The 72,089-nt window shown below is 38.5% G+C and overlaps 1 protein-coding gene across 1 annotated transcript; it reads right to left on the reverse strand.

Annotated features, from left to right (window-relative positions):
* Positions 1-26,363: 26,363 nt before the first annotated feature.
* On the reverse strand, positions 26,364-55,462 carry LOC102949192 (cell surface glycoprotein CD200 receptor 1-like). The gene is given in 9 exon segments (XM_042999042.1): positions 26,364-26,402; positions 33,740-34,253; positions 35,112-35,128; positions 39,588-39,836; positions 39,955-40,146; positions 40,149-40,274; positions 43,247-43,306; positions 46,527-46,610; positions 55,330-55,462. Coding segments are annotated over 7 exon segments (783 nt in total). The 5' UTR covers positions 46,594-46,610; positions 55,330-55,462; the 3' UTR covers positions 26,364-26,402; positions 33,740-34,181.
* Positions 55,463-72,089: the final 16,627 nt, after the last annotated feature.

Here is a 72,089-nt window from a genome sequence, read left to right on the forward strand (position 1 = left end):
ACTACCTTTACTAAGTGTCTGAATATTCATTTCTGAATACTCTACAAGCCGAATATTACAGCCAGTTGGATAAATCAGTTGGATAATTACAGCCAGTGTTGGATAAATCAAAGGATAAGGCTAATGAAATCCTGAGCTTGTCAAGGATTCAGACCCAGTGAATTGGTTGGTATTCTAGAAAATGGGGTATGCATGGAAGTAAAACATTGCCAAGAGGATAATAACTTGGGTTTGATTTAGTTGAACAGAAAATGCTTAAGTTAATTTATCCTCTTTCATTGTCGGAGGGGAAAAAAAACCCAAACAAACCTGTCTTTAATTTCTAAATAATACATGAATGTATTCTTACTTGAAAAAAATTTAAACCTTTTAAAGTTTACATCCCTTTCCTCACCACTTCCCTTCTCAAAGGTGACTATATTATCAGTTCATTGTGTATCTTTTTCTAAGTCTTTTCCTTGCCTTTTCTTTAATATGTAATGTATTTATAGAAACACAGTTTGATTAGTGCGTATTTGTGTGTAAATAATGCAAACTGTCCTGTAACTACCTTTTTACTCTACAATGTGTATTAAAGGTAGTCCCATGTCAGTATGCAGATATTTGGTTCATTCTTTTTAACTGTTATGTAGAACTCCACAGTACGAATGTGTTATCATTTGCTTAACCATTTACCTATTGACTTACAGGTGAGTCATTTCAAATGTGTTGCTCTTACAGATATTGCTGCAATCAATATATTCAACCAATTCTTAGGCATATGAACAAATATAAAAAAGTAATTACCGATCATAAGATGTACACATTTAAAATTATAATAACACTGTCAACTTACCTTTCAAGATGTCCATGCCGGTTTACACTCTGTCTAGCATTGTTTTGTGGTAACCACTTCCCTATATTTTCACCAACATTTGATAAAAATATTTCAATATCTTACTTAATGACAGGAAAATGGTATCTTATTGCTGTCTTTATTTGTATTTAGTAGTAATATTGAGCATTTTTTCTACATATATTGGTTATATTTTCTCTTAAACTCCTGCTAATGCATGCATCGGCTCTTTCTGTATTTTATTCTTTTAATCTACTTGCACTTTCCTACAAAGATGGCACATGTATTTAATCTAGATTTTTAATATGTTTTAAACCTTTAGGGAGGAGCTCCTCTTATACAGACCTTTGTACTTGCAAATTTCTTAGGCAAGATAATATCTAATCAGGCGTCACACCTGGGATCAAGTGATGGCTATTATTCTTTATTTTTAGAGATGAAGAAATAAAACTACAAAGTGGACAAAGTCAGATCTAGACCTCAGATTTTGGGTTCCAGTACCTTTCCTTCTAAACTAAAATCCTGCAATTATACCTAGGTGCCACAGAAACCTAGGATATTAGAGGGGAATTAGGTTAAGTAAAAAATTATCTATCTAAATTCCTTATTTTACACATGAGCAAAATGAAGTATGGGAAAGCTAAATACATATGACCTGATACTAGAACACAGGTCTACAGGCTCTCAGTTGGGATTCTTTGCACTAAACCATGTAGATTTATGTAATAGCAGCATTTCATAAGCAGATTCTAGTGTTTTATCCCTACTTATCACCTAGAAGCAGAAAAAAATTGAGAAACCACTGCTAAACTTATAATTTTTTTTCCATTCTCTTAACTCACAAAATAAAGGGAATTGAAATCATTAAAGTTGATACTAAACATATGAAAGTTAAAGCTCAACAGTCATATATATATGTATATATATATATACACACTGACTCTATGAAAAAGACAAAAAGAGTAAAAAAATTCTCAGTTATAACAATATATTATACTTATATACTGTCCGCCTACTGAGTGTATCAAGTATTTCATGAATAGTGTTGCATCTATAAGCAATGATAGGCAAACATGTTTGGAATGAACAGTCATGGCTATCACAAGGACTCCCCTGGAACAGGTGATTCAAACTTTTCCCTTGACCGGGATCTTTTATAACCTGGTTTTTAATATTCTCAGCTGGGAAGTGCATGAACACTGGATTTCAACAGCTCTCTGTTTTCACCTGATAGCACTTTTGTTTGGTTGAGCAATGGACAAGAACAGATTCACCTGTGTCACAAACTTCAAATTTTTTTAACTACTCTGCAAAAACAGGCATTTAAGACTGCCCGTAAATAGACAGAAATGCAATGATACTAGAGGACTTGAATAATCCACTTTAAGGACACCAAGGTGGCTCAGAGTTGGTTCAGCGTCTGACTCTTGGTTTCGGCTCAGGTCATAATCTCACAGTTCGTGGGTTCGAACACCTCAATGAGCTCTGTGCTGACAGTGCGGAGCGTGCTCAGGAATCTCTCCCTGTCCCTTTTTCTCTGTCCCTACCCTGCTCTAGCTCTCTCTCTCTCAATCAAAATAAATAAATTAATAATAAAAAAAAATAACGCACTTTCAACATTGGATCGATTATCCAGATGGAAAATCAATAAAAAAAGGTTGGAACTAAACTACACATTAGATTACATGGACCTAATAGGCATTTATAGAACATTCCATCTAATAGCAGCAAAATACACATTCTTCTTAAGCCCACATGGAACGTTCTCCATATGTTAAGCTACAAACCAAGTCTTAATAAATTTAAGAGCATTGAAATCTTATCAATTATCTTTTCTGACCACAGTGGTATGAAACTGGAAATCAGTTAAAAGAAAAAAAACTAGGAAATTCACGAGTATATGGAAATTAAACAACATGCTCCTGAATGACCAATGGGTCAAAGATAAAAATAAAAATTAAAAAAAATATCTTGAGAAAAATGAAAATTGAAACACAACATATCAGCTAAAGTGGTTGTAAGAGGGAAGTTTACAATGATAAATGTCTATAGTAAGAGAAATCACAAATGGTTGATTTTACACATCAAAGAAATAGAAAAAGAAAAACAAATGAAGCCAAATATTAGTAGAAGAATGAAAAACTACAAAGATCAGAAAATAAATAAATGAAATAGAGACCAACAAAACAATAGAAAAGGACAGTGAAACTAAGAGCTGGTTCTTTGAAAAGGTAAACAAGATAGATAAGCCTTTAGCTAGACTTACCAAGAAAAAGAGAAGACTCAAGTAAATAAAATTATAAGTAAATGAGGAGACATTACAACTGATACCACCAAAATACAAAGGATCACAAGAAACTACAATGAACAATTTATGCCAATATATTGGACAACCTACAAGAAATCGATAAATTCCTAGACACATACAACCTGCCAAGACTGAATTATGAACAAATAGATAAAGTGAACAGACCAATTACTAGTCAGGAGACTGAATCAGTAATCAAAAACGCCACAATAAAGTCCAGGACCAGATGGCTTCACTAGTGAATTCTACTAACCATTTAAAGAATAATTAATACCAATTATTCCCAAATTTTCCAAATAATTAGAAGAGAACACTTTCAAACTCATTTAATGAGACCAGCATTACTCTGATACCAAAGCCAGAGAAAGACACTACAAGAAAATAAAATTACAGTCCAATAACCCTGGTAAACATAGATGCAAAAATTCTCAACATAATATTACCAAGAATTCAACAATATATTTAAAAAAATCATACATCATCACCAACTAAGTTTATTTCAGGGATACAAGGATGGTTCAACATCTGCAAATCAATCAATGTAATACACCATGTTAATAAATAAAGAATAAAATTTACATGATCATCTCAATTGGTACAGAAAAAGCATTTGACAAAATTTGACACCCTTTCTTAATAAAAACTATCAATGAAATGGATATAGAGGGAACATAAGTCAACATGATAAAGGCCATCTATCGTAAGCCTGCAGCCATCATACTCACTGGTGAAAAGCTGAATACTTTCCCTCTAAGATCAAGAACAAGACAAAGATGCCTTATTCTTGCATATTTATTCAACATAGCACTGGAAGTCCAGCCAGAGAAACTGTGAAAGAAATAAAAATGAAAGACTTCCAAATTAGACAGGTCTCTGTTTTCAGATGACATGATATTGTATACAGAAACCCTAAAGATTTCACAAAAAAACCTGTTAGAATAAATGAATTCAGTAAAGTTGCAGTATACAAAATCAATATACACAAATCAGTTGCATTTCTGTACACTAACAATGAATTATCAGAAAGAGAAATTAAGAAACCAATCCCATTTACAGTAGCATGCAAAAGAATAAAATACTTGGGAATAATGTCAAGTAAGTGAAAGATTTATACATTGAAAATGGTAAGACATTGATAAAGAAACTGAGAAGAGACAAATAAATGGAAAAATATGACATGCGCATGGATTTGAAAAGTTAATATATTAAAATGTCCATGCTACCCAAAGCAATCTACAGGTCCAATGCAATCCCTATCAAAATTCCAATGGTATTTTTCACAAAAATAGAAAAAACAATCCTAAAATTCGTATGGAGCCACAAAATACTCTGAATGGCTAAAGCAATCCTGAGAAAGACAAGCAAAGCTGGATGCATCACAATTCTTGATTTCAAACTATATTACAAATCTACAACAATTTAAACAGTACCGTATTCACATAAAAAAACAGACACACCGATCAATGAAACAAAATAGAGAGCTCAAAAATAAGCCCAGGACCAATTAATTTATGACAAAGGAGTCAAGACTATACAAAGGAGAAAGGATAGTCTTTTCACTAAATGTTACTGAGAAAACTGGATAGCCACATGCAGAAGAATGTAACTGGACTCTAATTTTACACTGTACACAAAAATCTACTCAAAATGGGTTAAAGATTTAAGCATAATACCTGAAACTGTGAAACCATTAGAATAAAACATACTGGATAGTCTCCTTGACACCGGTCTTGGTAATGATTTTTTGGATTTGATACCAAAAGCAAAAGCAACAAAAGTAAAAATAAACAAGTGGGACTACATCAAATTAAAAACCTTCTGCTCAGCAAAGAAAACTGTAAACAAAATAAAAAAGAAAACTTTGAGATGGGAGAAAATATTTCAAACCACATTTCCAGTAAGGGATTAATATCCAAAATTTACAAGAAACTCATACAACTCAATAGCAAAAACATAACCCAATTAAAAATGGGCAAAGAACCTCAATAGACTTTTTTCCAAAGAGGACATACAAATGGCCAACTGATACATGAAAAGGTGCTGAACATCACTAATCATTAGGAAATGAAAATCAAAACAATAAGATATCACCTCATATCTGTTAGGATGATTATTATCAAAAAGACAAGAGATAGATAAAAAATGCTGGCAATGATGTGGAGAAAAGGAAACCCTTGTACGCTGTTGTTGGGAATATAAATTGGTAGTCACCATGGAAAATAGTATAGAGATTCCTCAAGAAATTAAAAACAGAAATACCATATGACCTAGCAATTCCACTTCTGGACATAAAAACAGGAACAAAATCATTATCTAAGACAAAATGTACTCCCATGTTCATTGCAGCATTATTCGCAACTCAAAGAATGGAAATAACCATTATTCATTATTCAAAGTATGGAGATAAGCTAAGTGTTCATCACTGGATAAATGCATCAAGAAAATGTGGTCTATACATGCAATGGAGTATGATTCAGCATTTAAAAACTATTCTTTTTAAAAATTTTTTTGTTATTATTTTTTTATTTAGTTTTGAGAGAGAGAGAGACAGAGCATGACAGGGGAGGGGCAGAGAGAGAGAGAGACACACACACAGAATCAGAAGCAGGCTCCAGGCTCGGAGCTGTCAGCACAGAGCCTGACGTGGGGCTCAAACCCATGGACCACGAGATCATGACCTGAGCTGAAGTTGGACGCTCAACCAACTGAGCCACCCAGGTGCTCCAAAACTGTTCTTATCACTTGTGACAACATAGATGAAACTGAAGGGCATTTTGCTAAATAAGCCAGATAGAGTAAGACAAAGACTGTGCAGTATCACTTCTATGTAGGAAGAAAGAAAGAAAGAAAGAAAGAAAGAAAGAAAGAAAGAAAGAAGAAAGAAAGAAAGAAAGAAAGAAAGAAAGAAAGAAAGAAAGAAAGAGAAAGGGGGAAGGAAGGAAGGAAGGAAGGAAAGAAATAAAGAACAGAGAAGAGAAGGGAAGAGAAGAGAAGAGAAGAGAAGAGAAGAGAAGAGAAGAGAAGAGAAGAGAAGAGAAGGAAGAGAAGAGAAGTTGAACTCATAGAAACAGTAGAAAAGTGGTTTCCAGAGGCTAAGTGATGGAGGAAATACAAAGACGTAGGTAAATGGATATAAATTTTCAACTGTAAGATGGATAAGCTCTTAGGATCTAACATACAACATGGTAACTATAGGTGATAACACTGTATCATATAATTGCTAAGAGAGTAGAACTTAAATGCTCTCTCTCTCACACACACACACAGACACAAACACACACACACAAATACACACACACAAAACTTAACATGTGAGGTGATGTATGTGTTAATTAACTTGGGAGGAAACCTTTCATAATGTATATGTATATCTAACCATCACATCGTACACTTTAAGTATGTCACAATTTTATTTGTCAATTTTACCTCAATAGTTCCTGGCAGAGGGGAATGAGAACGAAGTTTGCCCTTGCCTCAATATCTTCTGGATTTTGAGCCAGAATGAAAACAACAACAACAACAAAACACGCAAAAATACAATGCTTGAGGTTTTAACAAAGTTTGGGCTAAAGGTTTCAGATCCTCTGCAGGGTGAGTTACACAGCAGGATGGGAAAAGTCCATTACAAGGTCATGAGCCACATAGCTTGAATGAATAATTCTTGCTTATTCCTGGGTCCCCAGATTTCCATCTCACAGCCTTCATGTGTTCCATTTGTAGTCCTCAGGCAAATTCTTTAAGCCTTCTGGTTGCATTTTCCATTTCAGCTTGTTATAAATAATAAGTCAGAACACATGTCTTGAATAGCTTCAGATCTAAAACATATGTTTGTTCAGTGAGACCACAGAGGTAGAACTACAGAACCTGAAGCCAATTTTGTTTTCAGCAAAGACTTCAGATGTCTGTTCAACACATTTATTGACAAGTATTTTTCCCCCCAGTGTGCCATGCTGTCAAGAGACATATCAAAGAAGAGAAACTTCCTGTCCTCCAGAAGCATATAATCTTTTTGAAGAGCAACGAGTCTCACTCCGCAGTGCCCTTCTTCATGCACAGAGAATACCAGTTTAAGGAACTAGAGGTTCAAAAAAGATCATCAGAGTAAAGTTAAGTTGAAGGACATGTGCTTTCCCCCTTGAGGTCAGTTCCAAGCCAAAGACATATCCTTACCTTTGGACCGTTCAGTAAGGGCTATAGACCTGTCAACTATGTATGATGGCTCAGGTCTTATTTATAAAAATGTTCCTTTGGCTTCTACAAGAATGCGGTTCTCCTATTCATGCACATAGTTTCCTGGCTGTACAGCAGAAGCTTATATGCAAAGCCCATTTCACAGGTCGGCCTATCTCCTTTCAGTGAGGAAGGTTTTGTCTGCTCAGATATTCATCCCTTAAACTTCTTGTCATTCTTCATGAACTTGGAGATACCTTCATGCTCCTGGAAGATTTCTGGCCCTTAAACCATTAGACCTCTTCATTTTCCTGTTCACAATTTGCTAAAGGAAGGTCTGGGAGGTAATAGCATCGTGGGAAAACCTGAGTTAGAACTTTGGTTCTCCACCACTTAATAATTGGAGCCTCAATGTTCTTGACTGTAAAATACATAAAACCAGTAATAACTGCCTTCTTGGGCAGATTGATGAAATGATTATGGCACATAAAGCAAGTGTCCTTATCAGTATTGGCTTCTGTCTCCTTTTCCTAATGCAACCTTAAGTTCTCCCTCCTGGCTGTAGACCATCCCAAGCTGATCTGCAGTCACCTTTACTTTTTAAAAGCCTCTGTGGTTCTAGATCCTCAATACGTCCCTGGACCAACTCTCGCTGTCCTGTGAGCACTGTCTTCACTTGAACCAACCAGCTTTATTTCCAGAAAAAACTCTGCTTTTTAATCACCATCACCACCACTACCACCTACTGTTGTAAACTAAATCATAGTACCACCTTTTCTGAGGGACCCCATTGTAAACCTCCTACAGGTCCCAGAGAACTGGTGAATTAGTTTTCTAGCCTGCCATAACAAAAATATCACAGACTAGGTGGCTTAAACAACAGAAATTTATTTGCTCATAGTTCTGGAAGCTGGAGTTCTAAGATCAAGATCAGCAGATTTGACTTCTGAGACCTCTCTCCCTGTCTTTCAATGTCCACTTTTCACTGCGTCCTCACATGGTCTTTCCTCTGTGCAATTGGATTAGAGCCCACCATAACGGCCTCATTTTAACTTAACTGCCTCTTTAAAGGCCCTATCTCCAAATACAATCATATTCTGAGGTATTAGGGGTTAAGGTCTCAAGATACGAATTTTGGGGAGAAACAATTCAGCCCATAACAACTGGTTCTTTGGCAAAGTGCAGGGGAGTGAAGAGAGAGCATGGAGTTGTATGACGTAAGCATTCCCACCAGCTACCAATAGTTTAACAATCAGTTCACAAATTTCCTGAACATTTGGTATTTGATCTTACGAGTTAGAAAGTGCTGGCTCCAGCACATGGCTGGCACAGATTCTAGCCAAATGTTGCTTCTTTTTTTGGGGTGAGGGGGTATCACCTTGTATTCTGTAAACACTATCAAATTTCGTAGGACCTTCTATGAAGTCCTCTTCCAGCTGAGGGATGCCTTCGGTTTTTAGCCCATTTGCAATGCTGAAGTGGTTGGCATACCCTTGAGCTGAGTAAATTCCCCAGCCCTTCCAGGATTCGAATATGAATTCACTCACCTCCTGAGGATGGTAACACATTCTCTCTACCCTTGAGAAGCTGATTATTGGGAATATTGGGAAATTACTCTTTTCTTTTTTCTTTCCTTTTCCTTTTCTTCCTTCCTTCCTTCCTTCCTTCCTTCCTTCCTTCCTTCCTTCCTTCCTTCTTTCTATCTTCTTTCTTTCTTTCTTTCTTTCTTTCTTTCTTTCTTTCTTTCTTTCTTTCTTCCTCTCTCTTCTTTCTTCTGTTTATCATCTTAAGTACAGTGATATTTATGTAAATCCAAAGGGACATGTATACAAATAATTTCACTTAGAGCCAAAAAAGGAAAACTTGTTAAAATTTTCTCCATTTCTCAACTGATCTTGTAGGAGCACTAGGGTAAGAAAGGAATAAGTCAAGCTTGTGAGAGTTAAGCAAGAAAATGTCTTAAACATGTCCTAGCATGGAAAATAATGACCTTTATCTTTTACCATCCATGTCCAAAACTGCACGACTGTTCCTAATTCTAGGTAAAAAGAATCTAATATTTTTAAACAATTTAAGAACCTTCCAATATGGTAGCATTCCAGCCAAACAATGCACCAAGGAGAACAAATCCCCTTAATTTTCTAGTTTCTTATTTATTCTGACAGTTTTGGAATAGTAACAGGAAGTATCTTTTGATGAAGAAATTCCAAATTGGCTTCAATGGAAAAAAATTCTATAATTTATTTTGTGAGACACTTTTAATTTCTGTCTTTCATTAAATCATAACTTAATAGATTCAGGAAAGTTTATGGACTTCAAGTCAAATAATTATGATAACCTCACTCCAAGTTTGTGTCTACATATCTCAGAGTCAAAGGGATAGTGAGTCTATTTGACTTTCCACTTTGATTATGAAATTAACTCAAGAGTTTTCAAGTTTCTATTTTGCTTAGTGTGATGTCCAGCCTCCAGTGATCCTCTCCTCCTCATTTCCATGCCCCCAGTGTAGTTTTTTCCTATACTGAATAGCACTAACTTGTATAAGCAGTAGAATATTTTGCAGAAATATCATAGAAAACATTACAGCTTGGGCTTTGCTCTCTCCTAGCTTACTAACAGCTTCCAAGTCATGAAAGCACTCAAACCCTGTAGAAGGTTTATATGGGGAGAAACAGAGCTCTTCTGCCAACCCCTGGTATCAACTGTCAGCCTGTGAGTAAGCCCTCTTTGAGGTGAATCCTCCAGCCCCAGTCAAGCCTTCCGAAGACTGCAGTCCCAGCTGACATCTTGACTACAACCTTATGAGAGATTCCCAAGCCAGAACTTCCCAGTTCAGTTGCCTCTAAGTTTCTGGCTCACACAAACTATGTGAAATTAATACATGCTTCTTTTTGTTTTAAACCGCTAAGTTTTTTTTAATGTTTATTTATTTTTGAGAGAGAGAGAGAGAGAGAGAGAGAACAAGGAGGGGAGGGGCAGAGAGAGAGGGAGACACAGAATCCAAAGCAGGCTCCAGGCTTTGAGCTGTCAGCACAGAGCTAGACGTGAGACTCAAACTCAAAAACTGTGAGATCATAACCTGAACTGAAGTCAGATGCTTAACCAACTGAGCCACCTAGGCACCCCTAAACCACTACGTTTTGGTGTAATTTGTTTTGTAGCAAAAGAAAGCTAATACACTTAATTAGGCATTTAATACCCAATATTTAGAGATCCAGTGTTTATAAATTTCTCAGGGTCAGGAAATGAGAAAAGACTCCACTTAATCCCTGTGATACACATTTATGATTTTTTTGCAATTCCGTGGCCTTTGAACTCCCTTCTTTGTGAGTTTTCTACCTTCTGAGTTTAGGAGAGATGTAGAGGCTTCCTTCCATTCCAGACCCAGAAAATGCAGAATACTTACTTTGCCAGCCCATCTGGCAGTTGTTGGACCAGTGCCCCAGGCATGATTTGTCAGGTGCACTTGTTCACAGTAATGGTATTGTAAGCTATGGCACCAATTGTGGTCCAGCAACAGTGTTCCCCTTGATTAGACTGCCCATTTCACAGTGCTGGTTTTCCGGCTTACAGAGATTCTGTGAGCTATGCATATTCCTTACTAAATTTCTTTTGTGCTTAAATCATCATTTACTCTATGCCTCCTGCATCATGGCAATGCAGTGGAAATCACAAGACCATCAGATACATCACGAGGTCGGTAGGAACTGCCTGAGAGAGAGGATGACTTCATCCTTGAATCAGTCTTGAAAGGAACAATTTAATTGGCAGGAAGAAGTTGCCAATCATGATATGGAAAGAAAAAGGATCATGATATGGAAAAAAAAAAGGTTAACAGACACAGTGTCTTTAAGATAAATCATTATGGGTAGGCATCAGTGCACCTGGAGTTTGGGACCCTCAAACACTAGTGATTTTTAAATGAAATGTTTTTCAAAGTCCACATTTTTCTACTTCAATTGTTTTATAATTACATGTTAGCTTACTAAAAATTATTTCAAAGCAGTCATTAACTTCAAGAAACAGAAGGCATCAAGAAATGAAAAACACAATTAATTTTAAAGCCATACTAGTTAAATAAAGCAAGGGCACGTAGAAAATGAAATTTAAGCTATACACAACTTAACATAATTGAAACCAGCTGTAAAAGCAGGAGACAGTCATAAATATCAGATTTTTATATTGTTTCCCCAAGTAATTAAAAAGGCATATCTATGACAGAACTTAGATTTAATGTTTCATCTTTTTCCTCATAAACCTTTGATTAATTCTTGAGTTACGAACTCTTATAAATTCTAGTATTTTTAGGCTGGTAGACGAATCTGTAGGGTGACCAGAGGAATTACCTACATGAAGAATCAGTAAAAGTGCAGAATCACATCTTCCTATAGGTCGAACTTAGCCAGCTCTACCCCTGGCTTATTGGGTTCCTCCTTAGAAGCCCATCAGCTCTAAACTCAGCTCCTCTGCACAGCCTTACTGAATCCAATAACTCTTGCCCTACCTTTTGGCAAGAAGTCCATTGAGTTGTCTTTTTATCTTTTATCTTTTGGAAATTCTTATTTTTAATTACACTGAGTATATGAACACATTGTTTTAAAAAAGTTTTTTTAATGGTTATTTTTGAGAGACAGAGACACAGAGTGCAAGCAGGGGAAGGGGTAGAGAGAGAGGGAGACAGAATCTGAAGCAGGCTCCAGGCTCTGAGCTTCCAGCACAGAGCCCAACACAGGCTTGAACTCACAAACCATGTGATCAAAGTCAGGTGCTTAACCGACTAAGACACCCAGGCACCCTGAACACATTCTTGGTATAAAGTCCAAACATTACAGATCAAGGTAAAGCCTTTCTTCACTACTAACCATAGTTCACGTCCTCTGTTCATGCTTGCAAACTTCCAGATGTTTCTCTATGCACCTATTACACAGGTACAGCTGTAAGCTCAGCCTCTACTCTATTCAGCCTCTACTCTGAATGTAGGAAAATCATTAATATTTAGAGGACTTATTCTGGTAGCATGAAAAACCTTGCTCCCAGTCCATCAGCCCCTTCCTTCCTCTCTTTTGACATGGCTGCATTTAAATTTGGTGGTGGTTATGGCTGTGTAATATTCCACTATATAGAGAGGCTACATCTTCCCTATCCATTCATCTATTGGTCAACTCTTAGATTGCTTCCATATCTTGACTATTGTAACTAATGCTGCAGTAAACATAGGGGTGCATATATTGAATTAGTGGGGTTTTTTCTTTGAGTAAATACCCAGGAGTAGAATTATTACATCAGAGAGTATGTACTTACTATACATAATGTTTTGAGGAACCAGCATACTGTTTTCCACAGTACCAATTTACATTCCCACCCAGGGTACACAAGTATTCCATTTGTGAAAATATGCATGGACCTAAAGAGTATTAGAGAGTATTACCCTGAGTGAAATTAGTCAGACTGAGGAAGACATTATTTCATCTTATGTAGAATCTAAAAACAAAAGATAAACAAACAAACAAAAGTAGAATCAGAACTGTAAACACAGAGAACAAACTGCCAGCTGCCAGACAGGAGAGGTGTGCGGCAGATGGGAAAAATGGGTGAAGAGGAGTGGGAGATACAGGCTTCCAGGTATAGAATGAAGAAGTCACAGGAATAAAAGCCACCACATAAGGAATGTAGTCAATGATATTATAATAGTGTCGTACAGTGAAAGATGGTAGCTACGCTTGTACGAAACATAGCAATAATGTCTACCTTTGTTGAATCGCTATGTTGTGCACCTGAAACTAATGTAACATTGTGTGTCAACTACACTCCATTTTTACAAATTAATTAAAATAAAATAAAATAAAAATAAGGTACATTTAGTGGCAGTTAGAGAAGCATCTGGTCCTCTAAGTGATCTGCCCCACAGGCATCTGTGGAGAACACCCTTGTTTCCCTCAGCCTGGCTCCTTAGAACTAGAGTCTGTCTTTGCCACGTCAACATGGGAAGAGTAGGAATCAGTCTTCTGGTAGTGCCTGTTAAAATAAGAGAATCCCTGCAATGCCATCCCAGTTCCCTTCTGCCCAAACCCCTCTGCTTTTCACCTCCTGAGCTCTGCCTGGGTGAGATAGTTCCCCCAAAGGAATCTATGTTCTCATCACTTGCCCCACTTTCCCTTCTCCTCTCAGCTCAAGGTGGGTTTTTGCTTTGTTTTGGTTGTGGAGAGGGTGGAGGGAGAAGACTCAGAATTCTCTTTCTTCCCCTAAGAGAATTGACACTGTTGAAAGCAAGAGTTAGGAAGAAACATATTTGTGACATTCCTACCTTCTGTCGAAATATACATTTCTGCGAAGATGATGAGCCTAAGATGGCCAAGCTTGAAATGAAACAGGATGGGGCGCCTGGGTGGCTCAGTCGGTTAAGCGGCCGACTTCGGCTCAGGTCATGATCTCGCGGTCTGTGAGTTCGAGCCCCGCGTCGGGCTCTGTGCTCACAGCTCAGAGCCTGGAGCCTGTTTCAGATTCTGTGTCTCCCTCTCTCTGACCCTCCCCCGTTCATGCTCTGTCTCTCTGTCTCAAAAATAAATAAACGTTAAAAAAAATTTTTTTAAAAGAAAAGAAAAAGAAAAAAAAAGAAATGAAAGGGGATGAGGAGAGAGTGGAATTGTTAGAAAGGTATTTTTAAAAAGTTGGTTTTTAACCTACTGTACATAAACTATATCATCCTAGATGTATTATTCTATAACTTGCTTTTTCTTCTTTATTCGGTATGCCTTGAAAATATTTCCATGTTGTTACATATAGCTCCACATTATTCATTCAGTTTCCACTTACTGAGTCCCAATTATGTGCCAGGGGCTGCATATACAGCAATGGAGAAATAGACTAAGTCTCTATTCTTGTTATGCTTACATGTTAGAAAGGAAGAAAGACAATAGTCAAATATGCATGTGCGTGAGTAATATAACATGGAGTGATGGGTACAAGGAGAAAGAAAGTGGGATAAAGGAGTAGAAACAGAGGTGGTGTTTTAGACAGTCAGAGAGGTCTCCTCCACAGAGGCAACCTCATTCTTTTTAGCTCCTATGCAGCCTAGCATGAAATTGCCCTTCAGAAGGATAGCAAAGTTTGTTTCCCATTTTTTGATGTGCAAACCATATTGTAATATTACCTCCTCGTGCACATGAACAATAGTACTTTGAGTAGGTGCTGAAAAACAGAGATATTGGGTCATCCTTGCAAACTGCTGTCTGAAACAGCTGTACTGATCTTTACACCCATCAGAAACTGTTTGTTTCCCATACCTCTCTTAGTTAATACTATCAAAAATTATTGGTTTTACTGATCTGATGAACCCCCAAAAAATGGAGTCTTGGATTTTCCTTTTTTTTTTTTTTTTTTTTGGTAATTAGCTCTTCCCTTTACCACTTACGTTGAGTATGGTTTCGCATGTTTATTAGACATTCATAGTTCCTATCTCATAAAATGGCTATTCATATCTTTTACCCATATTTCTATGGGATTTCTTGCTTTTCTCTTGATTTGTTGAAGCTAATGTACTGAAACTAATAATATTTTGTCTTACATATGTTGCAAATGTTTCCTCTCATTCTTATTTATCCTTTTAATGATTATACCTTTATCCTTCTTTATTATGTTGAATTTTTTTATTTTTTTAGTTTTTATTTATTTTTTAACTTTGTTTTTTATTTTTTAAAAATTTACATCCAAGTTAGTTAGCATAGAGTGAAGCAATGATTTCAGGAGTAGATTCCTTAATTCCCCTTACCCATTTAGCCCATCCCCCCTCCCACAACTCCTCCAGCAACCCTCAGTTTGTTCTCCATATTTATGAGTCTCTTCTGTTTTGTCCCCCTCCCTGTTTTTGTATTATTTTTGTTTCCCTTCCCTTATGTTCATCTGTTTTGTCTCTTAAAGTCCTCATATGAGGGAAGTCATAGGATTTTTGTCTTTCTCTGACTGACTAATTTCACTTAGCATAATTTCCTCCAGTTCCATCCACGTAGCTGCAAATGGCAAGATTTCATTCTTTTTGATTGCCAAGTAATACTCCATTATTACTATTCTATATCTCCACATCTTCTTTATCCGTTCATCCACTGATGGGCATTTGGGCTCTTTCCATACTTTGACTATTGTTGATAGTGCTGCTATAAACATGGGGGTACATGTGTCCCTTCAAAACAGCACACCGGTATCTCTTGGATAAATACCTAGTAGTGCAATTGCTAGGTTGTAGGGTAGTTCTATTTTTAGTTTTTTGAGGACCCTTCATACGGTTTTCCAGAGTGGCTGCACCAGCTTGCATTGCCACCAAAATGCAAAAGAGATCCTCTTTCTCCGCATCCTCGCCAACATACATTGTTGCCTGAGTTGTTAATGTTAGCCATTCTAACAGGTATAAGGTAGTATCTCATTGTGGTTTTGATTTGTATTTCCCTGATGATGAGTAATGTTGAGCATTTTTTCATGTGTCGGTTGGCCATCTGGATGTCTTCTTTGGAGAAGTGTCTATTCATGTCTTTTGCCCATTTCTTCACTGAATTATTTGGTTTTTTTTGGTGTTAAGTTTGATAAGTTCTTTGTAGATTTTGGATACTAACCCTTTATCTGATGTGTCATTAGCAAATATCTTCTCCCATCCTTTTGGTCACCTTTGAGTTTTGCTGATTGTTTGCTTCGTTGTGCAGAAGGTTTTTATTTTGACGAGGTCCTAGTAGTTCATTTTTGCTTTTGTTTCCCTTGCCTCTGGAGACGTGTTGAGTAAGAAGTTGCTGCAGCCAAGATCAAAGAGGTTTTTGCCTGCTTTCTCCTTGAGGATTTTGATGGCTTCCTGTCTTACATTGAGGTCTTTCATCCATTTTGAGTTTATTTTTGTGCATGGTGTAAGAAAGTGGTCCAGGTTCATTCTCCTGCATGTCACTGTTTTCCCAACACCATGTGCTGAGGAGACTGTCTTTATTCCACTGGATATTCTTTCCTGCTTTGTCAAAGATTAGTTGGCCCTAAGTTTGTGGGTCCATTTCTGGGTTCTCTATTCTGTTCCATTGATCTGAGTGTCTGTTCTTGTGCCAGTACCATACTGTCTTGATGATTACAGCTTTGTAGTATAGCTTGAAGTCTGGGATTGTGATGCCTCCTGCTTTGGTTTTCTTTTTCAAGATTGCTTTGGCTATTTAGGGTCTTTTCTGGTTCCATACAAATTTTTGAATTATTTGTTCTAGCTCTGTGAAGAATTCTGGTGTTACTTTCATAGGGATTGCATTGAATATGTAGATTGCTTTGGGTAGTATTGACATTTTAACAATATTTGTTCTTCTTATCCAGGAGTGTGGAATCTTTTTCCATTTCTTCGTGTCTTCTTCAATTTCTTTCATAAGTTTTATATAGTTTTCAGTGTATAGATGTTTCACCTCTTTGGTTAGATTTATTCCTAGGTATTTTATGGGTTTTGGTGCAAATGTAAATGGGATTGATTCCTTGATTTCTCTTTCTGTCACTTCATTGTTGGTGTATAGGAATGCAACCTATTTCTGTGTGTTGATTTTATATCCTGCAAGTTTGCTGAATTCATGAATCAGTTCTAGCAGTTTTTGGTGGAGTCTTTTGGGTTTTCCAGATAGAGAACCATGTCATCTGTGAAGAGTGAAAGTTTGACCTCCTCCTGGCCAATTTGGATGCCTTTTATTTCTTTGTGTTGTGTGATTGCAGAGGCTGACTTCCAATACTATGTTGAATAACAGTGGTGAGAGTGGATATCCCTGTCTTGTTCCTGACCTTAGGGGGGAAGATCTCAGTTTTTCCCCATTGAGGATGATATTAGCATTGGGTCATTCATATATGGCTTTTATGAGCTCGAGATATGCTCCTTCTATCCCTACTTTCTTGAGGGTTTTTATCAAGAAAGGATGCTGTATTTTGTCAAATGCTTTCTCTGCATCTATTGAGAGGATCATATAGTTCTTGTCCTTTCTTTTATTGATGTGATGAGTCACATTAACTGTTTTGTGGATATTGAACCAGCCCTTCATCCCAGGTATAAATCCCACTTGGTCGTGGTGAATAATTTTTTTAATGTATTGTTGGATCCGGTTGGCTAATATTTTGTTGAGGATTTTTGCATCCATGTTCATCAGGGAAATTGGTCTATAGTTCTCCTTTTTAGTGGGGTCTCTGTCTGGCTTTGGAATCAAGGTAATTCTGGTTTCATAGAAAGAGTTTGGAAGTTTTCCTTCCATTTCTATTTTTTGGAACAGTTTCAAGAGAATAGGTGTTAACTCTTCCTTAAATGTTTGGTAGAATTCCCCTTGAAAGCCATCTGGTCCTGGACTCTTGTTTTTTGGGAGATTTTTGATTACTAATTCCATTTCCTTACTGGTTATGGGTCTGTTCAAATGTTCTATTTCTTCCTGTTTCCGTTTTGGTAGTGTATATGTTTCTAGGAATTTGTCATTTCTTCCAGATTGCCCATTTTGCTGGCATATAATTGCTCATAATATTCTCTTATAATTGTTTGTATTTCTGCTGTGTTGGTTTGATCTCTCCTTTTTCATTCTTGATTTTACTTATTTGGGTCCTTTCCTTTTTCTTCTTGATCAAACTGGCTAGTGGTTTATCAATTTTGTTAATTCTTTCAAAGAACCAGCTTCTTGTTTCATTGATCTGTTCTGCTGTTTTTCTTGGTTTTGATAGCATTAATTTCTGTTCTAATCTTTATTATTTCCTTTCTTCTTCTGGTTTTGGGTTTTATTTGCTGTTCTTTTTCCAGCTCCTTAAGGCATAAGGTTAGGTTGTGTATCTGAGATCTTTCTTTCTTCTTTAGGAAGGCCTGAATTGCTATATACTTTCCTCTTATGACTGCCTTTGCTGCATCCCAGAGGTTTTGGGTTGTGGTACTATCATTTTCATCGACTTCCATATACTTTTTAATTTCCCCTTTAACTGCTTGGTTAGCCCATTCATTCTTTAGTAGGATGTTCTTTAGTCTCTAAGTATTTGTTACCTTTCCAAATTTTTTCTTGTGGTTGATTTCGAGTTTCATAGCATTGTGGTCTGAAAATATGCACAGTATGATCTCGATCTTTTTGTACTTACTTAGGGCTGATTTGTGTCCTAGTATATGGTCTATTATGGAGAACGTTCCATGTACAGTGGAGAAGAATGTATATTCTGTTGTTTTAGGATGAAATGTTCTGAATATATCTGTTAAGTCCATCTGGTCCAATGTGTCATTCAAAGCCATTGTTTCCTTGTTGATTTTTTGATTAGATGATATGTCCAGTGCTGTGAGTGGGGTGTTGAAGTCTCCTACTATTATGGTATTACTATCAATGAGTTTCTTTATGTTTGTGATTAATTGATTTATATATTTGCATGCTCTCAAATTTGGTGCATAGATGTTTACAATTGTTAGGTCTTCTTGGTCTATCGACCCCTTGATTATGATATAATGCCCTTCTGCATCTCTTGATACAGACTTTATTTTGAAGTTTGGATTGTTTGATATAAGTATGGCTACTCTGGCTTTCTTTTGTTGACCATCAGCATGATAGATTGTTCTCCATTCCTTTATTTTCAAACTGTAGGTGTCTTTAGGTCTAAAGTGGGTCTCTTGTAAACAGCATATACACGGATCTTATTTCCTTATCCATTCTGTTACCCTATGTCTTTTGATTGGAGCATTGAGTCCATTGATGTTTACAGTAAGTACTGAGAGATATGAATTTATTGCCATTATGATGTTTGTAGAGATGGAGTTTCTGGTGGTGTTCTCTGGTCCTTTCCAATCTTTTGTTGCTTTTTGGTGTATATATATATATATATATATATATATATATATATATATATATATACATTTTTTTTTTCATCTTTTCTCCCCTCAGAGTCCCCCTTAAAATTTCTTGCAGGGCTGGTTTAGTGGTCACAAACTCCTTTAATTTTTGTTTGTCTGGGAAAATTTTTATCTCTCCTTCTATTTTGTTTTTTGTGGGTTTTTTTTAATATATGAAATTTATTGTCAAATTGGTTCCCATACAACACCCAGTGCTCATCCCAAAAGGTGCCCTCTTCAATACCCATCACCCACCCTCCCCTCCCTCCCACCCCCCATCAACCCTCAGTTTGTTCTCAGTTTTTAAGAGTCTCTTATGCTTTGGCTCTCTCCCACTCTAACCTCTTTTTTTTTTCCCTTCCCCTCCCCCATGGGTTTCTGTTAAGTTTCTCAGGATCCACATAAGAGTGAAACCATATGGTATCTGTCTTTCTCTGTATGGCTTATTTCACTTAGCATCACACTCTCCAGTTCCATCCACGTTGCTACAAAAGGCCATATTTCATTCTTTCTCATTGCCATGTAGTATTCCACTGTGTATATAAACCACAATTTCTTTATCCATTCATCAGTTGGTGGACATTTAGGCTCTTTCCATAATTTGGCTATTGTTGAGAGTGTTGCTATAAACATTGGGGTACAAGTGCCCCTATGCATCAGTACTCCTGTATCCCTTGGATAAATTCCCAGCAGTGCTATTGCTGGGTCATAGGGTAGGTCTATTTTTAATTTTCTGAGGAACCTCCACACTGCTTTCCAGAGCGGCTGCACCAATTTGCATTCCCACCAACAGTGCAAGAGGGTTCCCATTTCTCCACATCCTCTCCAGCATCTATAGTCTCCTGATTTCTTCATTTTGGCCACTCTGACTGGCGTGAGGTGATATCTGAGTGTGGTTTTGATTTGTATTTCCCTGATAAGGAGCGACGTTGAACATCTTTTCATGTGCCTGTTGGCCATCTGGATGTCTTCTTTAGAGAAGTGTCTATTCATGTTTTCTGCCCATTTCTTCACTGGGTTATTTGTTTTTCGGGTGTGGAGTTTGGTGAGCTCTTTATAGATTTTGGATACTAGCCCTTTGTCCGATATGTCATTTGCAAATATCTTTTCCCATTCCGTTGGTTGCCTTTTTGTTTTGTTGGTTGTTTCCTTTGCTGTGCAGAAGCTTTTTATCTTCATAAGGTCCCAGTAATTCACTTTTGCTTTTAATTCCCTTGCCTTTGGGGATGTGCCGAGTAAGAGATTGCTACGGCTGAGGTCAGAGAGGTCTTTTCCTGCTTTCTCCTCTAAGGTTTTGATGGTTTCCTGTCTCACATTTAGGTCCTTTATCCATTTTGAGTTTATTTTTGTGAATGGTGTGAGAAAGTGGTCTAGTTTCAACCTTCTGCATGTTGCTGTCCAGTTCTGCCAGCACCCTTTGTTAAAGAGACTGTCTTTTTTCCATTGGATGTTCTTTCCTGCTTTGTGAAAGACGAGTTGGCCATACGTTTGTGGGTCTAGTTCTGGGGTTTCTATTCTATTCCATTGGCCTATGTGTCTGTTTTTGTGCCAATACCATGCTGTCTTGATGATGACAGCTTTGTAGTAGAGGCTAAAGTCTGGGATTGTGATACCTCCTGCTTTGGTCTTCTTCTTCAAAATTACTTTGGCTATTCGGGGCCTTTTGTGGTTCCATATGAATTTTAGGATTGCTTGTTCTAGTTTCAAGAAGAATGCTGGTGCAATTTTGATTGGGATTGCATTGAATGTGTAGATAGCTTTGGGTAGTATTGACATTTTGACAATATTTATTCTTCCAATCCATGAGCAGGGAATGTCTTTCCATTTCTTTATATCTTCTTCAATTACCTTCATAAGCTTTCTATAGTTTTCAGCATACAGATCTTTTACATCTTTGGTTAGATTTATTCCTAGGTATTTTATGCTTCTTGTGCAATTGTGAATGGGATCAGTTTCTTTATTTGTCTTTCTGTTGCTTCATTGTTAGTGTATAAGAATGCAACTGATTTCTGTACATTGATTTTGTATCCTGCAACTTTGCTGAATTCATGTATCAGTTCTAGCAGACTTTTGGTGGAGTCTATCGGATTTTCCATGTATAATATCATGTCATCTGCAAAAAGCGAAAGCTTGACCTCATCTTTGCCAATTTTGATGCCTTTGATTTCCTTTTGTTGTCTGATTGCTGATGCTAGAACTTCCAGCACTATGTTAAACAACAGCGGTGAGAGTGGGCATCCCTGTCGTGTTCCTGATCTCAGGGAAAAAGCTCTCAGTTTTTCCCCGTTGAGGATGATGTTAGCTGTGGGCTTTTCATAAATGGCTTTTATGATCTTTAAGTATGTTCCTTCTATCCAGACTTTCTCAATGGTTTTTATTAAGAAAGGGTGCTGGATTTTGTCAAAGGCCTTTTCTGCATCGATTGACAGGATCATATGGTTCTTCTCTTTTTTTTTTGTTAATGTGATGTATCACGTTGATTGATTTGTGAATGTTGAACCAGCCCTGCATCCCAGGAATGACTCCCACTTGATCATGGTGAATAATTCTTTTTATATGCCGTTGAATTCGATTTGCTAGTATCTTATTGAGAATTTTTGCATCCATATTCATCAGGGATATTGGCCTGTAGTTCTCTTTTTTTACTGGGTCTCTGTCTGGTTTAGGAATCAAAGTAATACTGGCTTCATAGAATGAGTCTGGAAGTTTTCCTTCCCTTTCTATTTCTTGGAGTAGCTTGAGAAGGATAGGTATTATCTCTGCTTTAAACGTCTGGTAGAACTCCCCTGGGAAGCCATCTGGTCCTGGACTCTTATTTGTTGGGAGATTTTTGATAACCGATTCAATTTCTTCACTGGTTATGGGTCTGTTGAAGCTTTCTATTTCCTCCTGATTGAGTTTTGGAAGAGTGTGGGTGTTTAGGAATTTGTCCATTTCTTCCAGGTTGTCCAATTTGTTGGCATATAATTTTTCATAGTATTCCCTGATAACTGTTTGTATCTCTGAGGGATTGGTTGTAATAATTCCATTTTCATTCATGATTTTATCTATTCGGGTCATCTCCCTTTTCTTTTTGAGAAGCCTGGCTAGAGGTTTATCAATTTTGTTTATTTTTTCAAAAAACCAACTCTTGGTTTCGTTGATCTGCTCTACCGTTTTTTTAGATTCTATATTGTTTATTTCTGCTCTGATCTTTATTATTTCTCTTCTTCTGCTGGGTTTAGGCTGCCTTTGCTGTTCTGCTTCTGTTTCCTTTAGGTGTGCTGTTAGATTTTGTATTTGGGATTTTTCTTGTTTCTTGACATAGGCCTGGACTGCAATGTATTTTCCTCTCAGGACTGCCTTCACTGAGTCCCAAAGCGTTTGGATTGTTGTATTTTCATTTTCGTTTGTTTCTCTCCTTCTATTTTGAATGACAGCTTTGCTGGATAAAGAATTCTTGGCTGCATATTTTTCTGATTCAGCACACTGAATATATCCTGCCACTCCTTTCTGGCCTGCCAAGTTTCTGTGGATAGGTCTGCTGCAAACCTGATCTGTCTTCCTTTGTAGGTTAGGGAGTTTTTTCCCTTGCTGCTTTCATGATTCTCTCCTTGCCTGAATATTTTGTGAATTTGACTATGATATGCCTTGTTGATGGTCAGTTTTTGTTGAATCTAATGGGAGTCCTCTGTGCTTCCTGGATTTTGATGTCTGTGTCTTTCCCCAGGTTAGGAGTTTTCCACTATGATTTGATCACATAACCCTCCTACCCCTATTTCTCTCTCTTCCTCCTCTGGGGCCCCTATGATTCTGATGTTGTTCCTTTTTAATGAGTCACTGATTTCTCTAATTCTTAAATCGTGCTCTTTTGCCTTAATCTCCCTCTTTTTTTTCTGCTTCATTATTCTCCATAAGTTTGTCCTCTATATCACTGATTATCTGCTCTGTCTCGTCCATCCTTGCCGCCGCTGCATCCACCCATGATTGCAGCTCAGTTATAACATTTTTAATTTCATTCTGGCTATTTTTTACTTCTTTTATCTCTGTAGAAAGGTGTTCTAATCTATTTTTGACTCGAGCTAGTATTCTTATTATCGTGATTCTAAATTCTGGTTCAGACGTTTTGTTTGTATCTGTGTTTGTTAAATCCCTGGCTGTCATTTCTTTGTGCTCTTTCTTTTGGGTGAATTCTTTCATTTTGTCATTTTGAAGGGAGAAAGGGCATTAATGAGGTAGAAAAATTGAAATTAAAAAAATTAAAATTAAAAAAATATTAAAATTAAAAATTAAACACACACACACACACACACACACACACACAAATCGAATAGATGGTGCTAGATCCTAGCTGTGTTTTGGTCTGGGTGTTGAAAGTGGCTTGTCAGATTAGAGAAATGAAAAAAAAAAGTGGGAGGGAGAAAAAAGAAAAAAAAAGGAAATCATTTTAGAAATTGAAAAAATGAATACATTAAAGTAGACTAAAATGAGATGATGTGGGTAAAATAGAATTTGAAAAAATATACACAAAAGTAGAGAATATAGTAGAAAAAAATTAAAGAAAAAGATTTTAATAAAAATTAAAATGAAATATGATTTTTTTCATTTTCTGTATTTAAGAAAAAAGAAAGAAACAAAAAAGAGAAAAAAGATTAAAAAAAAAAGAAAAAAGAAATCGTTTGAAAATTTGAAAAAGTGGATACACTGTAGTAGACTGAAATAAAACGATGGGAGTAAGATAGACTTTGAAAAAATTGTCATAAAAGCAAAAAATATAGTAATAAAAATTAAATAAAAACATTTTTTAAAGAAACTGAAAGTAAAAATGAAGTTTTTCTCTTTCTGCGTTCAAGAAACAGAAAAGAAATGAAAAAGAGAAAAAAAGAAAAAGAAAGAAAAAAAGGAAATTGTTTGAAAATTTAAAAAGGTGAGTACACTGAGGTAGACTAAAATAATATGATGGAAGTAAAGTAGAATTTGAAAAAATTTACACAAAATTTAAAAATATAGTAATAAAAATTAAAGACAGATATTTTTAATAAGAATTGAAAATAAAAATGAGTTTTTTTCTTTCTGTATTTAAGAAAAAGAAAAGAATTGTAAAAGAGAAAAAGGAAAAAGAGAAAAAAAATTGAATAGATGAACCTGCTAACAGTTTGAAGTAGGACTGAAATTGTTTCATTTTCCCCTAGAGGTCAGTCCACGTAGCTCTTTACAGTCCATAAATTAAGCTGGGGGGGGGTGACGTTTGTGTTCTTGAAGAGCCAAGTTGGCCCAGTTGGGCGGGGCTCGGTGTAACAGCTCTGCTCTCCACTAGATGGCGCTGTTAGCCTACTGGGGTGGATTGTTGCCATGCTTGTAGGTGCGCATGCGCATGCGCGGCAGCGGTGAAAATGGCGCCACCCAGCTACCCAGTGTGTTCTCCTGGATCAACAATTGCACACTCGTCCTCCGTCTTCAGCTCTTGTCCATTCCCCGCTTTTCCACTCTCCATGACCAGGCCCCAGGCTGTACCTCTCTCCCAACTTTTGTCTCAGATGTGGCTGTTTTTCCCGGCCTCTTACTTCCGAAGGACTGCAGCTTTGACCCGTTCCAATCCTCTGAGGGAGAGTCTCACCGAGCAATGGCCAAATGAGCAATGGCCAAATGTCAGCTGCACCCAGGAATGCCTGCTGGACCCTGCTGTTGCTGGTGCCCTGAGACTGTGGCCAGGTGCCAGCCTGCCCCCAAAAAAGATTGCGAGACAGTGTAGCATCAGCATTTCAGGGATTATGGAAAATCACAACACACATCTGGCACCAAGCTTCACCCTCAATGACCTTGCTCCAGCACCAGTGAATGTGGCTGCCTTCCGGGGTCTGCTGGGACCAGGTGGCTTCAACAGTCTCTACCAAATGTCCTTCCAGCAGTGGAACCACTTTTCCCTGTGTGGCCCAAGAACCTCCTGGACCCCACTCTGTTCCTGGGGATTCGCCCTTCCCACCAGAGCACCGCCAGGTATGGAGCTGCAGAATTGCAGACTTTGTGCTCCCCTTGTTGACAGTCTTAATGGAATTTAAACCCTCTCCTTTCTCCTTTCTCCCTTTTTTAGTTTAGTCCCTGTGGCTGTTTCCAATTTTCCACTTTCTCTCCAGCTGCTTTTGGGGAGGAGTGCTTTTCCCATATGCTCCCCACCTCCCCAGTGTCTGTCCTCTCTCTGCCTGCAAAAGGGGTTCCCTACCTTTCATGGCTTCTTGCTCCCCAAGTTCAACTCTTTGTGTCGCATACCTGCTGAATTCTGTGGCTCAGGTTGTGCAGATTGTTGTGTTAATCTTCCAATCAGTTTTCTAGTGTGTAGGATGTTTTAGTGTTGGTCTGACTGTATTTCATGGAGGCCAGACACACACAAAAAGCTTCCATGCTGTTCTGCCATCTTGGCTCCTCCCCCTATTATTTTGAATTTTTAAATTCAAATTCAGCATACATTTATTGAGTACTCACTCTATAAAAGACGATGTGCTAGGCCCTTTGGAAAATATAAAAATAGTTGAGACTGGACATCTGCCCTCATGGATCTCATAATTCAGTGGTGGGGACACATGTACCCAAATATCTGTAAAGCCAAGGGTCTTAAAAATCCACAAAGTACTATAAAAAAAAGTACTATGGTGGGGCAATGTCTAGTTCAGAACATGACCTATGGTAACGTTTCACAGATGCAGTAGAATTGAAGAGACAGCGGTCTTTCTAAAGGCAGGGAGAGGTAAACGTCTTCATCACAGGAAGAACAGCACAAGCCAGGCAGAAAATGCAGCCATGAAGGATGAGGAGAAATTTCAAATTTCTGGAAAAGCTGGATAGTGGCAATGTACATAGGAATAAGAGGAGTCAAGTCAGTGGAAGATCAGATTCAAAAGGTAGGGTGGAACTATCTTAATCTGGCATCCATACATTTAAAAAATGCAGTAATAAATTCAATCTCCTTGTAAAGAACAATGCTGACTGTGAGAAGTTAACTAAAGATCCTGGAGTGACTGGGAGAACATGGATGGTGTCTCCCGAAAGCTTGACAACAGCATGAAGATGGACGCTCTGCGGTCCTCCAGGTGCGTGCGTGCGCACTGCCTGTGTATCTGCTGGTTTCTGCTGGCCAAAGAGAGCCCTTGCCTAAGAACAGCTGCACTTGGCAAGTCTTGAGTCTGTTTCACCATCCTGCAGAGGCAGGAGTTGGATAGTTTATGCGCTATGACTTCACAGTCCTCTGGGGAGGCTGCCAAAGAAAGCATGTTTTGGATAGGAATCTGAAAAAAAGTAAAAAAAATAAAATAAAATAAAAATAAAAATTTGAAATACCCGAGGCGAGTTTGGCTTAGAGATAAGGTTTCACATCCAGCTCCTCCCTAGGCTTCACCATTTAATCATCCTCCAGGACACGGGGGCTGCCATGGATAGTGATTAGGACTCCTTGGGCTGCATCAGCAAACACCCTCCTTTGATAGGCAGTTGGAAGGTAATGGGACTTGGGTTTTAGTTGCAAAGGAATGGTGGAAAATGTTACAAAAAGCCGACCTCCTTTGCCCCCATTGAAATGGCTGCCCTTCTCTGCACATTTTATGTTGCTTTGGAGAGAATTACAAAAGACAGATGCTTCTTGCTGGAATGTTAGTTGTTTCATCTTTCTTTCTAGTCCCAAGACATTTACTGTAGTTTCTTGGAGCAAACATCTTGAGCCACGCCTTCGTTTTCAAATGTCTTGTAAATGGTGTTGTGTTGGGATTTTCCATAATATGGAATATGGAAAAGTCTGTGGGAGAGCGTTTTGGGTGTTTTTGTTGTTGTTGTTTTGCTTTCAAGGTATTATGTCGTAGATGGTGTCCTCAGGCCAAAAGCCTCAAATTGGGAGTGGATAAACTGTAAATAAAGTGTAAGCTGCTGTCGTCAGACATGAAATACATAACCTGGTCTGGCCTCTAGGGCTTCAGCCAGGTGTACAGAGATGCTTATGTCCATTTCAATGATCGCTAGCAATACACAAAATAATCTTCGCAATTGCATGATCTATTTTCACACTAACCATAAAGGAGAACTGCTTTGTCTTCAGGTTCTGAGGTCCCTATGGAGCCTCAGAAAGCAGCAGAGTAGACAACATGCCCTTCAGAAACATAGTAAAACTCGTGTGTTAGCTACAAACCACCCTGCTCAATAGGTCTGTTGCTCTCTCTTTTCATAAAGATAACATGTTTCATAAAGGTAATGAGATACAAGAGAAACTAGCAAGGGGGCAAGCTCAGTAGGTTAAGTGTCCAACTTCAGCTCAGGTCATGATCTCATGGTTCATGGGTTCGAGCCCCATGTTGGGTTCTGTGCTGACAGCTTAGAGCTAGGAGCCTGCTTTGGATTCTGTGTCTCCCTCTCTCTCTGTCCCTCCACCATTTGTGCTCTGTCTCTCTGTCTCAAAAATAAAATAAAAACATTTTTAAAAATTTTTAAAAATTATAAAAAAAGAAACTAACAAGATGTGATGTACTCAAACATTTTCATCATGTTAAGGCACAAGAGTAAATAATTAATGTCATAAATAACCTCATTTTCCCAGGAGGATCACATTCTTATTAACAGGCAAATCATGACAGCAATTTGGAAAGTGCTTCATTTCTCTGCTCGTAAAGAATCTTAACATTTGGTGGGCCTTCACAAATCTTTTTGTCTTAGTGTATCTTGTTTAAATTAATTTCTTCTGATTTGGAGACTGTGTACATTTTTTTCTCGCCCTCTTGTTAAATTTTCAAATTGTCTTGATTAGTCCCATGGCCTCCCCACTACCTGTGCAGAGATGATCACTTCCCCCCTCTCTAGTGATTGCCATACTCTACGGAGCTCTCTCCTCAATGTATGGGAACTTCAAGGTAGAGGACATAACTGGAAAAGGAAATCTATGTCTGTGGCTGTCTGTGTGTGGGGTTTTTGTATTTTAGGTAGGAGAGATGTTTTAGGGCAGAACACACTGTGAACTTTTTTTTTTTTTTTTAACATTTCTATGTGTGTATGAAAGACATTTGAAAACAGGGACGAATAACAAGGCTTTGTGTTTCTATAGCATTTTCCCCAAGGACGTTCATAAATTTATAAAGACTATCCTCAAAACCCTCTCTTCAGCTGGGTTAAGAGCAAGAATTATTTCCTTATTTAATTAGAGGAAACCAAAATAAGGAGAAGTAGCTCAACTTTGCAGGCTTTACCCTGCTTAGAAGCTGAGTCCCGCCCTTTGGAGATGAGTGACATCATCCCGCCAGCCCACTGCCTCTCTAGGCTGAGCTCCCCTGCCTCTTTGGTTCTCCACTGTGTATAAGCCAATGTTCTTGGCTCCTTATTTGATCTTAAAATCAGTGTTGGGTGAATCAGTCAGAAGATTTGGACATTCTGTTCAGAAAATGTTATAAATTCATCAAGATTTGCTTGATCTGCAAAACGCTCCTGGCATTCTCAATAGAATAGCAGTCTTGTGTCCCCAGATGACTTTCTGATATGTAGGACTTGTATGGGATGATACAGTCTCCCCATTGCCCTGAGACATGCTCTGTCACAGCCCCCTGCCTTCATCCATGTTGTCTTCTCTCCTACCATGACTTTCTTCCCTGCCCTTGTCCACCTACAGCATTCCTGTGCATCTTTTAGAACTCAGCTTGACTGTTACCGTCTTCTTCACTAAGGCTTTCCAGGCATTCTCCAGTTCTGCTTCCTTACTAAAGTTCCAGGTTTTGTTCAGGTCTCTATTCATTCCTCTCTGACTAAAACATGTGCCTCGTGAAAGGTGCTGACTTTAGCCCAGCTGCACAAAAGACCTAATCATCATAAGCATGATCTCAGTCTCTTTGCCAGAGATTGGATAAAGAATCCGTCCTGTGGTCTTGGCCAATCAGACAAGAGAGGAAACAAATGGGGGTGGGGGCTGGGGGAGGCTGTTCATCCTCATGAGTAAGATGGGATTTGAGGAAGAGGAGGTCAGCCCTCTTCCTCTGGACATGATGTATGGCCTTGGGGTGGCTGCCGTCTTCTCACTTCCAGCCTGAGGATGAAGCAAACACTGACGATGGCAGAGCACAGATGAGCATAAAATTTAGGCCTTTCAAGATTTCATACAACTATTGAAACAACTAGGCTTAAGGTTGGTTCTACTCCTGGATGCCTTCTTCTATAAAATAATAAAGGTCTTTTTTGATTAAGTCAGAATACTGCTTTCTGTTTATTGCAGCTGAAAGCCTCCTAATTCACCCAATGCTTTTCCTGACCTACAGCCCACACATTCAGTCAGAATTGAGTATTCCTTCCTTTGATTGCCATGGCACTGGGTACATACCTCTATTACAGCGTCAGTACTGGGCTTTAATGATCTGCCTTTCCTTGCTGGCTTCTTGTCATCTCTCACTTTAAATTTTAAATCCCAGACCAGTTTCTTGGTCACCCTTGGTTTCTCATCACCAGGCCTGCCAACTGCCTCCTTCTATATACTGTTTTCCCCAGGATGTGGGTAGAGTTCCTTCTTCCTTCACTTCTAAATCACCATTAATCACATAAAGGCTGTTGTTTATACCAGACTTTAACTAAATGTTAACAGAGAGGCATCCTTCATTCTAAAATTCTTTATCTACCTCATCATGGAAAATTTATGACCGACCAGCTCTCTTTTTGTATCTAAGACCTAGTCTACTTCTTCATTTACCTGATTCCTCAAGGGCTTCTCCAAATTCCAATCACTAGAGCCCCAAAACACTTTTTAAAAAATTATGCTGATCATTTTAGTTCCCATTATTTTGGTATCCCCAATGCATTCCACAAGCTGAGCTTTACCTTTCCTTCTCAAACTATTGGTGTATTTCCCCAAACAAGATTTTCTCTGAACCAAAAACCACAATTTCCTCTTCTGCCTCTTCTCTTGCTTCCAGATTATGGAAAGGACTGAAGTGCGATTTAAACAAGCAATTTTAAAACTTTATCCATTGTGCTTGTATTCTCAAAGTGCAGATGTGATAGATATCCTTGGCATGTGGTGATGCTCAATTTTTAATAGTAGCATCCAGTCCTTCCTTGAAGATAGCAATTAATCTCATGAGTATTTCATGTGTTATTTCACTTTTTCATTTTGTCATCTTTTTTAATACTCCCATAAATTCCCTCTTGAACCCCAACTCTCACTCCAAATAAAACAAAGTGTAAAGTCCACATTATGGGTGCTCTCATCAGCAAGCAAATCAAGTTCACACTCCAGCTGGCTTCTTAGTGACACCCAACAGTTACTTAACTCTGAGTGCCTTAGTTTCCTGTTTTGTAAAACAAGGAAGTCAGCCTACTTATCTGTAGCTTCCTTCCAGCTTTAGAATACCACATAGGCCTCTAAAAAGTCATGGGAGATGAGACATGGGGTTGGACACAAGAAGTAGAAAAGGCCAGCTAATTTTATTTGTAGTCCCAACCATCTGCTGCTATTAACGCTAACAAGCAGCTGTTTGCTCTTTAGTGATCAAGGCTCAAGCCCCCATTTAAGAAATAAGTAAGTACTAATCTTGGTTTAACCACCAAGAGATTCTCACATGTCCTTTTTCCTGAAATGAGACTGTTAATATCCACCCTTATCTCATTTAATAAAAAAAAAAAATGTTTCTACTAAAATTAAGTGGAAAGAGTAGTGCAATTCAAGTTTTAGAACCAAAAATTTTTTTTTCTCCTTAATTTTAACAATTTTTCCTTCCTTCTGTAATTGTCCCCCAATTACCCAAGTAGACGTAAAGAATTCATAAATGGACAGGCAGTTGTCTGGAAAAATTAAAGAAAGGATTACTGTCTGAATTTAGATTTTAGCTTGCTTCAAAATGTTAAAAGAATTAAGTTGAAGCACCATCTAGTGGCTCTCCACTGTGTTTTGCTAAAGGTTGCTCCCAATTTCCCTCAATTTCAGATAACACTTAATTTATTGGGCATATATATACATATATGCGCTTAAAAAAGAAAAAAAAATGTTTTTTATCTTTATGCAAGGGTGGATAAAGAGGTTGAGAGACAGTAGCTACAGCTTTTCACTCTTCCAGTCTGATATCGCATAGAAAACCATGGCAGTGAAGAAGCGTGAATTCAGATAAATCCCTTCCATGAATAATGGAGTCTTTTCATTTCAATAATGGCAGGAAAGGGATTAACACAACAAAGCCCCATAGATTTCAGTTCCTCTGTTTCTCCTGATCACATCTCTCTGAGTCCAAGACAGTGTCTTTATCTTCCCAATCCTGTAATGCAGACATGTCCTCACATGTCTAGGGATGGGCTATTAGATGGTCTTTGCACATCTCCAGATTCCCAAGCCCTTTCCTTTCAAACGCCCATAACATCCTTCAGGTTTACATAACCTGCAATTCTTCTGGAACTGTTATAGAGATGGCTCTCATACCTATCATTACTATCTTCTGAAGTTACATCTGTTGCATAATCTCTACGGGAAGAATGAAAACAGACCATGAAAAGTGTGCGTGAATAGAGTATAACCTATTGCAAGACTGACCACAAACCTTGAAATTGGCAAATTAGGTATTTGCATTAACCAGGATTAAGTTCAACTGTGTATGGAGTAAAACTCAAAATAATAGTGACATGAACAAAATAGTATATTTTCTCTCACACAAAAGAATTTTATGGTAGGTAGTCTAGGGTTAATAGGCAACTCCATGGTCATTAGGGCCCAGGATCTTTCTGTCTTTCTTTTCCACTCTCTTAGTGAGTGGCTTCCATCCTCAATGTCATCCATCCAATGTCAAGGCCTAAGTTGGCTGCTGGGCCTTCCATCATTATATCAGTGTTGTAGTCCAGGAGATAAGGGGGAAGAACAAAAGAGGATCTCTTTCTTTCTAAAGAGCTTTCCAAAAAATATCACACAAGATTTATGTTTACACCTCATTTGTGAAAATTTTGATGGGTAGTCATACACAGTTGCAAGGGAAACTAAAAAATGTCTTTTATTTAAGTGTGTCTCCATACTAAATAAAATTGGAGTTATGTTATTAAACAATGTACCAGTGATACCACAATAATATCACAATAATGCTGTGCCACAATCACAAAACCTCTGTGATGACAATTGCTTAAATGTCTAGGATTATCTGAGGGTCAGGTAGGCAGCTCTTCTGATTTTGAATGAGCTTCTCCCTTGCCTAAGAGATGATTAAATATCGGATTACCTAGACCGGCCTCAACCGAGGTGGGGAATGGGACTAGCATGAACCAGCTCTGCTCTACATGTTTCTCATACTCCAGCAGCTTACCCCACGCATGTTCTCATGGACTAGCAATAGAAACACACAGAACCTCTTGAGACCTAGGTTCAACACCAGTACACTGACATTTCTGCCCTGATTTGATTGGCTTAAAGCAAATGATATGGGTTAGGGAAACATGCACTTTATGTTTCCAACTTTAAAGTCACTGACAAATTACATGGCTAGAGGGAGGGGCAAAGATTAAAAATCATGAATACAATCTGCCCCAAAGAGAAAGGGAAGATGAGTATTGGATTAGGCAACTAGCAGTCTGTGCCACAGTGTTTTTGAGTCTGTGAAAGATTTATGGTACTAGACTTTTCCCCATTCTATGTCCTGTTGTAAATATGAGGGAATTATAATAAAAGCAAAGAGAGAAAAGAGCTAATATATGTTGTACATGAAATTATTTACTTATCTATTTCTTGGCTCATGTTCGGTTACTAATGGAGTAGGTATTAATCTTAGCACTCATCCTATCCTCCACGGTAGACAGAGACTGGCCAAATGTACCCAAAACCTGACTTTATTTCTGCCAAGGCTGCTATGCTACATTTATCAACTTAGAAATTGGGGTGGCCACGTGACAAGTACTAGCCAATAGAATGTGAGCAGAAGTCATTACTACTCCAGGCCTGGTTCATAAAAACCTCCCACATGAATCCCCCATTCTCTCTCTCTTTCCCATTCACTGGATGAATGGAGGGTACTCTGACAAGGGCAGAACCATAGGATAAAATGTTAGCTTAGAACAGAACCACTCCTGTTTCCTGCCCTAGAGTCACCAACCTGCCCCAGGATATGAAGTGAGTGAGAATTAAACCTTTGTGGTATGAATACACTGAGATTGGGAGGTTGTTTGTTTCAACAATCAGACTATCCTACTCATATATTATCTTCCAGATAGTAGTATGCATTCATTTTCTCTCTTCAAGCCTTGCTAAAAATAAAAGTAATAGCCTGAATCACGTGCCACCTTACAAAAGAAATTCTTCTATTAAATGAAAGGACACTTTTTACTATAAGATTACCATATATATCAGTGAAGATAGGGTTCCTGTTTACAGTGGCCCTAGCATAGGTTGGGGTTTCCCCAAGAACCCTTATTCTTCCACCATTAATCCATTCCAACCTGGATTGCTGACAAGAGAGAGAATTGAGACAATGGAGCTCCAAAAGGTGAGGTGATATTCAGCACTGTCTCCAGTGACTCTAACAACTCCTTATTTGGAATCAACTTATAATTTCTTCAAAAATAAAGGCGGTGCTAAAAATGGCTCCTGGCCATTTATTCAATGATCAAGCCAAACATGCAATACAACTGTCCCACTACTTACTAGCAAGCAAGAAAAGGATGAGAGGTCAGCTACCGGTCGACTTGAAGGCAATGTTTGTAGTGGCTCCTGACATTGCAAAATTAGCATATTAAGAGGGCAGAGGAAAGGGGAAGCTAGGATGAAAGCACTGGCCAAAGAATGCAAGGGGTGTAGAAAAACAGCCCTGCATTGTTATTTGCCTTTTGCTGACTCATCTTCCTCTTAGGCTGAGAAGCAGGGCTGTTTCTTGTTTGCAAGTAAGGACTCAGTAGGGCAAAGGGGAAAGTAGATTAGTCATCCTAGGCATTTGTGATGGCAGGCAGCAAGCTTTCACATGTGTGTAAATACACATATGCTAAGAGTTTGAAACAGAATTTGCCAACTATCACATGGATTCTCACAAACACAAAGATATCAAATAGTGACAAGAGCGGTTGAGTTTGACGTTGAAACTGAAGACTGATCATAACTGGCTGCTTTTTTGTGATGTCTCATCAAATCTAAATCGACTTCCAGATTCTTCAATTTTCATGCTCTATGAAAGGAAAAAAAACATAAAATATATAATTAAGCATGGGGGGCCTGGATGGCTCAGTCAGTTAAACCTCTGACTCTTGATTTTGGCTCAGATCACGATCTCACATTTTGTGAGTTCAAGCCCTGCATTGGGCTCTGCGCTGACAGTGCGGAGCCTGCTTAAGATTCTCTCTCCTTCAGTCTGACCCTCTCACACATGCTCTCTCTCTCTCTCTCTCAAAATAAATAAATAACCTTAAATAGAAAGTAAACATAGGGTCTGGGTGCCTGGGTGGCTCAGTTGGTTAAGTGTCCAACTTTAGCTCAGGTCATGATCTCGTGGTTCATGAGTTTGAGCCCTGCATTGGGACCTGTGCTGACAACTCAGAGCCTGGAGTCTGTTTCCGATTCTCTCTCTCTTTCTCTGTCTCTCTGTCACTCTCTTGCTCACACTCTGTCTCTCTCTCTCAAAAATAAATAAACATTAAAAAAATTTTTTAAGTAAAAATAAAATAAAAATATATAATTAAGTAGAATTGAATACAAGCCTTCAGAGGCATAGAAATGAAAGAGTAAACACTTAAGAAACTCCAGTTGAACTTTATTTCCCTCCCAGAGAATTCTTGAAGGGTGGCCTGGGACAGGTTATCTCTCAGGAGGCAGTGTAATGAACCAGAAGATTTTGTCCAGGGCTGCAGGCATCTCTTCCTGGGCTCTCAGGTGTTAATAAAGCTTGTACATTAAAGAAGGGGCTAAGGGAACAGACAGTATGCCAAAAAATATGCCCAGCTTTTCCCAGAACATTGTAGACTCAAAGTCTTACAATGATGTCATCTTTCTAATGAGTCTATATATTTTCTTAGTCTTTATTTCCTACCTGCAATCTTTTATTCTCTGGAAGTAGATGAATCCCACAATGACGAGGATAACCAGGAATAGAGAAAATTTCACATAGAGAACGATCAGTAAGGTTGATGGTGGAAATTCCAGGACTATGACACCTTTAAATACAGGCAACACAGGTGGGGTAAAGAGTCATTTCAAGATTCCTCTAATGAACAAAATAGGGTCAATTGTTTAAAAGAGACTTCTAAAATATTCTTAAAAGTTCACAGACTGTCATAATCAAAAACATTTTCTAGACTACAATTCAAACGCTGCTAAGATATTCTTTCATGACAGAGTTTAGGAACTGTGTCTATATTTTATATACAGTAGACTTCCAATAAATATTTTCTGAATGAATAAATGTACAGTGAGTATCGTTAGTACTTTGCAATTTTATAAAAAAAAAGGAAATATACTTTCTAATTTCCTGTGTAAATGTTAGTCTTTGGGGGTATTAACATTTTGAGCACTATCTGATAATACTTTTCACACAGAGGAGAAATTTTGTCACTGAGTTGCTGGAACCCAGCATTTAGTAGGATTTTATTTAGTAGGATATTTTATGTCTTCCTACTTTCATTTATTTATCTATAAAATGGCCCCCAGAATTATGAATAAATTATAAATAAATGAAAAGATAAAATGAAACTAATTAGGACTATCATTCTGAAGTTTTTCTTCTGTGAAGATGGCAACCAAAGTAAATTATTCTGACTCTTGGCTCCAAAAGTGATGTCATCCTGTTAAATAACCTGCTCATATACTAAACTAGAAGAATGTCAGACAGTCTCCTTCTTTGGCACTTTCAGAGAAGAGGAAGACACAGTCTCAGCCCTCAAAAAGCTCACAATCCAATTAGAGAAGTCAGATCCATACAAATGAAAAGATCACTTACAAGAGGGCAAACAGTGCGAAGTGAGCATTACAGATTGTAACTCATCTAAGGAATAAGAAAACTGAATTAACTCCACCTGGGAGGTCAGAGCAAAGTGGAATTTGAACTGAGCCTTGCCAATAACAGGATTAAATAGGTTAAGAAAAGAAGGAAGAACTTGTAAAGGGAAAGAAATAATTTAAACAAAGACTTGAAGAATTCATTATCTTAATTCAAATGTAATGGAGCAGAGAGCGGGGTACATAGAGATGAAGTCTGGGATGGTCTGAACCTAATTCTGTAGTTATTTGTATGTGTCAGGCACTGTGCCAGACCCTGCGGATACAAAAATGAAGACTATGGTTCCTACTCTCTAGGAGTTTATGATGCACTGGGAATCAGAGAAGCAGACCATCAATTACAGGACTATGAAGTACTCAGAGGCATACATGGGGCATTACATGAGCACAGAGTAGGAACAGCTAACCAAACTGCAGGGCAAAAGAAAATTATCCCAGAGAAACTATATCAAACTAAGTTTTAAAACTTCAAGAGAAATTGAACAAATGAAATGAAAGAAGAGAGTATGAGGAAAGAAGTGCATTGTGGAGAAGTAGCAATTGCATGTATGACGTACAATTGAGGGGCCCAAACAGCCCCACATGCATGGGTACAGACCGAAGATTAGCAAGACAGGAGGCTAAGGAGAGTGGCAGATCAAAGGGGTTTAGCTTTCCAAGAGACAAGAGAGGCCACTGGGGCTAAAATGTTTTTCATTTCAGAAAAATCACTCTGGCAACACTGTAGGTGATAAATTGGAGGGAGGTAAGCTAGGGGTCAAAAGACCTGTTACAAGGATATTGTAATAATTCTGGTGAGGGATGATCATGTGCTCACCCAAGCAAAGGAGAAAAAGAAAAAGGTCTAGATTTAAGAAAAAAATTTTAAGATAAAATCAGCATAACATAGTGACTGATTTTGAATATGGGAAATAAGGAAGAGCGATATTGTAGGATATCTTTAATTTTCTGGCTTCAGTCATTTATCAAGACAAAATATAAGTATGGAGCTTATGAAGGAGTACAGAAGAGGGATTCCTTTTCAGGAATATGCAAATTGAGGTGCCCTTGATGCACCATTTGAAGACATTCAATTGGAAATTGGTTTTGTTCATATAGCCAAGGAGTGAAATCTGGGCTAAACATATATATTTGACAGTCAAGAATCAGGTGGTAGTTGGAGCCACATGTATGGATGAGATCCTTCAAGGAATAGGGGTAAAGGTGAAAAGAGAATACAGTCAATGATGGAACTCTTAGAAATGCCTTCCTTCATGGAATGAGTAGATGGAAATCAATCTATTAAGAAAATTAAGAAGTTGACTAAAGAACCAAGTAATTATGGGAAGAAAATAGGTGAGAAGAGAGGAAAGGCCATATCAAATATCACAGAGAAGCTAATTAATAACTTAGAATTAAAATTTTATATTTCGTTTGACATCTGAGAGATCTTTGGCTTTTTGTTAGAACACTTCCTGTGCAGAGAGATTCCAGGAGAGTTAAGGAGTAGATGTGAGGTAATTTAGAAGAGACAGTGAATATAGATGCCTCCTTTAAAAAATCTTGGATATGAGTGAAAGGCAAGAGTTAAGAGTTTGGGGAAGTCATAACATCTACTTTTTTTTTTTAATGTTTATTTATTTTTGAGACAGAGAGACACAGAGCATGAACGGGGGAGGGTCAGAGAGAGAGGGAGACACAGAATCTGAAGCAGGTTCCAGGCTCCGAGCTGTCAGCACAGAGCCCGATGCGGGGCTTGAACTCACAGACCGTGAGATCATGACTTGAGCCGAAGTCGGACGCTCAACCGACTGAGCCACCCAGGCGCCCCCATAGCATCTACTTTTAAACATGAGAGGAAAACAGGAAAGTTCATATAATCAGCCTTAAGGAAAGGATTTGTGGAACAAAAAAGACTGAACAAAAGAGAGCAAGGATAATTACTGAAGCAGAGTCTCTCAGGACTTGGAAGGGAAAAATGAGTATAGAGTATAGGTTAAATATTTGCTCTATGGCAGAGAAAGTCAGACGGGGACTGCAGATAATTGCATACACCTAGAGATAAGAAGTATAAAATAACAACCTAGAGTGGGTGGGAGATTGAAAAAGGAAAATAAGGATGCCACAGCATGGATAGTGCGTAAAAACATTATCCCAAGGGAAAGAAGCCAGTAATAAAAGGCACATATTATGTGGTCCTGTTTATATGAAATGTCCAAAATGGGAAAATCTATAGATGTAGAAAGCAGGTTAGTGGTTGCCTAAAGCTGGAGGATTTCTAGAATTAGAGAGTGACAGCCAAAGGATAGAGGTTTCTTTTTGGAGTGAGGAATATGTTCTAAAATTGACTGTGGTGATGGTTGCATAGCTGAATGCACTAGAGACCGCTGAATGGTACACTTTAAATGGGTCAATTGTATGGTACATAAATTAGGTCTCAATAAAACTATTGCAAAAATAATTAATAAGAGATGTTATGAGGAATAATTAAGAGTATGTGATGGCTTATAATAGTATAATAATGAATACAATAGCTAATATGTATTGATATAATCAATATAGTGGCTAACACTTACTAATATAAACATAAGAGCTAACATTGTGTTAGTATGGTAAATACATTAGCTAAAATATATTGAGTACCAACTATGTGATAGGCACCAGGTCAGGTAAATATATCATTCTTTTTAATTATCATGATAACTCTGTGAGGTGGGTTCTGTCATCCCATCTGCAGATGAAGACAACATGAGATGTAACTAAACGAATTGGTGTGAACATCTTGCAATACATACAAATATCAAATCATTATGCTGTACACCTGAAATTAATTTACTGTGATATGTTAATTATATCTCCATTTTTTAAAACGCCATGAGACAGAGAAATTAAATATTGTTTCAACTCACACAGCTGGTAAACAAGAAGCCATATTGTGCCAAAGGCTTTTCTTCTAACAACCAGGTTATACTTTCTGGAATAATATGAAGACATGGACCTTGTCTTTTCATCTTTATATGACAGCTTCAAACACATAAGAACATTCAATAAATATTTGGCAAATGAATTGATGTATAGGTTTCAGATGACAAGGAAGAGGAGGAAGGAAATCTCTCTTACTCAGAGTAACAAAAAGTGGTGATTACAAGAAATAAAAAGAAGGAAGGGATAATTATTGTTCTTATCTATCTACTAAATAAGTATTGTTAAATTATATAAAAGTTTTGCTATTTTATATGAATATCAATCGCAAAGTAAAAGTCAACAGATACTGTTAAAAAAAAATTTATGGATTCCAGAATGAAAGATATTTAGAGAATGTATTGATAAGAAGTTATCTAATTTGTTCCTTCTATTTGACACAGAAATGGGAACTCTTTCCCTAGCATAATAACACATTATCCAGTTACATTTTACGGAATATCTTCAAATTAGGAACACAAGCTTTCTTACTTTCTTCTTGGTGACTCATAATCAATAGAGGAAAATGCTGAGCAACAAGTTCATTACTCTAAATAAAATAGGTGATTACCTTGATTCAATTCTATGGACAGACTCCTGTTGCCAGTCAGATGGGACACAGAGCAGGACACCTTAGATACCCGGTGGTCCTCCCAGCGGCACGAACTCTGGACGGTCACTGTGTCGTTGCCCAGTGGCTCTTCCACAGTGTGACAATCTCCCCCTGGGGTCCAGGAGATCTGCGCCGCTGGCTTCCCTGCAGCTGCCCTACACACGATAGTTCCATTCTCAAGTTGAAACAGGGTCACGTCGGGGGGCACTGCAGAGATGCAGGGGAAAATGCTTCAGTCTTAACACACGGATATGGAATAGAGAGAGACATCTGTTTCAGTCCAAATCTGGTTATCTGACATCCCACAATATACGATGCTCCTTACCTAACACTTTCAGGTGATATCCATGATAGAAATGCCCATGATGTGTGACCACTTCACACCTGTAATATCCATCATGAGTGATGGCCACTGGATCGATCTGAAGGGCGGGATTCCGATCAGGTCTGGAGTCCCAGGATATTGTCTTGTCACTACAGTTTATGGCCCTGGTCTCATTTGTATCTCTCCTGTAGGTCTGGTGCAGGCAGGCTTGTCTCTGAGGATTATTTCCCATCTTACTGTTACCAGCACAGCTTTCTGGGTGATCAGAGGGCAAGAGAGCACAGCCTTTGTATCCACAGGTTCAGACAGGGAAGTGTTAGCTGAACACACACACAAAGCAAATGATGAAAGAAAAGGTTGATAAAGAAATCCATGTTAAATTTTCTACAACATATTCCATAAAGTATACTAGAACATGATTTTGCTACACACAAAATGTATATAACATATTAAAAGTATTCCAAAGATAAACCCATTTTCTCCTATATTGTGTGTTTTTAGATAATCTATATTTATTATATGTGTTAGAAATATTTTAAGGCCTGGGCCCCTGGTGGCTCAGTCAGCTGAGTGACTCTATTTCAGATCAGGTCAAGAGCTCACAGTTTGTGAGTTTGCACCCCACATCAGGCTCTGCACTCACAGCACAGAGCCTCTTTGGGATTCTCTCTCCCTCTCTCTCTGCCCCTTCCCTGGTCTCTCTCTCTCCAAATAAATAAACATAAAAAAAATTAAAGAAATTTTTAAGGGCTTAAATCTGATTCAGAAGTTTTGATATGTATGAAACAAACAAAAAACACAATATAAAATTAATGGACAAATCATTATATCTAATATTTCGGCCATAGAGACTATTAGGTTTCTCTAATAACTCAAGCTTTTCGGGATAAAAAGTGGAAAAGTTGAGCCAGGAGAAAAATTTTCTCTCCTACGTTTCAGTGCGAGACAATAAATCACTTAATATAAGAATGAAATGCCTATCCCCAAAGGTGGGAATTCAGACAAACATAAATATAAGAAGCATGTGGTACTTTCATTATAAACAGCATGGCATTCCGGTTGACCAAGCTGCACAGTTTTTGAGTTGTTTTTATTTGGAGACTCACACAGTCATAAAATCAACAAGATCTTCCATACTTCCTTCCCTTTGAATCACATGTATCCTGCCAAACAGTTCGCCTGTGAACTTAGCTCACAGATTGTGTCTGACTTTCTACCTAATTACGAGGAATAAATGGAGAAGTTCACTCCTTCTGTCCATCTTTTGAAGTAAAAATTAAGCCCTGCAACCTACAAGTATTCTGCAATATATAAACTCTGGCTCTCCCACAAACCAAAATAATATGTCCATGGCTGGGAGGGGTTTGCTGAGAGCGGATTGGGGGCATCGCTTGGGACGCACCAGTGACTCAGGTGAGTGGCAGGGAGCTCATCACTCTCACATGAGCAAAACCAGCTGTGAGAGGGCAAAGCTGCTACCCAGATGGCGCTTGTGAGTGCTAAACCCTGCGGTTGAAATCTCTCCTCTCCTCTTCTGGTGTCACTTGCTTCTTGCGTGATGGACTCATGCCCTTGCATTTCACAAACAAATCACAATCCTATAACTATGTGAAGCAAGGGGGAGGATTTGAAAGCAGGTCTAAGAGAGCAGTTAAATCCATGATTGAAGTGGCAACCCGCATGCACAGGGAAAATGCACCTTCGCCAAGGTTATAAATAAGCACGAAGGTGGCTGCTTGGAGAGCAGCTAGAGGTGGGTGTGGGTGAACATTCAGGTGCTCAAGGGCAGGATGCTGAAGATGAAACCAGAAAGGGAAAAGGCTGAAGAACACGTTGTGAATTTTCTTTTGTGTTCTCAGGGGTTTGCACTTCTGCTTCTGAACAGTCTAAGGTTTTAATATTTTGCCTGCTATTGAGGCTCAAGATCTCACTCTATTCTTTTAAAGGAAATTACTAGCTAATTAAATAATCATATGCGTTTTAACAGGGGTGCTGTCTCCAGAGAAGTGACTCCCAGGGTGAGGATCACAAGCACCATGGACAATCTCTGTTCTTTCACCTTCCTCTGCTCTAGGATCCTCCAGCAATCCCCCTTCACCTGTGATGGGACTTCTGTGATTCCTGTCAGTCACCCTTTCTTAATCCTTCTCTTTCTCTATTCACACCTGTTGTGATAATTTACCAGTGACCAGTCACTCCCCCCACACTCAGTGGGGTTGGCACCTGTCTAACAAATATAATCTCCTCACAGCCCTGTGATCAACTACCGTGATTTCACCTCCTACTTCACGGGATAGTGGGCGGATTCTCCTATTGGCTCCAGAACCAGCAGTCACCTTCCAGCTTCTCTGCATCCTGTGTCTATGACTCTCCTCCAGGCTCCTCCAGCCCTTCTGCACACAGACCAATCCCTATGAGATTTGGGGCTTTTCCTTTCTGTCCTCACTGCCAGATCTTAGATTACGACCCCATCACCACACACCTGGATTCCTGCAGAAGTCTCCTGACGTCTGTGTCCGTCTCAAATCTCTCCCCTCTTCGGTTCACACCTGACCTTGCAGCAGGTCCAGGATTCTGGGACACGGGTGTGATCCCCTCCATCTAACACCCCTCAGAGACCTCTCCCTGCCTGAAGACAGCACTTACATGTCCTTGTGTTGCCTTTGAAAGCCCTCTTTTGCAGATGGACTCACCTTTGTCATCTTATCACCCCTCAGTCGCCCCCACACTTCACAAAGAAAACACCAAGCACCGCTGCATATCTGGGTCTTTCCTCACATCGTTCCTGCAGACTGGGGTGGCCTACAGACCACTCTTTGTCCATGAAAACGCTCCTCTTCCCCTAAGAGCCATTTCACACGCTGCCCCTGCCATGAAGCCTTCTCAGAGCCTTGCTGCTTCGCCTTCTTCTCTACACTCCCAGCACACTTGATGTGAGTGCTCATCTCCTCTGTCAATGCCATCTGTGCTGACATCTGGGCTCCCCCGCGAAATGAGCCCCTTAGGGCGCTGTGGGGCTCTAGCTACTCTTGTTTGTCCCCGTGTTCCCCACATGGCCTAGCACAGTGCCTGACAGGGAGAGCTCCATAATCCTCAGACGGAATGTGCACTGCCTGGGGGGAGGAGGCCCAGGGTCATTCAGGGTCCCTCACACCTCAGCACTCAGACCATCATACTCTTCAACCAGGCTCAGGATGGCCCCTTGACCAGCCCATCAACCGTGTTGCTAAGGAAGTTCAACACTTTTTCCCTTTAGTTCTGGCCTCTAGAAAAAAATTAAAAAACAGATTACCTTCCACAGGAAGTATGAAACTACTCTGTTGTCTGTCCATAAGTGAACTGTTGGTTGAAGCTAGAAAAGGTTGAGAGAAAAGTACAAGAAACCAATTTTAGGGACTTAAATGGAGTGCAAGGCACTGTTTATCCACATCTTACATACAACATGACAGAAAATTAGTTAACTGTAACCTAATTCCACAAAAAGCTTTACAAAGAAGAAATTAGAAGTTATCCCATCATTATGTGTAAAAAATAAACCAAATCTCCACTGACAACTCCAAATTCTCCCTCAATGAAATAAATTTTCCATTTTATTTTTACCATAAATGGTAACTCTTTCCTTCTTTCCCTCTTGCCTTCCTTCCTTCACATCATTCCTTCTTTCCTTCCTTTACATCCTTTCCTTCTTTCCTTCCTTTTTTCTTGCCTTAAGTGAAGTGTGACAAGTATTGAGGGCAACTAATAGGACTGATAAGAATAAGAAATAAGAAATAGGAATAAGAAAACTGCAATGAGCGCCCCCCCCCCCCCATCCCTAGCTAAGGGAACTGTCTGGGGATTAAGGCCACCATGACATACAAAGTTAGTTCAGTATATGAGGGATTTCTCTCATGGGCATTTTGGCCTCTACAGCCCTGAGAACTGCTCCTATTTTAAAGATACAGACTGTTGTCTATGGAAAGTTCAAAGAATTTAGTCGTGATTGATACCTTTAAAGGATTTTCTTGTATCCTTTGGATTGTACTTCATATGCCCTGTAGAAATTGTTACTTTTAGTGATAAAGTACATAATGTTCATGCTACAAACTGTTATCTTTTTACCATTTCACCGGCTTCTCATTTTAGCCATCTCATGTGGGAATATTAGCAAGTTAGTTCTTAGCAGATATAACTAAATCCATGTCTGGATCGTATGGGATTCTCTTAGAAGAGCCTGGTCTTGCATTAAGTGATGTTTTCGTAACTGATTTGAGAGAAGTTTTCAAGCATTGTGTTGAATGATCTCCCAGTAGGCTGGAGTGTGAAAGAGACCTCTGCTGGGGCTCCTGGGTGGCTCAGTCAGTTGAGCATCTGACTCTCCATTTCAGCTCAGGTCATGATCTCACAGTTCATGAGTTTGAGCCCCACAGCTGGCTCTGCACTGACAGTGTGGAGGCTGCTTGGCATTCTCTTTCTCCCTCGCTCTCTGTCCCTCCTTGCATCTCTCTCTCTGCCTCTTTCTCTCAAAATAAATAAAAAACTTAAAGTAAATTTAAAAAAAAAACAAGAAAAAAAGAGACCTTCTGGTTAATAAAGGTATTCCAGTGAGTGGAGGTGCATGGAGAAATCTGCCTCTAGAATCAGATACCAAACCCTCCTACAATTGAGCAAAATATTACTCCTTCCAAAGAATGCCCTGAGAAGAAATACCAGTTAATTACCCCTGAAGCTTCTCATACCAAAGATAAAACCCACAAGTTCTAAGGTACTCTTAAGTGTGCAAAATAATTATTTTCAGAAGAGGGAAAAAATACTTGTTTTCACAAATATTCCTGATTATTTTTATGATGTTGGAAATACTTTTTAAGTTTCATTAATTGTTGATATATGAATCCTTTAGTTTTATTATCTCGACTGGCAGCTAGTTGCCCAAGAAGGCTGATTTCATATCAAGTATCACATCTTCACTGAAAATAGAAACCATTCTTACGCAGTCTTCCTTGAAGCTCTGTATACATCAAAGTAGCAAAATAAATGTGTAAAACTTCTGATCAGTGAATAGTCCTGTGATTTCTTTGTTTAATTTCTTTATCTGAAACCAAATTTTTCCTGGAAGTTCAGAAAGGTTATAGTTTTCAGGGCACCCGGTGGCTCAATTGGTTAAGTGTCCAACTTCGGCTTAGGTCATGATCTCACAGTTCATGAATTCGAGCCCCACATCAGGCTCTGTGCTGACAGCTCAGAGCCTGGAACTTGCTTCTGATGATGCGTCTGCCTCTCTCTCTGCCCCTCCCCCTCCTCATGCTCTGTCTCTATCTCTCAAAAATAAATATACATTAAAAAAAGATTATAAATTCACATTGTTAATGTCAGAGGTCCAATTTAACTCTTTCACAATGTGGTGTGTGTGTGTGTGTGTATGTGTGTGTGTGTGCGTGAAGAGAGAGAAATGTGAATTGTGTTCTTTTAAATATATCTATAGTACAAAAGTAACTTAATTACTCATTATGTTAGTCCCTTCTGGCTGCCTTAACATATAATAACCAACATGGTCACATAATACAATAGAAATGTTCCCCCTTATATTTCTGGAAGCCAGAAGTCTGATTCAAGGGGTCAGCAGAGCTGTGTTTCTTCCAACAGCTCTAGGGAAGAATCCTTTCTTGTTTCTTCCAGCTTTCGGGGGCTGCTAGCAATCCTTGGTGTTTGTTGGCTTGTAGATGTATCATTTCAGTCTCTGCCTCCTTCTTCACACTGCCTTCTTCCTATGTCTTTTCTCTTCCCTTCTGAGGACTCTTGTCATGGCTTTAGGGCCCAACTCTCATCCAGGGTGATCTCATCTCAAGAGCTTTAGCTTAGTAACATCTTCAAAGACCCTTTTTCCAAATACAGCCGTACTCACAGGTGCTAACTGGATATTTCTTTGGGGTAAGAGGGATGCCATTCAACCTATCATTTTGGGGAGGAGGCACCATCTATGCATTGTCCCCAACCCTTAGATTTATAGTTTATAAAATTATTTTTCTTATTTTACTCTGTAGTTGACCTGAAACTGAATTTTTCTAGAGAGTGAGTAATTGAATTAAATTAGAAAGTATATTTATAAGTCCAGGAATGCATTTTGGAAAGGCTGGAATTATTTTTTGATGAAGTAATATATATAAAAAAATAAAATTTTAAAGTAAAAATAGAAACTAACTGTAATGGCGACTTTGGGAGACAGTAGACCTGGGTGAGGAACACAGAAAATAAATTACTAATATCTGCTAAGACCTAATTTTTTAAATCCATGTTTGAAACATAATAACTTATGTTTTAAAAATTAAATGAAAAAATTTTTGATATGCCATTGTTCCGCTTAGGGATCACATTCTTAACTAATAAAGCATATTCTGTATTAAAGAAGCACAGAAATAATTTTAGAATGAAAAATTTAGGAGCACTCTTAAATAATAAAATAAATATTTATTTAGACAATTTTAGACAATACAGTCTATAAATACCTATAAGACAATTCAAGATCCTAAAACATGAAAATTTTGCCAGCATCAAGCTCATGTCTGGTAGAATTGTCATTAAAGGATGACCATTACCTGCACTGTCATTGTCCTTGCTCATTTTTGGCCTTAATCCATTGTTTGGTGTAACCAGAGTTCTCATTTCTTCATTTATGCATTCTGAAAGACAAGATGGGGTGATCAGCGGAATACACATTAGTATTTCTGACTTCTACCTAAAATCACACTTTTTTTCACGTTCTTCAGGCCATGTTTGGATTGCAGTTACCAATAAAAACATAAATTATGACAGGCAAGCAAGTCTCAGAATGATTTGCTCCAGGATGAATTTTTGACCTGAACTTCCTACCTGTTTGGCATACCCCTACTTTAGATCCAGAGTGTCTGCACCCTCCTGTCTTTACATTCAAATCAAAGTATTTTTTTTAATTTTGTTTAATGTTTATTTTACTTTCTGAGAGAGACAGGGAGGGAACAGGGGAGGGGCAGAGAGAGAGGGAGACACAAAATCCGAAGCAGGCTCCAGGCTCTGAGCTGTCAGCACAGAGCCTGATGTGGGGCTCGAACTCATGAACCATGAGATCATGATCTGAGCCGAAGTCAGATGCTCAACCGACTCAGCCACCCAGGCACCCTTCCTTGATTTTTTTTGAAAGTTTTGCATTACTAGTGTCTTCACACTTGAAGAAGCTATCACCTTCCCCAGTCTTTACTGACTGGCTTCTTCAGAAAAAGATAGCCACCTGTCAACCAAGCTAGAGATTCTGGGATGTGTCTCAGCCCTTTCCTAAGAAAGCACCTTCTCCATTTCCCAGGCTCATTCTTGAGGTGGAAGTCTTAGGATTCTGTATCTTCTCTCCATACCACAAAACTAGACAGAATTCTGAAGCCCTCCTATTTATTTACAAGAGAGAAGTGGCCTGAAGTGTTTGGGGGTATGGGCCTCCTTCCAATCCAGCAGAATCAAGTGACTGTTGATATCCATGCACACTATTTACAGAGGTTCCCATCATCTGTGGGAAAGTATGGTGCAGGCCACAGAGAGGGTGATAGGATTCTGTAATGCCAAGACAAGTTGATAGCACTTAGTAGTCAGGGACAATATAGATAATCATAAACAGTATCAAGGCCATAATGACAACCAAGAGGCTCTGACCTGAAGAATTTGTGGCAAAAGCTAAATAAATCTTAATGTTCTTAGGGGTAAAATAAAAGGGAAGCCAAAGACGGTATGGTTTGGCCTATATGACCAGATGAAGGATAAATGAGTGTCTTACATCAGTGTTGCCTCCTAAAACAAAAAAATAGAGTTGTTTAAATAACAAACACTTTATCTCACAGTTCTAGAAGGTGGAAGTCTAAGATAAAGCACTAGCAGGCATGGTGTCCAGTGAAAACCCACTTCCTGACTTGTAGATAGCTGTCTTCTCACTGTATTCACACACGTAGTGGCAGAGAGAGAGAAAAAGAAAAAGCAGGCTCTCTTGGGTCTCTTCTTATAAAGGTACTAATCTGAGAACTCCATCCTCATGACAAAGTTACTTCCCAAAGCCTCCGTCTCCAAATGGCATCCCATTGGAGATTGGGTTTTGACATAGGAGTTTTGGAGGACACATTCAGTCCATAGCGGTGAGTAAAGACTCAGGTTATTTGCCATAATGGAAAATCATGGTACTTCACCAGGTTTTTGTATTCAAACCAGTTTTCAGACTCAAAGCCACACAATTATGAGCTCACATTTCAAAATTACAAAACGCAGGAAGACTCAAGAAACCATAAAGTCAGATAATATTATTTTCATTAGCTGCCATCTGTTATTCCTAGAGAGAATAAGATTCAGAATCTCATATATTAGAATTATGAAACATAGGGTATAAAAATAAATGTGTTGAGGATGTTTAAAGAAATAAAAAGAAAATTAAAAAAAAAAACAAGAAATATGTGCTTCCCCTATACCTGACTCCCCAGAAAGTAAGTAGGCAGATTAGGAGAATACAACAGAATTCAATTTACTCATTGATTCTCTACTTACCTGATTCTCTTACTCAACCTGGAAAACTATAGTGAAAAACACAAATGTACAGAATACAAAAAAGGGAGAATATCAGAAAGTCCTAAATGACATCTTCTTCCAATATAAGACAGTTTTGTCATGTTAAAAATCTATTCTTTAGTGTAGTCACTTTCATGCATTATCTTAGCTAGATCTCTTGGATAACTTACTGAAGCTTCAACATTAGCATTTGCTTCTTCAGCTTGCACTTTTTTTTTAAATAATTTATTGTCAAGTTAGCTCATATACTGTGTAGTCTTCTTGGCTTCAGGAGTAGATTCCAGTGATTCATCACTTACATACAACACCCATTGCTCATCCCAACAAATGCCCTCCTCAGTGCCCATCACCCATTTTCCCCGCCCCCCCCAACCCCCAATCCCCATCAACTCTCAGTTTGTTCTCTATATTTCAGAGTCTCTTATGTTTTGCCTCCCTCTCTGTTTGTAACTTATTTTGTCTTCCCTTCCCCTGTGGTCTTCTGTTAAGTTTTTCAAATTCCACATATGAGTGAAAACATATATTTCTCTTTTTCTGACTGACTTACTTCACTCAGCATAATACCTTCCAGTTCCATGCATGTTGCCGCAAATGGCATGATTTCATTCGTTTTCATTGCGAAGTAGTATTCTATTGAATATATAAACCACATCTTCTTTATCCATTCATCAGTTGATGGACATTTGGGCTCTTTCCATAATTTGACTATTGTTCATAGTGCTGCTATAAACATTGGGGTACACGGGCCCCTACAAATCAGCACTTCTGTAATCTTTGGATAAATTTCTAGTAGTGCTATTACTAGGTCATAGGATAATTCTATTTTTAATTACTGAGGAAAATTTCTCCACACTGTTGTCCAGGGTGTCTGCTCCAATTTTAATTCCCATCAACATCGCAAAAGGGTTCCCCTTTCTCCACGTCCTCACCAACATCCATTGTTTCCTCAGTTACTAATTTTAGTCACTCCTACTGGTGTGAGGTGGTATCTCAATGTGGTTTTGATTTGTATTTCCCTAGTGATAAGTGATGTTGAGCATCTTTTCATGTGTCTGTTGGCCATCTGGATGTCTTCTTTGGAAAAGTATCTATTCATGTCTTCTGCCTGTTTCTTTAAGAGATTATTTGTTTTTTAGGTGTGGAGTTTGATAAGTTCTTTATAGATTTTGGATCCTAACCCTTTATCCGATATGTCATTTGCAAATATCTTCTCCCATTCTGTTGGTTGCCTTTTAGTTTTGTTGATTGCTTACTTTGGTGTGCAGAAGTATTTTTATCTTGATAAGGTCCCAGTAGTTCATTTTTGCTTTTATTTCCTTTGCCTTCAGAGACACGTCAAGTAAGAAATTGCTGTGGCCGAGGTCAAAGAGGTTTTTGCCTGCTTTCTCCTCTAGGATTTCGATGGCTCCCTGTCTTACATTTAGGTCTTTCATCCATTTTGAGTTTATTTTTGTGTATGGTGTAATAAAGTGGTCCAGTTTCATTCTTCTGCATGTTGCTGTCCAGTTTTCCCAATGCCATTTGCTAAAGAGACTTTTTTTCCATTGGATACTCTTTTCTGCTTTGTCAAAGATTAGTTTGTCATACATTTGTGGGTCTATTTCTGGGTTCTCTATTCTATTCCACTGGACTATGTGTCTGTTTTTGTGCCAATACCATACTGTTTTGATGATTACAGCTTTGGGGTACAGGCTAAAGTCCAGGCCTGTGATGTCTCCAGCTTTGGTTTTCTTTTTCAATATTACTTTCACTATTCAGGGTTGGTTATAGTTCCAAATAAAATTTAGGATTGTTTTTTATAGCTCTGTGAAGAATGCTGGTGCTATTTTAATTGAGATTGCATTGAATGTGTAGACTGCATTGGGTAGTATCAACATTTTAATAATATTTGTTCTTCCAATCAATGAGTATGGAAGATTTTTCCATTTCTTTGTGTCTTCTTCAGTTTTGTTCATAAGCTTTCTATAGTTTTCAGCATACAGATAATTTACCTTTTAGGCTAGATTTATTTCTATGTATTTTATAGTTCCTGGTGCAGCTGTAAATGGGATCGATTCCTTGATACCTTTTTCTGTTGCTTTATTATTGGTGTATAGAAATGCAACTGATGTCTGTGCACTGATTTTATATCCTGTGACTGCTGATATCATGTATCAGTTCTAGCAGTTTCTTGATGGAGTCTTTCAGGTTTTTCATGTAGACTATCATATTATCTGCAAAAGTGAAGGTTTGACTTCTTCTTTGCCAATTTGGATGATTTTTATTTCATTTTGTTGTCTGGTTGCTGAGGCTAGGACTTCCAACACTATGTTAAACAACAGTGGTGAGAGTGGACATTTCTGTTGTGTTCCTGATCTCAGGGGGAGAGCTCTTAGTTTTTCCCCATTGAGGCTGATATTACCTGTGGGGCTTTCATATATGGGTTTTATGATGTTAAGGTATGTTCCTTCTCTCCTGACTCTCTTGAGGGCTTTTATAAAGAAAGGATGCTGTATTTTGTCAAATGCTTTTTCTGCATCTATTGACAGGATCATATGGTTCTTATCCTTTCTTCTATTAATATGATGTATCACGTTGATTGATTTGTGAATAATGAACCAGCCCTGCAGCCCAGGAATGAATCCCACTTGATCATGATGAATAATTCTTTTAATATACTGTTGAACTCAACTTCCTAGTGTCTTGTTGAGAATTTTTGCATTCCTGTTCATCAGGGATCTTGGCATGTGATTCTCCTTTTTAGTGGAGTCTTTGTCTGATTTGGAAATCAAGGTAATGCTGGCTTCATAAAATCAGTCTGGAATCTTTCCTTCCATTTATATTTTTTGGAACAGCTTGAGAAGAATAAATATTAACTCTGCTTTAAATGGCTTCTATAATTCCCCTGGGAAGCCATCTGACCCAGGACTCTTATTTGTTGGGAGAGTTTTGATAACTGATTCAACTTTTTCTGGTTATGGGTCTGTTCAAATTTTCTATTTCTTCTTGTTCGAGTTTTGGTAGTGTGTGGGTCCATTTCTTCCAGATTTTGCAGTTTGTTCTCATATAACTTTTCATAGTATTCACTAATAATTTTTTTTATTTCTGTGGTTTTGGTTTTGATCTCTCCTCTTTCGTTTGAGATTTTATCTATTTGGGTTTTCTCTCTCTCTCTCTCTCTCTCACTTTGAGAAGTCTGGCTAGGGGTTTATCAATTTTATTCTTTCAAAAAACCAGCTGTTAGATTCATTGAACTTTCTACTGTATTTTTGGATTCTATATTGTTTATTTCTGCTCTAATCTTTATCATTTCTCTTCTTCTGCTGGTTTTGAGCTTTCTTTGCTTCAGTATTTCTAGTTCCTTTAGGTGTGAGGATAGGTTCTGTATTTGAAACCTTTCTTGCTTCTTGAGATAGACCTGGATTGCAATGTATTTTCCTCTTAGGACTGCATTTGCTGCATCCCAAAGGGTTTGGACTGTTGTGTTTTCATTTTCATTTGCTTCCATATATTTTTAAATTCCTTCTTTAATTTCTTGGTTGACCCATTCATTCTTTAGTAGAATGTTGTTTACCCTCCATGTGTTTGGAGGCTTTCCATTTTTTTTCTTTTAGATGATTTCAAGTTTCATAGCGTTGTGATCTGAATATATGCATGGTATGATATAAATCCTTTTATATTTGTTAAGGGCTGTTTTGTGACCCAATATGTGATCTGTTTTGGAGAATGTTCCATGTGCACTCTGGATGCACATGGATGCACTCTGGATGAAAAATTCTGAATATATCTGTTATGTCCATCTGGTCCAATGTTTCCTTCAGAGCCATTGTTTCCTTACTCATTTTCTGCCTAGATGATCTCTCTATTGTTGTAAGTGGAGTGTTAAAGTCCCCTACAATCACATTATTGTTATCTATACATTTATTATGTTTGTGATTAACTGATTTATATATTGCATTCTTCCATGTTTGGGAATGAACATTTATAATTGTTAGCTCTTCTTGATGGATAGGATCCCATAATTATGATATAATGCCCTTCTTCATCTCTTGGTACAGTCTGTTTTAAAATCTAGTTTGTCTGATATAAATATGGCTACTCTGGCTTTCTCTTGACACCCAGTAGCATGATAAATGGTTCTCCAACCCCTCACTTTCAATCTGCAGGTGCCCGCAGGTCTAAAATGAGTCTGTTGTAGGAAGAATATAAATGGGCCTTGCTTTTTATCCATTCTGAAACCCTTTGTCTTTTGATTGGGGCATTTAATCCATTTACATTCGGAGTGATTATTGAAAGATATGGATTTAGTCTCATTGTGTTATATTGAGGACTCATGCTTGTGGTTATGTCCCTGGTCCTTTGTAGTCTTTGTTGCTTTCCACTCACAGAGTCCTCCGTATAATCTCCTGCAAAGCTGATTTTGTGGTCATAAACTCCTTCAGTTTTTATTTGTCTGGGAAAGACTATCTATCCGTCTATTCCGAATGACAGCCTTGCTAGATAAAGGATTCTTGGCTGCATATTTTTCCTATGTAGCATATTGAACATTTCCTGCCACTCCCTTCTGGCCTGCCAAGTTTCAGTGCATAAATTCAGTGCATAAATTCAGTGCAGTTATTACCCTTTTGTATCTACCCTTGTAGGTTAAGGCCCATTTGTCCCTAGATGCTTTCAGAACTCTCTCTTTATCTTTCTATTTTGCCAGTTTTACTATGGTATGTCATGATGTTGACGTGTTTGGGTTGATTTTGAACAGAGTTATCTGTGACTCCTGGAGTTGGATGTTTGCATCCTTCCCCAGATTAGGGAAGTTCTCAGCCATAATTTGTTCAAATAAACCTTCTTCCCCTCTCTCTGTCTTCTTCTTCTGGAATTCTTATGCAACAGATATTGTTTCATCTCATTAAATCACTTAGGTCTCTAATTCTCCCCTCGTAATCAAGTAACGTCCTTTCTCTCCTTTTCTCAGATTCATTTTTTTCCATAATTTTATCTTCCATTTCACCTATTCTCTCCTCTGCTTCTCCCATCCTTGCTATCACTCTATCTAGTTTATTTTGCATCTCATTTACAACGTTTCTTAATTCATCATAACTATTTCTCAGTCCCTGATCTCTGCAGCAATAGATTCTCTGGTGTCTTCTATGCTTTTTTCAAGCCCAGCTCTTAGTCTTATGACTATTATTCTAAATTATTGTTTGGATATATTGTTTATATCTGTTTTGAGCAATTCTCTGGCTGTCATTTCTCCCTGGAATTTCCTTTGAGGAGATTTCTTCCATTTCATCACTTTGGCTGGTTTCTGTCTTTTACATGCTTTTATAGTTTGTTATGTGTCCTACATCTGCAAGCAGTACTATATTAGAAAGAGGCCATACACTGTCCCAAATCTGACACTTCAGGAAGTGTTTTTGGAGTGTGTTGTGTGTACTCTGTTATTGCATATTTGCTTGCTTTATCTCACTGCTCATAGTAGTGGATTAGACCTTCCACCAGATGTGCTTTGATTTGTTCATTGAAGTAACCCTGGAAAAAAGGAAAAATGGGGGGGGGGGAAGCCTTATCCCATACAAAGAGAGAAATGAGGTGGGAGGCAGATAAAAGACCAGGCAGAGAATCAAACTTAAGGTTTAATAAGGCTTAATCCAGAGAGAAAGAGAGAGGAAAATAACGAAGGAGATACAGAATAAGTATAAAAAGAATAGAGTGAAAATGCCTGACTAAACAAACAACCAGAACAAAGAAAGGGAAACATAGTAAGTATAGTATATAGTACAGTATAGTAAGTAGAGTATAGTAAACATATATATACATATACATATACATATATACATATACATATATATATACATATACATATGCATATACATATAGTAAGAATAGACCAAAAATCAAATCAGGAACTATGAGCCTGATCCCAAAGGAAAGAGGAAAAGAAAAAAGGGGGGGGGGCATAGAAGGAGAAAGAAGGGAAAAGAGAAGTAAAGAAAAGAGAAAAAAATAATAGAAAAAAAACAACTTTTAAAAGCCGGACTAACATACAAAACCACGGGACAGTTGTCTGTTGGTGCCTGGGACCGGTGGCTGTGCTGGTCTGGAGGACAGTCCCTCTGGTTCACTCAGTGTCAGTTCCATCCCAGTAGATAAGCAGTTACCAGGCATGGAGGGGTGGGATTTGATGTAGACAGATCCCACCTCCACTTAGGCCCACTGTCCTGTTCCTTGATGCCCCACCCAGTTGGTGTTGGAGAGAAAATGGTGACACCCCAATCTCTCCTCCCCAGACAGGTGTCTCGAACCATACTGTTCAGGCACCTCTCACAGAGCGGCACTGGTGGCCTGTTCTGCTTCACAATCTCCTGGGCCTCCTAGGCATTCCTCTGGGATCCAAAATCCAAGGTTGTAAAGCGTCCTGCACCACATGGACCCAGACCTGCCGATAAAAGGCCTTTGGCTGGCATCTGAAGGGGTGGCAATAAGCCCTCTTCCCACAGTACTCCAAGGAAGGGGAGTCTTCTCTCCCAGTGCACCCCCAAGATAGTCACCAAGCCCGGGGCTGGCTCCCCGCCGCAGCAGGTGCATGCACACAGCAGGCTTCAGTCCAGAGAAAGTCGTGCAACCATGAAAACCCCAATAGTTACTCCTAAGGCTGTTTGCAAACTAGAAACTGGCTCTCTCTGTATTTTTTATTCCTCATCCGTGGTCCGGAGAGGTTTTTCCCTTGTCTAAATACAATCCCACAGTTCTATAGCGTCTCTTCACTTCCTTTTGTCTCTGCATAGAAGGGCTTTCCTCCCCTCCATGCCTACACTGACAGTTTAACTCTCCCAATTTGCAAATACATACCTCTGTCACACCAAGCTGTCTCTTTCCACCTGTGGATATCCTTCTGCCACTCCACAGATTGATTTCCTGGGTATTCCAAGTGTTCTGACCTCAATACTGCTGTGTTTGAGGGAGGAGGGAAATTCTGATCCCCCTACTTTTCCTCCATCTTGACTCCTCCCCCTCACTTTGCATTTTTACTATGAAGACAGTTTCTTTCCTTAAACCTCATGAACCAACCTCTGCTAGCTTCCAACTTTTCTTTCACAGCTTCCTCACCTCCTTCAGCCTCCATAGAATCAAGGAGCGTTAGGGCCTTGCTCTGCACTAGGCTTTGACTTCAGGAAATGTTGTAGCTGTGTTGGTCTTCTTTCCAGATCACTGAAACTTTCTCCTTATCAGCAATAAGGCTGTTTCACCTCCTTATCATTAGTGTGTTCACTAGAGTAGCACTTTCGTTTCCTTCAGGAACTTTTCCTTCACATTCATAACCTGGCTAACTGGGGGTACAAGAGGCCTAGCTTTTGACCTGTTTCAGCTTTCAACATGCCTTCCTCGCTAAGCTTATGAATCATTTCTAGGTTTTGATTTCAAGTGAGAAATATGCAACTCCTCCTTTCACTTGAGTACTTAGCGGCCATTGGGAGGTGATTAACTGGCTTAAATTCAATATTGTGTCTCAGGAAAAAGGGAGGTCTGAAGAGAGGGAGATGGAGATGGGGAAATAGCCAACACACACACACACACACACGTTCCACTTACATTCACCATCTCATGCGGTGACATAGTGACACCGCAAAACAATTGCGTAGTAACATCAGAGATCGCTGATCACAGATCACCACAACAAATATAATGTAATCACAAAGCTTCAAATATTTCAAGAATTACCACAATGTGACACAGAGACGCAAAGTGAGCAGATGCTGATAGAGTTACTCGATGCACACTTGCCACAAACCTTCAATTAGTAGAAACCACAATATATGCAAAGTACAATAAAGTGACACACAATGAAACAAGATATGCTTGTATACCTAGTAAGAGCTTCAAAATACAGGAGGCAAAATTGACAAAATTAAATCAAAAACACTATAACAGAAATGAGGAAGGCCTTGATGACCTTATTAATAGGCTGGATATAGCTGAAGAAAGATTATCTAAGCTAGAGAATATATCAATAGAAACCTCCAAAACTGAAAAACAAAGAAAACAAACACTTAAAAAAAAAACAGAACAGAGTATCAAAGGACTGTGGGACAACTCCCAAAATGTGTAAAACACGTGTAATGGAAAAATCAGAAGAGGAGGATGAGAGAAAAGAACAGAGGAAATTTTTGAAACAATGACTGAGAATTTCCCCAAGTTCACTCCATACCAAACCAAAGATCTAGGAAACTTGGAGAGCACCAAGCAAGAAAAATGCCAAAGAAAAAACCCTAGACCTGGCATATCATATGAAAACTATAGAAAAATCAAAGATAAAAATTTCTGAAAAATGCCAGAGAAATAAAACACCTTATAGAGAAACAAAGATGAGAATTATATACAACTTCTCCTAAGAAGCCATGCAAGGGAAAAAAAGAACGAAGTAAAATATTTAAAATGTTAATAGAATAACAACCCACCACCCTAGAACTATGTATCCTACAAAGTTACCCTTCACTAGTGAAGGATACATAAAGACTTTCTCAAACAAACAAAAATTGAGGGAAATTGTTTTCAGGGGAACTGCCTTGTAAGAAATGTTAAAAGTTCTTCAGGGAGAAGGAAATATGAAAGTCAGAAAATAACAACTTTACTCAGAATTGCCAACTCTTGGAAGCAACCAAGATGCCCTTCAGTAGGTAAATGGCTGAATAAATGGGGATGCATGCAGACAACGGAATATTGTTCAGTGCTAAAAAGAATGACCTATAGAGCCATGAAAAGACAAAGAGGAAACTGAAATACCTATTACTAAGTGAAAAAAAGCCTATGAAAAGGCTACATACCATATAATTCCAACTATAAAATATTCAGAAAAAGGCAGAAACTGTGGAGACTCTAAAAAGATGAGCAGTTGCCATGGTTTAGAGGGGAGGGAGGATAAATACACAGAACACAGAGGACTTTTAGGGCAGTGAAACTACTCTGTATGATACTATAGTAATGGATACAGGCCATTGTACTTTTGTTCAAACTTACAGAATGCACAAGACTGAGAATGAACCCTATGTAAACTATGGCCTTGGGGAGATGATTATGTGTCAGGGTAGGTTCATCCCTTGTAACAAATGTAACACTCTGGAGGGGATGTTGATAATGAAATAGAAGCTGTGCCTAGGTGGGGTTAGGAGGTGAGATATATGGGAAATCTCTGCCCCTTCCTCTTAATTTTGCTGTAAACTTAAAACTGCACTGAAAAAAATTAAGTCTTAAAACACAAAAAGCAAAGCAAAACAAAACAAAACCTTTTTATACTAAGTGGATATTTAATTTTATCAAATACATATTGCAATCTTACGGTTTTTCCCCTTCAAATATGTAATGGAGTCAATTACATAAACAGGTTTAATTACTCTTTTCAATTACATCTTTTTGTTGCCATGTGTTTCCTGCCACATCTAAATATTTCTCTAGTGCTTTCATGAGTCAAATCTGCTATTCACTGTCTTCTGAGTTCTTCCCAAATTTTTCTACCTTCTTCTACCTTTCTACCTTCTTCCCAATTTCTTTCAACTTTTTATGGCCCTTGTTTCCCATCTTTCTTTCTCTTAAGAACTGGTTCTCCTCTCCCTTTACCAGACATATATGGAAATGTGGAAGCCAGTGTTGCTCAGAATGTTTTAGAATTTCTTTGGGATGATTATAAGGAAAGACAGGATGGATTCAAGGTTTTGTTTCCACCTGCCTAAGTCTGCTCTAATTTTAGCTCCTCCACTCATTCGTTCTACTGTTCATGCTTTGGGATAACATTCCATTTGTTCTGGTGTGAGGTTGAAATCAGAGACTTTGAATAGATAATCATTACTATATTCTTATGTTCTCTGATCCTTGTTTTCTGAAACAAATTTTCCCCATATACTTTTTGCCTCTATTTTAAAATTTAAAAACCCCAAGTAGAAATTTAGGGTTTCTTTCTTAGCCTGTGAGCTAAAATATTAGAAATATCAAAGGAAAAACAATAGTCACACATCAATATACATAAGGTCCAAGATATAAGAATTCCAAGAGACAAGAAAAATATAAACCAAAATACTGGAGGAAACACTACCTTTTTCCTTGTCACACAAGTTCAGTTTCACTCCATTCCAGGGCCCCCTTATTACCCTGGACTCAGCCAGACAACTAGTCAGTGCACTATTGACAAGAAAATCAGAAGGTTTGCTGGATAATAAACAAATTTATCACTGCTGCTAGGACAAATTATAAAACATTTTATGAATGGATCAAGGGCCTCCTTGTCACCACTGAAAATATCTTTACTTTTTTCTGAAAAATCATACTTACCAGACACTATAACATTGATGGAGATCAGTACCCTCAAAGCTGACATTCTCTCCAGAGTATGTCTTTGGAGCGGTTAGCCACGGACTAGCCACGGATGGGAAATGTCGCTGAGTTTTGTTCAGTGATAAAGAAAAAAAAAAGCCAATACCTACAATTCATTGGTTCTCCCACAGTACTGAAGTGACGCAATAAATTATATAGCAATTCATTTAGAAAGTAGCATTTTGGGAAACATAAATTACTCAGGGTAAAATGCACAAATCTTTAGTGGATAGCTTCATGAATTTTTACATGTGTATGCACCCAGATAGTCACCTCCAAAACCAAGGTAAGACCATTTCCACTCTTCAAGAAGTTTCCTTCCTGCTCCTTCTCTGTTGATATCCCTTCCCCAGAAAGAAACACTCCTCTGACTTCTATCACCATTTTGCTAGTTTTTGAACTCCATATAAATGAAATTCTTTACATAGTTCAGTTTTGTAACACTGTGAAGAGGTTTTTTGGTTTGATCATGCCATAATTTATTCATCCATTTTGTTGTGTACTTGGATTTTCCATTTCAGGAATAACATAAATAAGGCTTCTATGAACATTTGTGTTTTGTACATATCTTTTGGTTTACTTAGGCATATCTTGGGTATATACCAAAATATTAAAATTGATGGCCATAGGATAGACATAATGTGTGGCTTTAATAAAGACTTTCTTTTATGAGTTGAATTCTATCAAAATTCATATGTTGAAATTCTAACCCTTAGTTCCTCAGATGTGACCTTATTTTGATCAGGGTCATTGCAGATGTAATTAGTTATGATGAGACCGCACTGGAATAGGTTGGGCTGTAGTCCAATAACTGGTGTCATATAAAAAGAGGGAAATGGGACACAGATACACACACAGGGAGAATGCCATGTAGAGATAAAGGCAGAGATCAAGGCACACCCCCCACAAGCTGATGAACTCCCAAGATTTCCAGCACACCACCAGAAGCTAGGAGAGAAGCAAGGAATAGATTATTTTTTCTTGCTTTATAGTTTCAAGATTCTTTTGATGGTAGGACACAACACAAAGACATTTTAATAAATGAGAAGCATATCTGTTTGTTACTTATCTTTCAAAAAATGAGAAAGCTGCCATGGAGGGCCACATAGGCCTTGCCCTAACACACAGGCTAAAACCAAGTTGAAATTGTAGAATGAAGTGGATATATGGCAGGTGGGATCAGGTTAGGTTTGAAGGGCTCCAAGACAGGCTAACTTGAATAATTTCCCAGGCTCATGGGCATAGTTGTCTATGAGCTTGTTCTTAGTTGTCTGATACTTGGCCCTGGGGCCTGGAATGTGAAAGCCTGGATAAGAAAAGTAGTGGGGTATGGATTTAATCAGGTGCTCAAGAGGGGAACTGACCATCCTCTAGACAAAACCTCAAAAATGGACCAGGACAGGATTTTTGAAAATTAAGAACTATAATAAAATTGACTCATTGATCTTCACATCAGTTTTCAGTTTGTTCACTTGGGGTATTTGAATACATAAGTTGCCCTAAACAGAATACAAACCATTCTATTAGGAGAGGAAAACAAGTATAGTCCTTGTAGGCCAGTACATAGCCAAGGTCACCATTATATGGCATTAGCCTTGATAACAGATCTGGAATTTTCAGGATCTCTAACAATACCCTGGTTGAGTTGTAAATTATGTTAAAATCATGAGTTGTACATGTTCATTCATTCATTCATTTATAATATAATTTATTGTTAAATTGGCTTACAAAAACACCCAGTGCTCATCCCAACAAGTGCCCTCCTCAATGACCATCACCCATTTTCTCTCTCCCCCACCCCTCCCCCCATCCACCCTCAATTTGTTCTCTGTATTTAAGAGTCTCTTGTGGTTTGCCTCCCTCCCTCTCAGTTTGTAATTATTTTTTCCCCTTCTCCTCCCCCATGGTCTTCTGTTAAGTTTCTTAAGATCCACATATGAGTGAAAACATATGATATCTGTCCTTCCCTGACTGACTTATTTCACTCAGCATAATACCTTCCAGTTCCATCCACGTTGCTGCAAATGGCATGATTTCATTCCTTCTCATTGCCAAGTAGTATTCCATTGTATATATAAACCACATCGTCTTTATCCATTTATCGGTTGATGATGTTTAGGCTTTTTCTATAATTTGGCTATTGTTGAAAGTGCTGCTATAAACATTGGGGTACATGTGCCCCTATGCATTAGCACTCCTGTATCCCTTAGATAAATTCATAGTAGTACTATTGCTGGGTCGCAGGGTAGTTCTATTTTTAATTGTTTGAGGAACCTGCTCACTGTTTTCTAGAGGAACTGCACCAGTTTGCATTCCCACCAACAGTGCAAGAGTGTTCCCATTTCTTCACATCCTTGCCAGCATCTGTAATTTCTTGATTTGTTCGTTGTAGCCACTCTAACTCAGTTACTAATTTTAGCCACTCCTATTGATGTGAGGTGGTATCTCAGTGTGGTTTTGATTTGTATTTCCCTGATGAGTGACGTTGAGCATCTTTTCATGTGTCTGTTGGCCATCTGGATGTATTCTTTGGAAAAGTATGTATTCATATCTTCTGCCCATTTCTTCACTGGATTATTCATTTTTCGGGTGTTGAGTCTGGTAAGTTCTTTATAGATTTTGGATACTAACCCTTTATCTGATATGTCATTTGCAAATATCTTTTCCCATTTCATCAGTTGCTTTTTAGTTTTGTTGATTGTTTCCTTTGCAGGGTAGAAGCTTTTAATCTTGATGAGGTCCCAATTGTTCATTTTTGCTTTTAGTTCCCTTGCCTTTGTAGATGTATTGAGCAAGAAATTGCAGCAGCTGAGGTCAAAGTCGTTGTTGCCTGCCTTCTCCTCTAAGGTTTTTATGGTTTCCTGTCTCACATTTAGGTTTTTCATCCATTTTGAGTTTACTTTTGTGTATGGTGTAAGAAAGTGGTCCAGTTTCAATCTTCTGCATGTTGCTGTCCAGTTCTCCTAGCAGCTTTGCTAAAGAGACTGTCTTTTTTCCATTGGATGCTCTTTCCTGCTTTGTCAAAGATTAGTTGGCCATACATTTGTGGGTCCAATTCTGGGTTCTCTATTGTATTCGATTGGTCTTTGTGTCTGTTTTGTGCCAGTACCATACTGTCTTGATGATTACAGCTTTGTAATAGAGGCTAAAGTCTGGGATTGTGATGCCTTCTGCTTTGGTTTTCTTCTTGAATATTACTTTGGCTATTTGGGGTCTTTTGTGTGTCCATACAAATTTTAGGATTATTTGTTCAATTACATTGAATATGTAGATTGCTTTGGGTAATATTGATACTTTAACAATATTTATTCTTCCAATCCATGAGCATGGAATGTTTTTCCATTTTTTTGTGTCTTCTTCAATTTCATTCATAAGCTTTCTATAATTTTCAACATACAGATCTTTACATCTTTTGTTAGGTTTATTCCTAGGTATTGTATGATACTTGGTGCAATTGTAAATGGGATCAGTTTCTTTAATTATCTTTCTATTGCTTCATTATTGTTGTATAAAAAAGCAACAGATGTGTGTACACTGATTTTGTACCCAGTTCTAGCAGTCTTTTGATGAAGTCTTTTGGGTTTTCATGTAGAGTATCATGTCGTCTGCAAAAAGTGAAAGTTTGACTTTTTCCTTGCCAATTTTGATGCCTTTTATTTCATTTTGTTTTCTGATTGCTAATGCTAGGACTTCCAACACTATGTTAAACAATAGTGGTGAGAGTGGAGTTTTCCCCACTGAGGATGATATTAGCTGTGGGCTTTTCATATATGGCTTTTATGATGTTAAGGTATGTTCCTTCTATCCCGATTTTTTGAGAGTTTTTATTAAGAAAGGATGCTGTATTTTGTCAAATGTTTTTTCTGCATTTATTAAGAGGATCATATGGTTCTTCCTTTCTTTTATTAATGTGATGTATTACATTGATTTTTTTGTGAATATTGAACAAGCCCTGCAGCCCAGGAATGAATCCCACTTGATCATGGTGAATAATTCTTTTTATATGCTGTTGAATACGATTTGCTAGTATCTTGTTGAGAATTTTTGCATCCAGGTCCATCAGAGATATTGGCCTGTAATTCTCTTTTAGTGGGGTCTCTGTCTGGTTTTGGAATCAAGGTAATGCTGGCCTCATTGAATGGGTTCGGAAGTTTTCCTTCCGTTTCTATTTTTTGGAACAGCTTGAGAAGGATAGGTATTACTTCTGCTTTAAATGTCTGGTAGATTTACCTAAGGAAGCCATCTGTCCCAGGACTCTTATTTGTTGGGAGATTTTTGATAACTGATTCAATTTCTTCACTAGTTATGGCTCTGTTCAAATTTTCCATTTCTTCCCATTTGAGTTTTGGTAGTGTGTGGGTGTCTAGGAATTTTTTTCATTTCTTCCAGGTTATCCAGTTTGTTGGCATATATTTTTTCATAGTATTCTCTGATAATTGCTTGTATTTCTGAGGGATTGGTTGTGATAAATACATTTTCATTCGTGATTTTATCTATTTGGGTCCTCTTTCTTCTCTTTGTGAGAGGTCTGGCTAGAGGTTTATCAATTTTTTTTTCAAAAAACCAACTTTTCTTTTCATTTATCTGTTCTACTGTTTTTTTTAATTCTATATTGTTTATTTCTGCTCTAATCTTTATTATTTCTCTTCTTCTGCTGGCTTTGGGGTTTCTTTGTTGTTCTGCTTCTAGTTCCTTTAGGAACTAGTTCCTTTAGGTGTGCTGTTAGGTTTTGGATTTGGGATTTTCTCGTTTCTTGAGATAGACCTGGATTGCAATTTTCCTCTTAGGACTGCCTTCATTGCATCCCAAAGGTTTTGGATTGTTTTGTTTCATTTTCATTTGTTTCCATATATTTTTTAATTTCTTCTTTAATTGCCTGGTTGACACATTAGTTCTTTAGTAAGATGTTCTTTAACCATGCATTTGGAGGTTTTCCAAACTTTTTCCTGTGGTTGAATTCAAGTTTTATAGCATTGTAATCTGAAAGTGTGAATGGTATGATCTCAATTCTTTCATATTTATTGAGGGCTGTTTTGTGACCCAGTATGTAATCTACCATGGAGAATGTTCCATGTGCACTTGAAAAGAATGTATATTCTGCTGCTTTAGAATGAAAAGTTCTAAATATATCTGTCAAGTCCATCTGGTCCAGTGTATCATTCAGGGCCATTGTTTCTTTATTGATTTGTTGTCTAGATGATCTATCCATTGTTGTAAGTGGAGTATTAAAGTCCCCTGCAATTACCACATTCTTACCAATAAGATTCCTTATGTTTGTGATTAATTGTTTTATATATTTTGGTGCTTCTGAATTTGGTGCGTAGACATGAACATTTATAATTGTTAGATCTTCTTGATGGATAGACTCCATAATTATGATATAATGTCCTTCTTCATCTCTTGCTACAGACTTTAGTTTAAAATCTAGTTTGTCTGATATAAGCATGGCTACTCCAGCTTTCTTTTGACTTCCAGTAGCATGATAGATAGTTCTCCATCCCCTCACTTTCAGTCTGAAGGTGTCCTCAGGTCTAAAATGAGTCTCTTGTAGACAGCAAATAGATTGGTCTTATTTTTTTTTTATCCATTGTGATATCCTACGTCTTTTGATTGGAGCATTTAGTCCATTTACATTCAGTGTTAGCATTGAAAGATATGGGTTTAGAGTCATTATGTTATCTGTAGGTGTCATGCTTGTAGTGATGTCTCTGGTATTTTGTGGTTCTTGCAACATTTCACTCACAGAGTCCCCCTTAGGATCTCTTAAAGGGCTGGTTTAGTGGTGGTGAATTCCTTCAGTTTTTGTTTGGGAAAACCTTTATCTCTCCTTCTATTCTGAATGACAAGTTTGCTGGATAAAGGATTCTCGGCTACATATTTTTTCTGTTCATCACATTGAAATTTCATGCCACTCCTTTCTGGCCTGCCAAGTTTCAGTAGATAGGTCTGCTACTACCCTTATGTGTCTACCCTTGTAGGTTAAGTCCCATTTATACCTAGATGCTTTCAGAATTCTCTCTTTATCTTTGTATTTTGCCAGTTTTGCTGTGGTATGTCATGTAGAAGATGGATTCAAGTTATCTCTGAAGGGAGTTCTCTGTGCCTCCTGGATCTCAATGTCTGTTTCCTTCCCCAGATCAGGGAAGCTCTCAGCTCTGATTTGTTCAAGTACAGCTTTGGCCCCTTTCTCTGTCTCTTCTTCTTCTGGAACTCCTATGATATGGATATTATTCCACTCCATTGAATCACCTAGGTCTCTAATTCTCCCTTCATGACCCAGAATTTTTTTTATCTCTCTTTTTCTCAGCTTCCTCTTTTTCCATAATTTTGTCTTCTATTTCACCTATTCCTCCTTCTGCCTCTTCAATTCTTGCTGTCACTGCCTGCAGTTTATTTTGCACCTCATTTACAACATTTTTAATTCATCATGACTATTTTTTAGTTCCTTGATCTCTGCAACAATAGATTCTCTGCTGTCTCCTTTGCTTTTTTCAAGCCCAGCAATTAATCTTATGACTATTATTCTAAATTCTTGTTCAGTTATATTGTTTATATCTGTTTTGAGCAATTATTTAGCTGTCATTTCTTCCTGGAATTTCTTTTGAGGAGAATTCTTCCATTTCATCATTTTGCTAGTTTTCTGTCCCTTATAATTTTAATAGCTCATTATGTGCCCTTCTCCTGAGAGCACTACTATATTGAAAAGGGGTCATATATTGTCTAGGGCCTGGCCCTTCAGGAGGTGTTTTTTGGAGAGTGTTCCTTGCTCTCTGTTGTTGTGACTTTGGTTACTTTATCTCCCTACTCATAGTGATGTTTTGGACCCTCCACCAGGCGTGCTTTGATATGTTCCTTGAAGTAGTCCTGGAAAGGAAAACAAACATACAAACAAAAAACAAACAGAAAACAAAAACACAAAAGCAAACAAACTCTCAGACAATAAGAATTGTCTGAGAATTAAACCAGACAATGCAACAGCCTTGGTCTGGAGGAGAGCTGTCTGGTTCATCAGTGTCAATCCCGCTCCCATAGATACACAGTTGCAAGGTGCAGAGGGGCGTGGTTTGGTATAGGCATGTCCCACCTCCACTGTGGGCCCTTGATCCGTTCCCTGAAGCCACCCCACCTATGGCTCATCAGGTTGTCCCAGTGGGTCCCTGGAAGCCACTCTGACTCTTTTCCTTCAGGAGTCTTGGGGTTCAAAGTCCTTTGGCCTCAAGATGGCTTTGTTTGAGAGAGGAGGGAACTTCAGATCTCCCTACTTCTCCACCATGTTGGCCCCTCCCTCCACCACCACCCCCACCCCACTTCTGAGGAACTGTGGCTTTGACCTGCTCAGATTCTCTGGAGGAGCATCTCACTGAGCAATGGCCAGTATGGCCCATCCCCAGGAACGTTCATGAGACTGTGCTGCTGCTTGTGTCCAGAGACTGCGGCTGGGTGCCAGCCTACCCCAGAAAAAGTTCACACAATCTTGTAAAAGTAGTGTTTCAGGGTTTATGGAAAATCACAACACACACCCAGCACCAGGCTTCACCCTTAACATCCTTGTTCCAACACCAGAGAATGTGGTTGTTCTCTGGGGTCCATTGGAACATTTGCCCGTGGGGTGGCCACACAGCCTCTACTAAATGTCCTCCCCGCAGTGGAACCACCATTCCCTGTGTGGCCATGGACCCCTTGGACCTCACTCTCTGCTCCTGGGAATTCATCCTTCCCACCAGAATACCGCCAGGTATCAAGCTGCAGAGCCTCAGACTCTGTGCTCCCCCTGTTTATGAGTCTTGATGGAATTTAAAACCTCTTTTTTCTCCTTTCTCCCTTTTTTTGTTCAGTCCCTGTGGCTGCTTCTACTTTCTCTCCAGCTGATTATTGGGGCAGGGGTGTTTTTCCCATACTCTCCCCCTGTCTCCGTCCTGTCTCCTCAAGCAAAAACAGCTCCCTGCCCTCTGTGGCTTCTCTCTCCCCCACTTCACCTCTCTGCACTGTGTATCTGCCGAGTTCTGTGGTTCAGGTTGTGCAGGTTGTTGTATTAATCCTCAGAGCAGTTTTCTAGGTGTGCAAGATGGTTTAGTGTTGCTCTGGCTGCATTTCAGCAACGAGAGATGCAAAAAAAACTTCCATGCTGTTCCGCCATCTTGGCCCTTGCTCCCTGAGTTATACATTTTATGATGATAATATTTTGGTGAGTTACTTGGTTCAAGGTGACAAGTCCAGCAGATGCATTGCTGGAGGATATGAACTATATATAGTTCTGTAAGGAGCATATAATGATTAGTGACATTTGTACCCAAGAGGAAGGGCAAGTTGTGGTGGCCACTGTCAGAGATGCAAGGTGGGAGGCTGTGATGACAAACTAGAGGTGGGAAGCAGGAGAAGGCACCAGGGAGTGGCTGCCTCTCCCCCCACCAATGGGGGAGGAGGGGGTGCAGGGGTGGTGGGAATGGACCCGTATAAGGCAGTTGTTTCCTGGGGAAAGAAACAACATCCATGAACTTTTTAGAATGACACAGATGGTAGTAACCTCTCCCAGATTTTCCTTAGACATGGGAGTGTAAGGATGAACATTTTGCCAGAGAACAGATTGTATATTAGGATTATGAACTAAACAAATGGGGAGGGGCAGGTTTTTGTGTCAGAAACTTGTGGGCTATTTATGGCCATCAGTCCAAAGATTCCAGGAGGTATGAAAACAGGCAGCTAAAGACCTTACAGTGATTGAGTCTCTGAGAGTACTCTTGGGAGGGCCTTTTGATTTTAATTCAGATGTATGGTAGAACCTTTTGTTGGGGCTGGATGTCACTTAACATGACCTCATTTATAGGTAGCAGCTTCAGGGAGATTAAGTGAAATTAGTAAATGAGGAATATCTTGCCTCCAGAACCCAAAAGGTATTAAAAGACGTTGGATTTATATGTCCTTACTGATTATGTTAAACAAAACTCCTTGGATGAGAATGTTATTAATGTAATGTCGTACTTGTGTTCATGAAGAAAGGTGGATACAGTTAAAATCCTGCCTGAATAAGTACCTAGTAGTGCAATTGCTGGGTCGTAGAATAGCTCTATTTTTAATTTTTTGAGGAACCTCCACCCTGTTTTCCAGACTGGCTGTACTAAGTCAGTCAGAGAAAGACAAATATCATATGATTTCACTCATATGTGGACTTAAGAAACAAAACAAATGAACATAGGGGAAGAGAAGGAAAAAGGAGAGGGAGGTAAACTGTAAGAGACTCTTAAATACAGAAAAAAACAAACTGAGGGTAATCAGAGGGGTGGGAGATGGGGGCTAAGTGGATGATGGGCATTAAGGGCACTTGTTGAGATGAGCATTGGGTGTTATATGTAAGTGATGAATCACTCAGTTCTACTCCTGAAACCGATACTACACCATATGTTAACTAACTTGAATTTAAGTAAATAAATTATTTAAAGAGTCCTGCCTGCAAAATCTGTGTGTAATGGCAGAGGTGCTGAGGTACTCCATGGGCAGTCCCGTAAAGGTATATTGTGTTCCTTTGGAGTTGACGACAAACTGAGAAGCTGTTGAAATAAACACTGAATAAAACATATTAGATGATGTTACTATTTTTAATAATGTTCGATATTGAGCTGTAAGGGGGGAAGCAATGTCATTAAGATTGGAATAATCTAGCATGAGGCACCATTCATTCTTTGTGGATTTAAGACCAGGCCAAACTGAGCTGTCAATCGGGGAGTCAGTGGGAATAATGACCTTTTTATTGATTAGGTCCTATAGAATGTTTCAATCATTAAGGGACCTGTTTTAACTTACACTGAGCCATATTAACTATTTTACCTGAAGCTCATGGTTCTGATTTTATCAATTTTATGAAATAATGTGTATATTTATGTATTTATTTATTTAATTTTAGTTGATTACTTATTGTGTCAGACAGAGTGTGTATGCCTACTATTTTAGTCTTTTCAGGCTACTACAACAAAACACTGCAGACGAGGTGACTTATAAACAGTAGAAATTTATTTCTCACAGTTCTTGGGGCTGGGAGGTTCAAGCACAAGGCACCAGCAAATCTGGTATCTGCTGAGAAGCTGATTTCTAGTTCATAGACCAATTTTTCACTGTGTCCTCACATGGTAGAAAGGATGAGCTAGCTCTCTGTGGTCTCTCTGGGCACTCATCCCACTCATGAAGGCTATGTCCTTATGACTTAATTAGCTCCCAAAGTCCCTGCCTCCAAATGCCATCACATCAGAAAAATAGGTTTCAATACAAAAATCGGGGTGAGGGAGACACAAATATGCAGTCTATAGCAGACTGAAAACACATCTTATGGCTGCACCCTGGAAAGTGTGGCCCGTGTTTCCTATTGGTCCCATTGCCCTTAGGTGACAGTATCCAGGAAGTGGAGTCTAGCCATTTAGGACTGTTGTTTGCTTTTTCTTAATCTTCCAACACCAAGAAAATCTGGCTAAGGAGACACATGGAAACCATCAGCAGACACAGCAGCAAGCTGCAAGTTAAAGCACAAGCTTACCAACAAGCAACACTTCCTTCCCAAGCTGTTCTCCTGGTGGTTTGGAATAAATTAGTAAGGCAAGAGCAGACCCCCAAGAAGCTATGCAAGAGTAAGCAGTTGTGTCCATGCAATCTTGCCCACAGTGCCAATGTTTTATAAGATCAAAGATTTTTTTTGATGATGGGACACAACACAATGACACTCAGATAGATGAAAGGCAAACTGTCTATGATAATTCCAAATGAAAGACACCTGCCATGCTTGGCCATGCAGGGATGAACCAGGTTCAGGGTGACAGTGAGAACTGTAGGGAGAAGCTTACGTAGAGCAGAGTTTACTAGGTTTCCTGATTTCCCATGCATTGGCTAATTTGAATGATTTCATGGGATCCAGGGCACAAGTGCTATCTCTAGTTATCTGGTGTTGGGTCCTGGAGCAATCAGGGTAGGTACATGTTGACCCAGAGTAGGAGCCACCATAAGGAAGTGGTTGAGATGTGGACTTAAGTGTTCAACAAGGAGAACTAACTGCCTCTAGCCAGGGCCTCAAAAATGAACAAAAACAGCACTGGGGAAACTATCTCAAATAGCGCTCAGAAAAAACCCACCCTGCTGACACCGTGATCTTGGAATTCTAGCCTTCAGAGCTGTGACACGATCATTTCTGATGTTTCAGCCACTTTGTTTGTGGTAACTGATTGAGGCAGCCCTAGAAAACTAATACTCTTCCCAACTAATAGTGCCATTTTTCATTCCTACCATTGCAGATGGCCAGTTGCACATGTCCTCAGCACATCTCCCAAGACAGCTTGTCACATCTTACTTCTCAACTGAGATTGGCCACATTTCAAGTAGTCACCAGCCCTTGTGGCTGACAAATAAGATATTGAATGTGATATTCTAGAGCATGATTTGTTTTTATGGTCCTTATGATGCTCAAAACTTTTCTGGATAACATTATTTCTTAAAAGAACAAATATATTTAATCCTTTCACAGAATGTGAGAATATTGTCAAAAATTATTCTGAACTATTCTTCAACATACAATTTTAAATGATAGAGATACAGTTTATAATACAGCCATAAAAATGGACATAAACTTTGAATTCTTCTGGAATTGTTTACTCAAATTTTGCAGTAGAATTTAAATGCATGATTTGGGTCACAACATAGGAACAAGAAGAAGAAGAAGAGGAAGAAGAAGAGGAAAAAGAAAGGGAAGAAGGGGAAGAGGAAAAGAAGGGGGAGGGGAGGAGGAAGAGGAGAAGAAGGAGAAGGGGAAGAAGGGGAAGAGGAAGGAGAACAAGAACAAGAACAAGAACAAAAACAAAAACAAAAAAGGAAAAAAGAAAATTCCATTCTCTGTAAGTTTCCTCAAAGTTTCTTGTGTTTTTTTTTTTTTTTCTCTTCCATGTTACAGGTAACTAAAGTGCATTTATCAATCACAGAAAAAGCACTTAACAAAATTCAACAACCAGTTGTATAAGTCCACTCTGGATGCTGTGGCGAAATACCACAAACTTAGTGACTTCAGAGAAATTTATTATCTCACAGCTCTGGAAGATAGATGTCTAAGATCAAGGTACCAGCAAGGTTCTGGTAAGTTTTCTCTTTCTAAGAGACAGCTGCTTTCTTGTATTGTTTTCAGATGGCTTTCTTCTGCCTAGGTGCTTGCGTGAGAGACACTCTGGTGTCTCTTCTTTCTTGACGACTAATAGTTACATTAGATTAGGGCCCCACCCGGATGACCTCATTAAAGGCCCTACATCCTAACACACTCACATTGGGCATTAGGGCTTCAACATATCTATTACCATAACACAAATTGATGATAAAACCTCTCATAAAAAAAAAAAAGGAATAAAGGAAACTTCTCCATTTTGATGAAGAGCATCTATAAAAACCTACAGCTCACATATTAATTAATTGTGGAAAATTGAATGTTTTCCACCTAAAAGAGAGAATGAGGCAAGGATGCCTGCTCTTACAACTCTTATTCAATATAATTTTGAAAGTTCTAGCCAGTGTAATAAGGCAGTAAAACTAAATACAGGGCATACAGATGAGGAAAGAGAAAGAAATCTGTTCCTATTTGAAGATGATGTGATGGAACTGTTTTGTATGTTTTTTTTTTAAATTTTTTTAACGTTTATTTATTTTTGAGACACGGAGAGACAGAGCATGAACAGGGGAGGGTCAGAGAGAGGGAGACACAGAATCTGAAGCAGGCTCCAGGCTCTGAGCTGTCAGCACAGAGCCCGACGCGGGGCTAGAACTCACGGACCACAAGATCATGACCTGAGCCGAAGTCGGAGGCTTAACGACTGAGCCACCCAGGCGCCCCTAGAACTGTTTTGTATCTTGATCAATGTCAATATCCTAGTTGTTTTTGTACTATAGTTTGCAAAATGCTACTACTGGAGGAAACTGGGTTAAAGGCACATAGGATTCCTCTAGATTATTTCTTACAACTGCTTGTGAATCTGCAATCATCTCAAAATAAAAATTGAATTTAAAAAATAAAAATTAAAAGAATATTCCATTCTCTCTTTCATAATTATGCCTAAATAATTTCCCCTTGGGTGTTACAAGTAACTAAAATACACTTTTTTTATTATGGCAATTATGCATAACTCAAATTTTACCATTTTATCCATTTGAAAGTGTACAATTCAGTGCTATTTAGTAATTCCCAATTTAAAGAAATCATCACCATTACAAAGTTCCAGAGGGTTTTCATCATC

This window comes from Panthera tigris, chromosome C2 (genome assembly GCF_018350195.1).
Source record: "Panthera tigris isolate Pti1 chromosome C2, P.tigris_Pti1_mat1.1, whole genome shotgun sequence".
Classification (NCBI taxonomy): domain Eukaryota; kingdom Metazoa; phylum Chordata; class Mammalia; order Carnivora; family Felidae; genus Panthera; species Panthera tigris.